At 36.0% G+C, this 70,910-nt stretch overlaps 8 protein-coding genes across 8 annotated transcripts in view; 6 read left to right on the top strand and 2 right to left on the bottom strand.

The window, feature by feature from the left end:
- LOC141591576 (uncharacterized) overlaps positions 1-3,582 on the top strand; it is a 4,511-nt gene extending 929 nt beyond the window's left edge. Inside the window, exons 2-10 of the mRNA XM_074411956.1 lie at positions 506-591; positions 1,222-1,288; positions 1,718-1,860; positions 2,358-2,406; positions 2,480-2,617; positions 2,712-2,792; positions 2,872-3,048; positions 3,149-3,235; positions 3,348-3,582. Coding sequence (XP_074268057.1) covers positions 506-591; positions 1,222-1,288; positions 1,718-1,860; positions 2,358-2,406; positions 2,480-2,617; positions 2,712-2,792; positions 2,872-3,048; positions 3,149-3,235; positions 3,348-3,410 — 891 coding nt within the window. The 3' untranslated portion in view covers positions 3,411-3,582. The remainder of the gene's footprint in view (positions 1-505; positions 592-1,221; positions 1,289-1,717; positions 1,861-2,357; positions 2,407-2,479; positions 2,618-2,711; positions 2,793-2,871; positions 3,049-3,148; positions 3,236-3,347) is intronic.
- Positions 3,583-5,538: 1,956 nt separating this feature from the next.
- Positions 5,539-9,443, top strand: LOC141591577 (uncharacterized). Its single transcript, XM_074411957.1, has 3 exons — positions 5,539-5,662; positions 7,963-8,112; positions 8,974-9,443. The coding sequence occupies exons 2-3, from the start codon at positions 7,968-7,970 to the stop codon at positions 9,234-9,236; spliced, it is 408 nt and encodes a 135-aa protein (XP_074268058.1). The 5' UTR covers positions 5,539-5,662; positions 7,963-7,967; the 3' UTR covers positions 9,237-9,443.
- A 2,311-nt stretch (positions 9,444-11,754) lies between these two features.
- Positions 11,755-16,099, top strand: LOC141591575 (uncharacterized). Its single transcript, XM_074411955.1, has 5 exons — positions 11,755-12,038; positions 12,485-13,158; positions 14,810-15,214; positions 15,320-15,522; positions 15,695-16,099. The coding sequence occupies exons 2-5, from the start codon at positions 12,741-12,743 to the stop codon at positions 15,935-15,937; spliced, it is 1,269 nt and encodes a 422-aa protein (XP_074268056.1). The 5' UTR covers positions 11,755-12,038; positions 12,485-12,740; the 3' UTR covers positions 15,938-16,099.
- Positions 16,100-17,049: 950 nt separating this feature from the next.
- On the bottom strand, positions 17,050-21,622 carry LOC141591574 (putative mitochondrial adenine nucleotide transporter BTL1). Its single transcript, XM_074411954.1, has 6 exons — positions 21,234-21,622; positions 20,715-20,840; positions 20,084-20,178; positions 18,861-19,194; positions 18,161-18,398; positions 17,050-17,740 (listed from the first exon to the last, which is right to left on the bottom strand). The coding sequence occupies exons 1-6, from the start codon at positions 21,255-21,257 to the stop codon at positions 17,490-17,492; spliced, it is 1,068 nt and encodes a 355-aa protein (XP_074268055.1). The 5' UTR covers positions 21,258-21,622; the 3' UTR covers positions 17,050-17,489.
- Positions 21,623-32,382: 10,760 nt separating this feature from the next.
- Positions 32,383-36,136, top strand: LOC141591573 (RNA pseudouridine synthase 3, mitochondrial). The gene is made up of 9 exons (XM_074411953.1): positions 32,383-32,725; positions 33,845-33,913; positions 34,039-34,197; positions 34,341-34,388; positions 34,512-34,592; positions 34,760-34,876; positions 34,965-35,066; positions 35,189-35,347; positions 35,645-36,136. Exons 1-9 carry the CDS (start codon positions 32,387-32,389, stop codon positions 36,017-36,019), a joined length of 1,449 nt encoding a protein of 482 aa, XP_074268054.1. The 5' UTR covers positions 32,383-32,386; the 3' UTR covers positions 36,020-36,136.
- Positions 36,137-36,797: 661 nt separating this feature from the next.
- On the top strand, positions 36,798-52,242 carry LOC141591568 (uncharacterized). Its single transcript, XM_074411948.1, has 23 exons — positions 36,798-37,187; positions 38,206-38,590; positions 38,952-39,068; positions 39,176-39,258; positions 40,197-40,343; positions 40,730-40,878; positions 40,971-41,101; positions 41,203-41,325; positions 41,438-41,511; positions 41,839-42,426; positions 42,568-42,679; positions 42,946-43,083; positions 43,375-43,701; positions 43,841-44,111; positions 44,228-45,561; positions 46,505-46,907; positions 47,220-48,145; positions 48,282-48,347; positions 48,427-48,552; positions 48,724-48,968; positions 49,050-50,101; positions 50,798-51,001; positions 51,966-52,242. The coding sequence occupies exons 1-22, from the start codon at positions 37,000-37,002 to the stop codon at positions 50,869-50,871; spliced, it is 7,059 nt and encodes a 2,352-aa protein (XP_074268049.1). The 5' UTR covers positions 36,798-36,999; the 3' UTR covers positions 50,872-51,001; positions 51,966-52,242.
- A 1,941-nt stretch (positions 52,243-54,183) lies between these two features.
- LOC141589660 (F-box/kelch-repeat protein At3g06240-like) lies at positions 54,184-55,374 on the bottom strand. Its single transcript, XM_074410293.1, has one exon. The coding sequence runs from the start codon at positions 55,372-55,374 to the stop codon at positions 54,184-54,186; it is 1,191 nt and encodes a 396-aa protein (XP_074266394.1).
- Positions 55,375-59,921: 4,547 nt separating this feature from the next.
- Positions 59,922-61,100, top strand: LOC141589659 (F-box/kelch-repeat protein At3g06240-like). The gene has a single exon (XM_074410292.1). The coding sequence runs from the start codon at positions 59,922-59,924 to the stop codon at positions 61,098-61,100; it is 1,179 nt and encodes a 392-aa protein (XP_074266393.1).
- Positions 61,101-70,910: the final 9,810 nt, after the last annotated feature.

Raw genomic sequence — 70,910 nt, 5'->3', positions numbered from 1 at the left:
GCCAAAAACAAATGTAAAGAAATAACCCGGACGGAGGGATTATTCTCACAATTAATTGATTGGGAATATTTCATAATTCATGTATGAAGAAATGAAGAGTTTTAGGGGGTAATGTTTAATGAGTTGTCTCGGTCATTTCTTTACGTTTCTATTTTAATTACGTGTGAGTTGGTAATTGATCACTGGTGTTTAGCTTTTGTTATTTTTTGTGAGGCGTAGTTTTAAAAAAGGTAAACAAATGATTGGGACTGTGTGATTGTTTTCTAAGATGTACATTGTCTTATTTCCTAGTCTTTGTGCCAAAAGCAAATGTAAAGAAATAACCCGGACGGAGGGATTATTTTCACAATTAATTGATTGGGGATATTTCATAATTCATGTATGAAGAAATGAAGAGTTTAAGGGGATAATGTTTACAGTCATTAGGAAGAAGATACCGAAAATTGGGAGATTTTGATGGGGATTATGGTGAAGTAAGGGGTGATAATAAATTGATGTTTTGCAGGGAGCACAAGCTGTGGGAATGGGAGCAGAAGTCCAGAATGTGCCTGCTGCTGCTACATTGTTCAGCAAAGCTAATGACATTCTTGGGTATGCCTTAATTTATAGTAGTTTTTCAACGGTTCTATGATTAGAATATTCGGTTACTCCCTCCAACCTAACCATTTGTTTACCTTTGATTAAAATAACCCTCACTAAGGGTCCGTTTGGATACAATTTTAGGAGGGAAAGGGAGGGGAGGGGGAGTGAGGGGAGGTGAAGGGAGGGGAGAGAAGGGGAGGGCAAATGGAATGTGGGTGTTTGGATAACAAAAATTATGAAGGGAAATGGAAGGGGAGGAAGGAGGGAGATGAAGAATGGATGGAGGATTGAAGGATGGTGGTGGTATAATTAGAGTCCAAATAATTTTTTCTTTCCAAATCTTGCCACCCTTAGAAAGATTATAATTTGTTCTATAGGAGGGAAAATAAGTCCTCTTATTTCTCTCCCCTTCCATTTCCTTTCTCCCATATTTTTTATCCAAACAAAGAAAATTAAATCCCTCCCTTTCCCTCCCCTCCCCTTCTCTCCAATTCTTTCAATCCAAACGGACCCTAAGAAAACAAATGATTGGGACAAAGGGACTATATTTAAAGTTGTGATCTTTGGTTGAGGATGACATTATTGACATTCTTTCATGAAGGGAATGTTTGACTTAGTTATTGGGTTTAAATTTTGTAGTTTTGATCTTCTTGATATTTGCATCAATGGACCAAAGGAGAAGCTTGATTCTACTGTTTTGAGCCAGGTACGTGTTTCCTATCCTGTTAGGCTGTGTGTTAAATATTGGAAATTGGTTGCTCGTAAAGGCTCATAAACCCAAAATGAGTCGGTAATACCTGAAGTATTGGTGATCAAGTTTATGTACTGTTAAAGCGTGACCAGGGCAATTGTGATTCTTCTGTTAATCTGTTTATGCTTTCCTTCCGTGACTGAGTTCTATCTAAATGCTGTACTAAGAGATACATTAGTGATATGGAGTACATCGTAAAGGGACTGTTAAAAGAAAAGAATTTTCTTTCCAGCTGGACAACTTAGTTATTGCTTAGAGAAATTATCCGACATGTCATGGACTCATGGCATTGTGATATCTAAGAAAATATACCACTGTTAGAAACTATCGAGTATTATGAAAAGATGCTTCAGCAACGGTAACTACAATGTAACATCCCTGCAGCCGGCTATATATGTGACAAGCTTAGCTGCTGTTGAGGTTTTGCGTGCACGTGAGGGAGGCCAGCAAATAATTGACTCGGTGGATGTGACTTGTGGTCTAAGTTTGGGAGAATACACTGCCTTAGCATTTGCTGGAGCTTTCAGGTGTGTCTAGAAATTTTGACGAGATTGCTTTTGTTGATGCAATTTTTTGTTTTCTTTTTTAGTGCATATGTGGGTTACTATCTGCTTTCTTCGTCTCTTATCATGGTTAAGTTGCCACGCTGATGATGTATTCCCTTCGACTTTATATTGAAAAGGCACATCTACCTTTTTGCTCGTGTTCATTTCTCGGACGGAAGTTGTGCTTTTCTAGAAAGTAGAAACACATTGTTTGATTAGGACCTATGTTACTCCGACACAACACTTAGCTGCCGTGTCGCATGTCCGACACTTACCTGTCCGATACCTACACGACACTTCGACACTTCATTTTAGACCAAAAAATCGCACAAAATAGCCGTATCCGACACTCGACACGTGTCAGACACGACACCTGTGCCGGAGAGTCAGGGTAACACAGATTAGGACTTGTGCTTCTAGCGATTTCTTTTGGTAGTACATTGTCCTTACTTCACCGTTTTATGTTTTTATATTTCAAGCTTTGAGGATGGGCTTAAGTTGGTGAAGCTAAGGGGTGAAGCTATGCAGGTTAGATATTCTTAGACTAGCTTGTATCAATGTCCTTTTTAAAATGTGAATTAATGATTCCGGGTCATTGTAGGCAGCATCCGATGCTGCAAAGAGTGGCATGGTTAGTGTCATAGGGCTTGATGCAGAGAAGGTCCAAAAGTTATGTGATGCTGCGAATGAAGAAGTTCCTGAAGAGGAAAGGGTTCAAATAGCTAATTTCCTATGCCCTGTTAGTACCTCGTAAATCCAATGTTTAAAACTCAACAATCGAATTCTCTATATAAACGAAAAGCGTGAAAATGATTTTCGTCATACTAATGCAGGGAAATTATGCTGTTTCTGGTGGTTTCAAAGGAATTGAGGCTGTTGAAGCCAAGGCAAAGTCCTTTAAGGCCCGTATGACGGTAATTTCTGTCTACAATTCTGATACTTCATACCTATAGGAGGGAGCCTGTCATTTATCCTTCCTCGATCTTGTCTCAGGTCCGACTAGCTGTTGCTGGTGCATTCCACACCAGATACATGGAACCAGCTGTTTCCAGATTGGAATCAGCATTAGCTGCCACAGATATTAGGACACCACGTATACCAGTCATATCCAATGTTGACGCACTACCCCATGCAAATCCTGACACCATTAAGAAGATACTGGCACGACAGGTAGTACGCTATCCTAATACTTGATGGCCAATAATTTTTCTTACTTGGAAACGGAAATACGTGTAAATTGTATACTCTTAACTTAAAATTTATATGATAGGTGACTTCTCCTGTGCAATGGGAGACGACACTGAAGACTCTTCTGAACAAAGGATTGAAGAAGAGCTATGAATTGGGACCTGGAAAGGTAAGTGTAGTATACCGGATAAATTGTGCAAATTGTATCTTCTCTTAACCAAGGATCCTCGATAAAGTAAAAATGGTCGTCTCATAGTTACTTTTTTTGGTGGTGGAATCAGGTAATTGCGGGGATCATGAAGAGAATCGACAAAGCTGCAGCAATCGAGAACATTAGTGCATGAAAGATTCCAGGGAACTCATCTTCCATACATCCTAGAGGCTAGCTTACCCTTTTTTTCGAGCAGTCAGCTTTTACTCTTATCACCGTGATCAGATTTATTGAAAAATAAAAAATTGTAACCATAGATGTACTACGCGTATAGTAATGCCTACGACATGCCCTCTAGAACATTATTTTGATTGTCCTTGTCAGCTCAGAAGCTTATACTAGAAAATGTCGTGTACTCGTGTTAGCAGGACAAGTAATGTCTAGAACATGCCCTCAAGAACATTACTTTCATTCTGTCAGCTCAGCTCGAAGCTTCTACTCGAACATACCTAGGTACTGTGGTAAGTCTATACGACATTCAGCGATGATGTATGCTCGTCAGTATGACAGTATCGCGCATCTGATAAATTGTGTACTATGAACACATGTTAGCATTGTCAAACTAGTAAAGGGAGACATTAAAGCCCATGTACCTTCATGTGGGCGTCCATCACCGGAACACGTAGTTTTCCCCCCCAAAATGATTTCTAACAGTACAAGAACTTAGTCGATTTTGTTGTCTGAATTTCGTGTAAACGTTTATCAAGCATAACAAAACCGTGTGAAGTGTCTAGGAATATCTCCTACCGACAGTTGGAGCAATTCCCATCGGTATTGAAGACAACCTATTTATTCTTTAGCAAGTTCATTTTAAACCCATTTAACCTGTTTAATCCGTTCAATTACTTAACCCAACTAAAGCTTTAACAACCTAATTAATCCAAAAAATGATGAATAATAATTCTTACTTTAAAGCACGTTGTTTATATTATCCAGTTAACTAAACGGAATATGACTAATTTAAACAAATGGGTTATTTGTCTCGAGTACGTGTCGGAGGAGATCAACCCTAATATAACTCATATAAGTTTCGTGTCGTGTTGTGTCCATGTCATCCCATTTACATAAATGAGTCGCAATATCTTAACCCTAACCCACTAACTTTGTGACGGTTCAGTTATTGATCGGATCTAATCCCCAATTAGACCTGGCAAAAGCAACCCGACCCGAAAAAGCTGACCCGAGACCCGAAGTGACCCGAACTACATCACTCGAATGTGACCCGAAAACCCGAATTGACCCGACCAACCCGAACATGACCCGAGCTTTCTTGACCCGAACTGGCCTGACCCGAAAATGACCCGATCCGAAACCACTAAATACGAAAATGATCCGACAAAATATAACTCTAATTGAACCGAAAAGACTTGAAATGACAATTTCTCTATTATTCATTGACCTGAAAATAGACCTGGCAAAATCAACCCGACCCGATTGACCCGATCCGAAAAGGATGACCCGAGACCCGAAATCGACCCGAATTGCTGAACCCGAATGACACCCGAAGCCCGAAGTGACCCGACCCGACCCGAAAATGACCCGAGCTTTCATGGACCGTGAATGTGATGACCCGACCCGATATGACCAATCCGAAACCACTCAACCCGAAAATGACCCGACAAAATATAACTTTAATTGACCCTAATAGACTTGAAATGACTCTCTTCTCTTAATCTTTAACCCGAAAATGGCCTGACCCGAATTAACCCGACCCGCTTGACCCGAAACTCACCCGACCAACAAACCCGAAATAGACAGTAAATCCAAAATGAACTGACCCGATCCGAACTAACCCGAAAATTTGAGAAACCCGAAATGACCCGACCAACCCGGCCGGTTGACCCGTTTTTGCAGTCTCACCGAAAATGACCGACCCAAACAACCTTGAATCGACCGACCAACAAACACGAAATGACCCGTCCCGACCCGAATTAACCCGAAATCAATGAGAAACCCGAACTGGCCCGACCCGAGTTAACCCGACTTGAACCCGACCCGTTTTGCCAGGTCTATGACCCCAATGGATCAAATCTTTTATCAATTTACTTCTAAATTTAAATACGGAGTATAATTCTTACTATTATACCCTTCGTCCCGGTCATTGGCTTGTCTTTGGTTTTTGCATAAAGACCAACGAAAAAGAAGGAGGCTAATAATTAGATGACAAATAAACAAATGACCATAACACCCAAAATAAAATATGTAAACAAATAAACGGTGAGTACTTGAAAGGGATCAACTATTAAATTTGCCTTCAGTGTCGCCTGTCCGTAAGGGCAAAAATACACACTTTGAATTTGCTCCTTTTAAAAGCGCAATACAAGGCTCCTTCGAACGGAGACTCCATTCTCCGGCAACCTTCGTCAGGTCTCGCAAATCCGATCAGTAAGTTCTATAATCTCTATTTTACTAATTCTTAATCAAGATTATTAGTCTTTTTTATCTACTTATAATTGCTATTAGATTGATTTTTTTTTTTGTTTAACTTAAATTCCCAATTACTCAAACCCTAATTTAATAGGAGTATTTAATTTAATTTCATGATTACTTGTTTATGATCGGTTACTTGCTTGTTTGCTGGTTTCTTTACTAATTTGATGAATTGATCAAGGTTGGTTATGTATGGTTCTTTTATTAGGATTAGTCGTGTATGGTAATCCGATTTGTTGGTGATCGAAACCGATTTCGTAATCAATGATTACTACGTTAATTACGAGATTAGTCGAGGAAACGAAGCAATTTCTAATGCATTGCCCTTGTCAAGTTGATAAGAAATTTTACTGAATTGGTTACTCGTATAAAATAGAACCATTACACAATCGCTGCTAGAACTTGCGTTTCAGCTCGCTTTAGAGTGATTGTCCGTTAAGTCAATGGCATACTCTTCTTTTTTGTCGATCAAGCCGCTCCCCTCTATGTTATTGTTTAAATTGTACGCCTTGTGTGTGATGGCCGTTTTTGTACGAGTTTCTCTGCCTTAAACATAGCAACATTTTGTTTCTGTGCCTTAAACACTTCCCTGTAAACATAGGATATTCGCATATAATTTGGCACCTTGTTCAAGTTGCTCCCGCCGCTTTTCTATTTTCTTCCCATTTTTTTTTAAATTTCCCCCACATTTATAAGAAGTAGGAAGAAGAAAAAAAAGATCGGAGAGAGTAATAACTAATTTTTTGATTTAAGCATAACTAGTCACTTTTAAGTAAGATTTCAATAGTTTAACTACATTCTCATGAAAATAATTAGCATCAAAAAGAGACGGAATGCCTCCAATTTCTGACGCGCAGCTGTCTGATTAGACCTGTTATTGTAATTAGAATTGGAATCCTGAAAAAAATATTTTTTGATATTTTTTAGTTATTTGAATTCTATCCTACTGAGTCGAGTTCTCTGTTGATAGTATGACACTGGATGTGATTTCTCCTTGAAGTTATGTCACTATGCAACTATGAATATGGAGTTTATGTAATAATCATTTTGATATATAGGCCGTAATGCCTTTTTTCTTAAGTGCTCCCTGCTCCTTAAATCATGTTGGGGAGAGTTTTGGGAGATGGTAAGACATTGTAGGATTTCAAATGACGACTGTTTTGGTACGGATTGCAAATAACTTGCTTCGTATATGGTTTTTTATCCTACTCTAAATGCTAGCGGTTTCTTGAAGACTAGGTTTGGGCTATTTTTTGTGTTGGATCACGATTTTAATCTTCAAAATGAACTGTTATCTAGATTTTAGATTTGTGTGGTGGTTAGCTTCTTTGTGGGTGGGATGAGGGTGACAACGATCCCTTCTCTTGGCAGTTGGCGCGGGAGGGTTAGGATGAGTTTTTTTATATATAATTTGCTATTGAATTTCATGGTATGATGAAGGGGAACATGTCCAACCTTATTTGAAGAACTTGATAAATGGGTGGGAATATATTATCCTCTCTGTATGTTGAATATAATGATGAACAAGTAGTATTGAGGTTAAAATTATGATCACATGCAATATGACAATGTGCGTTAGTGACTCAAGAGGCCCTTGCCTGTGCCCTATGGTGAGAAGGTGGGTCTAATGTATGCAACCTCATCCGAGGTGTTTTTGGATGACCCGTAATGAAAATTGCATTGTATTGCGTCTACTGGTTGGTAATCCACTATGCATGAATTGCAAACAATTTATTCTTCATTTTTTCCAAAGCTCTGTGAAACGTGAAATGGAAATTATGATGGACGTGCAATATGCATGTAAAGTATTTTAATAAATGGTTACTAGTCTCCAAATGGATCTCAAATGATAGGCTTCCTATTGTTTCCATTTTGCATCTCCAAATGGAATATCATGTATCCTGAAATCTACGCCTGAAGATTGTATCTCTGATGATACTGTTGTGATGTGTGCCCAAAAGGACTTATCTTTCTGCGTTACATTTTTTTATCAGGAGCTTCTGTTGCCTGTCACAGTTGCTTCGTGTGGAGTACTTGAAACTTAATACAAGTTTAAATTTGTGCATTGAGTGGGAATTTTCTAGAAACTTTTGTGTAAATGAAAAGAATATATGGTGCAACTTGTCCCTATTTAACTGTTTTCCTCAAACTCCTATTTTAACTTTGTTTTACAAGCAAACCTGCAATTCTTGTCATATTTCGTATATATTGGACTTCGAATATCAGTATTTGATCTCTGGTTGACCTGCTTCCAGAAAAGATGTCGGCATATGAAAATGTTGTTGGTGGTAAGCTGAAGCTTAAGGGTAAAGCATTGGATGTGAAGAGTAGTGGTGTCAAGAAGAAGAAGAAACAAAAGAAGCTTTATGAAGATGTCACCGAGAGAAAGGAAGAGAAAGTAGAAGGTTAGTTTATGACTTTGCTACGACATATTGCTCAAATTATTAATTCGTTTCAGACTCCTTCTCGCTTCATATTGGCTTCTGTCCGTTTGATATCATTTTACTCTTATGTTTCTTTTCAGAGAGGAGCTTTGTGCTGTCTTCGTAAACTACTTATCATATTGTCTTTTGGATGTCAATTGATTTTCAATTTTTTTTTACTCATGCTTATTAAGTCCGACTCGTTTTATGCTGGTCGCCTGAACTGTGTCAAATACGGTGAAAATATGTCACTCTTTTATTTGCGTCTCAAAAGAGTAGGTGGCATGGCTAGCTTGTCTAATGGTGGAAATAATGAGCATAAATGTATTTGTTCCTGGTATAGTTTTTGAGTATTAAGATAAAGTTATTGAGTATTACAATACTCGGAAACATCTTTTAGAATCACCCATTAATGAAACACCAGTAAGTGGATTATACATCTGATGTAGCACATCAGATGGTATAGTTTTTGAGTATTAAGATAAAGTTATTGAGTTTTAATTTAAAAATTTTGAGTTTTTTATAAAGTTTTTGAGATCATTTATTTAAACATTAATCTCAAAAAATTACATATAAGCTCGGAAAAATTTGATTTTTGACATCATAAAACTAAAATGTAATTTATAAACACTGTAAAACTCAAAAAATACACAAAAACTCAAAAAGTCATTGAATGTGAGGTAGTACATCTGATGTACAATCTTTTTCTCATGAAACACGGTAGTAGTTAGTAGTTACCATTACTGATTAAAAAATGGAATTATACTCTTCTATGATATATGATGACGCTCATGTAAAGATGGTTTCATACAAGTGTGTAAAATTTTCTCTTGCTTGGTGTAGGTGGCGATGCAGAATCTTCTCTTGCTGATGGGGAAGAAGACACGAATGAATCCGACAAGTTAGGTGGGGAAAGAAAGGTCGGTAACTTTGGCGATCATCTAACACCTGCTGAGAAACGATACATAGAGCAAAGAGAGAAGCTAGATGCCCAGAAATACGAAAAGACATCTAAGAAATCTCACCGTGACCGTCTCGATGACTTCAACCAGTACCTAGCCGATCTGAGTGAGCATTACGATATTCCTAAAGTTGGTCCTGGCTAAGTGAGTACTTTCATCACGTCCTTCGGCTGTAAAATTCCTTCTACACCGGGATTGTTAACTGTTTTTAGTTGTGCTAGTTTCATTAGAATTGTAGTCCTTTCCTCAATGCACCAAGGCTTGAGGAAACAAACCATTGTCCTCGACGCTGGTTTTGTCAAAAAAATTATGCTTTAATGACTACGTAGTGAGTTAGTGTACATCTTTTAATTTGGCTGGCCGTTTCCCATTTTTCTTCTGTATGAGTGATGTTCGGCTTCTGGGTCGCAGTCCTTCACACTGATAGAGTGATGGATGTGGATTCAAGCAGTTTTCTCAATGGGCCTATAGTTGCACACTTGCACGTTGCCTTCAGTAAGTGGATCATGCATCAGATAGTATAATTTTTGAGCATTAAGATAAAGTTTTTTAAGTTTTAATTTAAAAATTTTGAGTTTTATTATAAAGTTTACGAATTCATTTACTTAAAACATTAATCTCAAAAAGGCACATTATAACTCAAAAAAAGTATATGTAAGCTGAGAACAAATTGATTTTTGATTTTTGACATCATAAAACTAAAATGTTAATTTATAAACTCTATAAATCTCAAAAAAAAAATATACAAAAAGTCATTAAATATGAGGTAGTACATCTGATGTACAATCCTTTTTTTCCGTTGCCTTTGTTATTAGGAAAAAAAGGGTTTCAACTAAAGTTCCTCTTAAACACGACTTCATGTCACATTCCGATGATTAATAAAATTCCCTTTTTTCAGCTCTGTTCTTTCTGGTTTAATTTTAGCTCATTTTAGTTCAATTCAGTTTCGTTTTGTTCACCTTCAGGTTGACTTACACAAGTTTATTGTAAAACAGGTTCGGTTAAATCTAGTTTTAGCCACTGGATTGTTTATGTTAGCTTTTGTTTTACACTATTTTGGTGTAGACAGGAAACAAGATAAGATGGTTGGTTGCTAATGATGCTAAAAGAGAAGTATTTGACTGGTTTGACCATGAATGTATGATACTCCGTAGATTAATAACAACATAAAATTTGGAGATCTAGTAATAGACTACTCCTATGATGTTTGGGAGATCTTAGATGTTGTAGGCCATACTCCCACACATGACACACCCTTAGTCCTTAGATCAGAATATTATATGGGATCCAAAGTTTCCACCCACATTTATAAAGTGCTAATTCCTCATATTCACTAAATTCCAAGTCCACTACGTAATAAGAGAGCCTTTAGCATGCAATGAATGAATTCAAGACACTTGAATAAAAAAATACAAATTCTCATTATAGATGAACACTATAGATTATAGATGGGTAGTGTTTCTCTCACAAATAAAAGTGGATAGTACAAGGTGGCAGTCTATAATGAGAAGGACTGATAAAAAAAGATCGTTTCAAGCGATTTCGCAAGTTAATTACAACTTCTTTGGTTCACGTTTATGTCTATGTCCTATCTTATGTCGCACAACTTTTATTTTGTGATACATTATCTGTTGTGTGTTGTGCGTAAACGTAAATACCTTGTATTGGGGTCTCTGCTGCATCGATGTGCAAAGTCTATAATAGTACGATATTGTCCGCTTTGAGTCAAGTCTTTATGAATTTAATCTTGGACTTCTTCTCAAAAGGCATAAGTACTAGTATTATATTTAATTTAATAGATACTTACAAAGATTGTCTTTCATCTTTACACTACCGATGTGGGACATGAGTTTACACCCTAACAATCACTTGTATGATCAATGGTAGAGCCCGGAATTGATCTCAGTGGAGACGAATGGATAATAGTTTAAGGGAAGCTCGAAATTTTTTTGGAAAAATTCAACTAAAAACTCTAAATTTTCCGACCTGTTAGCACCTTAGATTCACCGCTATGTATGATAATCAAAGCTGTTATAATTTATAGTACAAAATTATAATGTTAAAATGAAAAAATAGTGAGACATAAGACAGATTACGAATTAAGACACGAAATCTGCACAAAATCTCTAAAAACAATTGCAATCATAAAACAAATTTCAAAATTTTAACATTTATTAATGATTGATCATTACTATCCCGTGTTGATTTATTTCATATTCTTTGTTACAACAATCTTAGATACAAAGTCAACATGATTTATTTGTTTAGAGTTTTTTTTGTCAGAAATTAACTTTTATTTAGGGTCATTTGTGAATAACTACCTTTCATTTTATATTTGACTCTCAACTACTTTTTATTTCTTCATTTTGCGAAAGACTATCAAAAATCCATTTCTAACGAAAAAAAGCCACTTTCTGAACACGTAAACACAAGTTTATGGTTTTTAAATTTTTCCGGATTAAAGAAAATGGGTATTTCGACAAAATGTCAAACCTTAGCAGCACCGCGTGTATTTTCCGAAAAAAAAAAAAAAAAAAGTAATCGCGGCCATAGAGATTCAATTGAACAGTGGCTCTTGTCTATAAGTCTGACAATATTCTCTGCACTTTCAACAGTAATTTCAGTACACTTATCATGGCAGAGAGAGAAAACTGAGACACACAAAGAAACACACAAACAAATGAAACCATGACATTGACTGTTTCCTTTCTTTATTATAAACTAAATAAACTCCCTTGGGTTTATCATCAAAAGTTTTTAACCTATGATTTCCAACAAATTAAAGTAATCAACTCCTTGTTGTTTGCTAACAACATTAACTACATTTCACGAGGAAAAAACGGACAATTATAAAGTTGTTTGGGGTGTTATTGTTGATGGGTTTGGTAAAAGATGAGATCTTTGAAGTGGAAATACTTGTATAAGACGGTGTTACACAAGTTTATTGTAAAACGGGTTCTTTGGTTACTATTTACTAGTTTTGTATTAATGTGATCATGTTTTCTTGTGATTTGGATCTGTTTTACATAATCTATGTAAAACCGCCTTACATAAAACTAATTGCTTTGAAGTCATGTATTGGGTTATTGATTCTAAATTAGTTTGCTGATCACACATTGTCAATTATATTAGTGTTCTATGTGACAAACAGTACTACTAGTCTTAAACTACCTTTCTATTAATATGATCATGTTTTCTTGTGATTTGGATCCCTTTTACACTATCTGTGTAAAACCGCCTTACATTAAACCAATTGCTTTGAAGTCATGTATTGGTTTATTGATTCTTAATTGGTTTGCTAATCACACATTGTCAATTGAAATTTATTCTTGTATCCCCTTTTTTGTCTGTTGTTTATTCTCTTTGTTTATACCTTATGATGGCTTTATTAGCATGTTTAAAACATGTTTTTATGATGAAATTTTGTAACTTTATTTGGGAAATCTATTGCAGGAAGCATGCATTGAAGCTCATAATTAGGTTTAACTCTTTTTAGCTTCAACAGAAGGCAGATGTACATTGGACAAGCTGCAAGTTTAATTACTTACCGGGGGAGAAAGTTCTCGGTTTTAGATGCATTATTTACTAATTGAGAGGCATTAATACTGCATCCATCCAGGGTTGATTATAATTAGTGGGTCTTAGGTGATGGATTTCCTCAAATTAAAAAAATTCAGGAAAGTGCGAAAACCAAAGTCCGAAACTGATTTGGAGGAGAACCCGGTTCCACATCCTGAGGAACCTGGCAATGAGACTGACAATGTGAATGGTAAAACTGTTGCTGCTGATGCTTCTGCTGATGATGATGACGACGATGATTTTATCACCAATGAGGTGAAGAGGAGGTTGAAAGAGTTGAGGAGAAACAGCTTTATGGTGTTGATACCTGAAGAATCGGGGGAAGAAGAAGAGGAAGAGGAAGAAGGTGAGACGAGCTCAAGTGAGGGGAGAGACATGGGATCACAGGTTGAGCATTTGTATTGTGATTTTGAATCCATATATGAGAAGTACTGTGAGAGGATGCTCTTTTTCGACAGAATCAGTGCTCAACAGCTCAATGAGACTGGTATGTGGTGCTTCATTGTTCTTTGCCCACAATTTTTCTCATGTTTTATGGCTTTGGACTCTTCTACTCATCGACTCATCGTATTGTGATAGCCTTCCTCAGTTCCTCTTGTATAATGCTAGTGAATAGTTTTAAGTTTGACACTTTAATGATCACAACGCCGTACCCTAGTGACTCACAGACTCCTGCCTATGGTGTGGTGAATGGATAGGGTGTACATTGTACGCAGCTTTACCTCTATTCGAAAGAAGCAAAATGGCTCTAAACCACCTACAATGAGAATTAAATTTATGAACTGTTCTCTTCGACTCTATTCTGAAAATTAGAGAATAGCAGGTCTTTAGTTCCACTTCATAATACTCCCTTCATCCCAATCATTTGTTTACCTTCTTTAATTTTTAGTGAGGCGTATAATCAAAAAAGACCAAATGATTGGGACGGAGCCACGAAGGGAGTAATTACTACTATGTATGAAAGTAGCTATTTGATTAATGTGATGGCTATTGGAATTTCTTATGCAATTAATAGATAGCTCTTCAAGAGATAGTGACTTCTAAGTACACTTGGATAAATCAAGACTTTAGGGACCATTCTCTTGTTTTGTTTTATAGTGTAGAATGTATATTACACCATTTTTTGGTTAGAAAAATCCAAATTAATACACTCCTAACTTTTTAGACTATGGTGCTTGAAGTCAATAATTTTCTGACAACAAAAGTTCACCTTCATTTACTGATTAATTAGCTTTTATAACAAAGCTGTTAGGTAAAAAGAATATGCTTATGCCTAGTATGTGACAATTGTATGAATGATGAGACTAAGGCAATAACTTGGGTAAACGGAGTAACAGACTTATGGTAGAACGGTCTCACCCAGAACTTGTTCTTAATAATAAAGAACGCGTGCTGAATGTTTTTATTACCCTCTTGCTTCTTGGTCTGTCACTGATGTGGCTCTTCAACGCGGATTGTTGAACCTTGGTGTTGATGATTCTATGTATATTACAATATAATGCCGATTTAGTTTAGATGATCCCTGAGTTCTATTGGTCGCTTAGTTGGACTTTAGGTTACATGGTGACAGACTGACAGAAATGTAACCCTTTCGCTTACATGTTGGTTGGAAACCAATCTTTTCAATACAAATTTTCAAACTCTATAGATGCACAACTAGATTAGCGATCACTTTTATTCACTCCGTCATAATCTTCGGTTCTGGATTATGATGGAGTAAAGCAAAATGACTTGGTCCGTTGGTTGCACTTTTTATTTTTATTTTTATGACGCAGTCACTTTGTATAGTTATTTCCATATTTCCAATGGAGCCAAAGGCTCATTACTCTTTGGTTCTGGATTATGATGGAGTAAAGTAAAATGGCTCACTAAAGTGGTTGTGCTTCTTTCTCTTGTGAAGTAGCAGTCCTTCGATGCAGTTCTCGACGCAATTTTCAGCCTCTTTGTGTTTCTAACACAAGGGTAAGGCTGCGTACATCCGACCCCCCTTACCCCGCAATTTGCGGGAGCCATTGAGGCATTGGGACATCGAACCCCTATAGACTAATAGATGGAAGCTTTTGAAGCGTGGAGATACTCTTGTTGTGTAATCCTAATTTCTTTTAAATTTTGACACTTTAACTGTTTTTCTGATCTAGATCCTAAAAGTCCATCGACTCCATCTCCAAGAACTCCCTCTAGAAAGCTTGCATCTCCATTTCGGTGCCTCTCTCTGAAAAAGATAGAAGAACCCGATAGTGAAACCGAGCAACTGCAGCAACCAGATAATAGTCCTTACCAAGATCTTGAAACAGCTTATGTAGCTCATATTTGCCTGACATGGGAAGCGCTTCACAGTCAATACACCCAACTCAGCCAGAAAATCTCATGTCAACCCGAAAACCCTACTTGTTACAACCACTGTGCGCAGCAATATCAACAATTCCAGGTGCTGTTACAAAGATTCATTGAGAATGAACCTTTTGACCAAGGTTTTAGAATGGAAAAATATGCTAGAAGTAGAAATACATTCTCGAAGCTGCTACAGGTTCCAAATGTTCAAGGTAAAATTCACGTAACTGGCCAAATAGTCGTCTTCTTATTACCCCTCATTTTACTGTTTGGCAATATTGTTGATTATAAGTTTATAACGTTAACCCATGGTTTAGGTGTCTGTGATAATACGATGGTAGACGAGGAGTCAGATTACCGGGTTCTTGCTCCTGATCTCCGTAAGTTGATTGAGACGTCAATCCTGACTTTCTATGCATTCTTGAGACGCGATAAGAAAAAAACAGGTGTTCGTAATCCATTTGGAAGTCAGAATCAAATGGCCACTCCTTTTCAGCAGGTTCAATCAGTTGCCGAAAAGGTACCTTTTATTTAGCTATCTCGTTATGGCAACCCTCTCATTTGCCTCCCAGCCCTCGTCTAAAGCTGGCAAATGAGAGGTCAGTTAGGTTGGTTGGGCCCTCTGGAAATGTTATTTGGGTCAGACATATAGCCTCGGCTGTCAACTGAAAGGGTTTGTTTCCGCGATGCAGAAAATGTTGAAACTGAAGGAGCTAAAGAAGAAGAAAGCCTTGAAAAAGAAATCGTGGCCAGGAACCCATGAAGAAGTCGAGCTGCTGTTTAGCCTGATCGATGCAAAAGTTGTATGCAGGGTGCTAAGAATGGTTAGGATCACCAAAGACCAGTTGCTTTGGTGCGAGGACAAAATGCGAAAATTAGACCTGACCCATGGTAGGCTCCGAAGAGACCCCTCTCCCATTCTCTTCCCTTGTTAATGACTAGACATTAATGTCTGTACTTGCTAGTGTAGTCGTCTCGATTATGTTCAGGACTTCTAGTTTCTGTCATTTGTGCAACTCGTTTGTAATATTCTCTACCTTCATTGTTAGTGATTTATTAGCTCTATGCATGGTATAAAATCTCGTTATGTTCCACTGCTCGTAAAAGTTTCAGCAGTTGCTGCGGGCATATTTTGGGTAGTATTGACCGTGTTATGCTACAAGAACGGATCTGAGATAGATCGTGGCATCAAGGCTAGAATTAATACTCAATTTCATGGCGGTATGTATGCTGGTATGGGGCACAAAATCTTCTATAAGGCGGTAATATCCGTCTGAAATTTAAAACGGGCCAAGTTTGATGTATGAGACAAAAGGAGGATGTTTAGACTACAGATTTTTTATGTAGAAGTATATGTAAGTGGGAGCATATTTAACCCGTCTTCATCTTAAAATGGATAATTATAAGAGATCCGTCATGAGAGACTTGCTGAGTTACTGGGTATGGGGATGCATGGTGGAAGTGTGGAACTGGTTTGAATGATTTTTGCATGAAACTCCCTTCCTATGCAGTCGAGTCTTGACCCACAATCTGCTATTGAGTATTACAATCTCACAAATACTTCGTTTGTTCTGTTCCATTGAGTTCTTTACGTTTTGTGTTGTTCAATTTAATTGTTTGCGTTTCCTATTTATTACTCCTCTTTGGTGATTGCGGCACTAAAGTTATGGGTTATACATGAGGATATTTTAGTAATCCAATATATGAAAAGATTAGATGCCCCACTTCACACTTTCTTAACATTTGCAAAAGTTAAACCGTAAAGAACTCAATGGAACGGAGCCAAGGAGGAACTAGGAAGTACGTTACGTCACTCCGAATTACAAAGAAATCGGTTCGAACCTAGGACCTATTAGGCTATTACTCGCAATAACCTTCATTTCAACTATTAGGTTAAAACCTCTTCGATAAAGTAGTGCAGAATATAAAACGTTGAGAAGTCGCATTACAAGAGACGAAAGACAAAACTTTCAATCATCACCATTGCCATTTGAATGCAGAAAATCGAGTTTTTTTATTTTAATAAAAGAGTTTAATCTGGCTTAAATTTCACTCCAACTCAATTTACTAACCAGAAAGCAGGAGTTAAACCCCTCATTTTCCCTACAAATTCCTCCATCTAAACAAGGGTTTAATTGTTTGAACTTTGAACTAATGCGAATAGAGCTAGACTATATTGACTATCAACCTGAGACATAGTCGTGAAAGCGTTAGCAGTTTCTCAAACCCCCAACTATAGGGTTACAACATGGAGGCTTATACGGTCACTCCGACAATTAATTATATGATTCTACCAGTAACATAAAACAAAAATTTCGGGTGGGAGAGCCCCGACCCATGTTTTCTAAGATCCGCCACTGAAGCACGACAGTAGCACCAATGAGAGGGGTGAACGCCAAAAACCTAAAAAGACTTCATATGTGGCAGGTGTTACCAAAAATGCTCTCTCTCCCAGTCTCACTCGAAAAAAAGGAGACAAATAGAACTTCAAATAAGGCGTCTGTCGGCAAGTAGTACGTCTTTCCAGGCTTCATAAAACATCCAGGTGATTCCTGAGTTGGGCATAACTTTTAAACAGCTTGCTCCCCATCCTCTGTAAATTCCCATTATACCCTCTTCCCGGATGACTTCTGCGAGAGCTGCTGCCATGTTAGGTGGGCATTTGCCTTGCAGCGCGCCGACCATTAGCCTTTTCCTGGCTACTTCTAGCGGGAAACTGATCGTGCTTGCTGTCAGTCCTGCAATGAAAGAGATTTCAGACTACGGCATAGCAACATACGTCACTTTAATGGACAAACCAACAAAGTACCGCTACCAAAATGAAATATACAAGTAAAAAATAATTTAAAAAAAAAAACAGTTCTCTGTATTAAATAAATACAACAGTATGTCTCCTCTAAGAAAGATTTAATATTAACCTACTGTCGCACAAAACCAAATGCTTACACAATTATCAAAAACATTTAATTAGAGTAGTTTTTAGAATGGTTTGAAATAAAAATTTATCCGATACTCTTATACAAGAATATGTGAATAAATGATGTGCGAATAGAAAAAAAAAGTCGAAGGATTATAGGAAATCAATAAGCATTAAACAAATTTTAGCACCTTAGAAAGAAGCTTGAAACAACAAAGGAAATCAAGAATCTGAACATTACCTGAAAAAGCTCCAAGCAGAACCATTTCTGGACGACTCAGAGATTTCTTCTTCTTCAACCCACAGTAAGACCTCTTCAATTTGTCATACATGAAATAGTAGCATGTGCTATATGGAAGCATCCCAACAAGAGTGGGGACAAGACCAGAATATAAGGCAGGAACACCGCCGTCTTTGTAAATTTTAGCGAGTGCAACTGCCAAATTAGGGTACTCGTCAGGTCTTACCGTCAATCGGTCCTGTTGAGCAGAAAACGAATCAATCTAATATGAACAGGAAGTGAAAAAAAAAAAAAAAGATAGAGGGGACTACTAAACTGAAAGAAGTTTAGGAAAAAAAAACGTGAACAATGAAGAAAAAGAATGAAGTGTGCCTCCGAGAGGAGAAAGCAATAAGGCAAGGCAGCTAAGAGCATAAAAGTGAGGTTGCAAAAAGAGAACCTATGATGCCCTTGCCAAATAAGTGACGCCTTCTCTTTTTGAATGATAATTTAATAAATTAGGAAGAACCCAATCATAATATAAAGTTAAACTCTTAGATTTGATTTATTTGAACGGAGTTGAACTTTGCTCATTCATGGTAAGTGCCATCATTCATTAGAGTACGCAAAGGTGCTTCGAGGGGTATTCCATTTCACAAAAACTTTTAATCAAAATGTTATACTCCGTAACATATAGCTAAAATCTCACTGGTTAAACTACCTTAACGACTTCAAGAGGATGGCATGCAAGTGTCCCAGCAATGCCAGCAGCAGCACCAGCCACAGCAACAGGAGATAACCATGAGAGAGGAAAGCTCAAAGTGATATCACCGAGTTGTATATTTGGATTTCCATCCTCTTTCCACTTCTCTTGAGCTGATGTCATTGATCGCTTGACCCACTCAAATGTTCCAAGCTCAATTGCCTGGGTAGGAATTATGCGCAGCATGTTAATAGTATTTCCGGCCCATAAACCTTGCCAACCCTGATGCTGAATGACCTCTATGAAGCTCCCGGGTATACTTCTTGATCCAACACCAACCACCATTCTTGTTCTGATGTCAATCAAGGAATCAAAAACAGTGTCAGAGCATACCTACATTAGAGGAATACAGAAACTGAAAATCTCAAGCATTCGCCATTTACTGTAACTCAAACCAGTCAATAGATTTCGAGAAATCCTTACAAAATGAAAACCTGGAGGATAAGAGCTTTCACTTGCACCTTTATGTTAGGTCAAAAGGTTTGGTATTTTATATAGAAATTTACCTAAATTTAAAAAAAATTATTCTTAGCATTATTATTCGGTGGTTAAGATTATATCGTAATGTCTTATACAGCCATGATTGCACCTTATGTCATGATTATTCCCGAATTTTCATATTTTGATGAAAAAGATGCAAGTTTTGTTTATAGACGTTCTCTACATAGCATAAATCACAACTTGTCAGTTGTCACTCACTCTAGGTCTGCAGCACAATAACTTGACGCACACAAAACTACAAAAAAGACAAGAATCTGTAACACATATCCAGTACGAAACTAGACAACATAATATAGCAAACAGTTGCTTCACTTACTCTTTGACTCGTAACATGAAACTCATTTGCTTAATGTATTAATCTTCCTACATGGGCAAAAACCACAAACTACGCCAGAGGATGCAAAGCACCCAAGGAGATTACAAAAAAACTTGAACTGAGACGAAGCACATACACACATACAGCACAATCAAAGACTCCTATCTGAAAGTTTCATCATGGCAACAACAATCATGTTGGCCAAATTAATTTACTTATATTGAGAAAAAAAAAATATAAGTAAGAGGTATTAAGTTTATGCCAAAGTTAAATCGGGACAATATAAATGGAATGAAGGTAATAAATAATACATTGACAACCTGATAATTAAGGTGAAAGATATTCTGAGAAAAGCAAAAATGACCTGATCGTTTCAAGAGGTGCAAGTACAGCTTTGGACATTGCCCCAGCCAGAGCACCACTAAGAAACTCGCCTGCTTCTCTCGTTTTAATGAAGCTCTGAAGCACATGAAAGCAGTGTTTATATGAGGTTAAGTCATGAATGTCACCAGACAACTGATAAGTTTGCCGTAAAACACAAATAGACAGCAGAAAACGCGGCCGTGGAGAAAACCACTGCAGCATGTTACGAAAGATGAATATGGTCACTGCTTCCCTGGGACTTCGGACAGAATAGTAATAGCATTAACTCAAACAATCATTAAATAATGCGAAAGCTAATAGTATCTTACATTCTTACATAGCTTTACCATTCACTGTTAAGAAAATCAAGTATTTTAGTCGGAATAGAAAGTGAAAAAACATGGCCACAATTCACACAACCAACATCGTGTCGCTACAATCAGCTGAAGGGCAACCGACTTTCAAACACCTTCAAACTAGTTAAATATGACCACAATCCTCTAGTACTAAATTGATCCTGTGCAACGACGTAAATCCAAACTTTGCCAAGAAACAATGAGCATTCACTGATCACCAAACAACAAATCAAAATCCACAACACAATCATTAAAGACATGGATAGAGAAACAAACCTGAAAGGCTTTACCAATGTCAGGAAGTTGGAATTTAACCTCCAAGTTTTGATCTTTTTCAATCTCCAACACTTTAGGCACCATAACAACTCCTAAAACATCCCCAAACACCATCTGCTTACTCTTCTGCACCAACATTTCCACAAACAAAAAAAATCACAAATTAACACTCAATTTCAATTTTTTTTTCATCATCATCAAAAATTAACAAATACCCACTTCAATCCAACAAATACCCAGTTCATCAAACACAACCCAACATCATTTATACTAAAAAAAAAACACAGCCCACAAAATAAATAGTAAGTCTCTCTTAAGGCGACAATAAACCAGTCAAATATGCTCCCGCTTGCATATATAGACAAACCTTTTGTTAGTTGGTACTTGGTAGGCATCCTTCTTTTGTTTCATCTACCATACTCGACCCGTTATAATCTTAAGACGGATATAGCGAAACCAAACCCATAAAACAAACAAAAGATACAAACTTTATCAAAAACAACAGAAATTATAACATACCTGACACTGGGTTTTTTGCACCATTGTAAAAATTAAGATTATTTGAAGAGCAGCAAACAATGTTGGGAAAAATGAATTATATTAACAATTAGGGTTTTGAACAGTAAGTAGATTAAGGTGTTCAAAAATCAGAAAATGTAGGAACAGTTTAAAGAGGGGTTTTGTTTTAGTGTTTCATGGTGTGACAACATTAAACAGTGTTTTGTGCTGGATGTTTATTTAGTCTGCAACTTGGCAATGAAGGGCGCTGCGCCGCGGAAAATATGATGAAAGTTGAATCTTTTTTTTGCTCTTTTTGACTCTTTTTTAGTGTTTTTTCTCATTTTTTAATGACTTTTTAGGATTTTTTATGGACTTACGTTTGTTATCGAGTATTCTCTCACTTTTTTGGTATGGGATTTGTGAGTTTTTTTTTTTAACAGAATTGGAATAAGATATTTTGTGATTATCCTAGTATAGTATCGATTATTTGTTAGCTATATTCGGATATTTTATAGGTAGTTTTATGAATTGATTATTAACATGTATCAAGTTACAAGTATGACCATATAATATTTCATATTCCACTTTTTGTGTGAAACGTCAAGATTGATATGCTCCTTTTATTACTTCTTCACTTTTGAAAACAAACTAGTTTTGTGACCAGTGAAAATCACGAGCTTGATTGTTTTTGTTCTTTTATTTTTGCGGTATCGTTCATGAATGCGTTATTTGGCTTGTTTGTCTTCTTGCTTATTATCTTGGAGATATGTTGGTAGAGTCATCAAGGCAATAAAGAGGATCTCGTCATAATTCATGAGGTAAGATATATTATAAAGACCAAAACCCATGAATCCCTCATTTTAAAGAACAACGAATGTCCATTATCCGATTTCAAAACCGGTATTGCATATAAATTAAATGGGAAATTGTATTGCCTTGTGTTTCATTAAAGACTTTAAACAACTTATTCTCAAAGCCTATAAGCAAAGTCAACACAAATTATCGAAAACGTAAAATTGCATTCAAACAGTGGAATATTAACTTTGAAAACTACTCTTATTTTGCTACGGTCCTCATTGTCTTTGTCTTTTTTTTTTGAATGTTGTCTTGTTGTGTTAATTATTGTTAGTCCATTTTGCGTTTTTGTTATGTGCTTTTCTTTTTACGGTGTTTAGATTGTCTCTGGATTTCGAGGGCGCTTGGCTTTGTCATGGTGGTTATTCAGTTCACTCAACATTGACGGCTTTTGGCATTCTAGTACTTGATAAATTTTTTTTAGTGTTGTTTTGGTGCGTTCAGAGAACCTTGGTTCTATTTTTATCCGACAAAGAAACAAAATGTTGGACACTTGGACATCTAATTCTATTCTTTATTACCTAAGGTATTCTAATGAAAAAAGAAATGTAAAATAAAGTAAATATGTAAAATATATAAATGAATGGATGGTAATGATTTTTATAACTGAATTTTACATATTGCCTTTAGTCAATTAGAGATGATACGAATAATGCACAGAAAGCGCTATGTTAAAATACAACTTATGTTTATCTTACTAATTAGGCTAAAATTACAAGCTTATTTTCTTAAATGCAATGGAGTTTGTTAAACTTTTAACAAATAATACATTTACAATTCTTGTCGGCTCGTCAGTCTTGCAACATCGTCCATGTAAATTCAATTGATTTCCAACGTATTGGGAAAAATATTATTGAAATGATTTTTATATAACGAAATACCTAAGTGATATATAATTTTAAAATATTCGTAACAATTGATTATGAGAAAACAAAAATATATACAAGCAAAAAAAGTAAATATTTTTCGAAGAAATATTGAGAGTGCTAGAAGAAAATATTTGATGGAAAACAAAAAATGATTTAAAGGCTTGAAAATTTGAAAGCATTCAAAATGGAACAATGGATTGGAAAATTATCATTGGATTTCAATCAAAAACCATGCAAAATATTTACCTTGATCCGCATTAAAAGATCCGATTTATATCCTTGGAGCATATAACTTCAACACTTCCATTAAGACATTTTATTTATAACTGTTTTGTCGACTAATATATTTGATTTATAACCGATTGACAAAATACAAGTTGAAGAGTACACGGAAGTGCACGAAAGGGTATAAGACAATTTAGTACAATTTACAAAATTTGTCAATTAATATTCTAAGGGTTGGAATATATAATGTAACATGTTACCAATAATTAGAGATTCATAGTACAATTTGATATTGTGCATACATAATAATAATAATAATAATAATAATAATAATAATAATAATAATAATAATAATAATAATAATAATAATAATAATAATAATAATAATAATAATAATAATAATAATAATAATAATAATAATAATAATAAAAAAGGAAACCCCAATGAAACTGAAAAATTATTCAAGTCAAAAGATAATTGCAAAGAAGTTTCATAACCATTATTTCCAGATTTCATGCAATGTTTTTGATATGTGAGTATGTCATCCTCCTACAATTTTAATACAAATACAAAAATAATAATTAAATAAGATTCTAACTATTAATTAATTTAAAACATAATAAGAATAAAAAAGTTAAATAATTCAATTGTTTGTATATGCATATTTTACCTAGCAACTTTTTGGATAAAAATGAAAAATAGGATTGTTGTAATATTTATATAAGATTCAAACTATTAATTAATTCAAAACATAATAAGAATAAAAAAGTTAAATAATTCAATTGGTTATATATCAAATATATGCATACTTTACCTACCAGCTTTTTGGATAAAAATGAAAAATAGGATTGTTATAATATTTATATAAGGAAATTTTTGTAATTAATTTCAATAATTTATTTGAGAGAAGAAGAATGTTGTGTGAACTAAGGGGGAGATATATAAAAAATGGTGAAATAAATACAAAGTATAATAATTGTGAGGAAAAACCAAAAGCCCATCTATTAAAAAAAAGAAAAAAAAAAAAGTTAAATGAATAGGTAGATTAATACCAAATTTATGAGAGGAAAATAAAGAGTTTGTATTAATTTGTTTTTTGTGTTTAGCACTAATATTTTTTTATTTTTTGTATTTTATAAGCATGTAACACATGATATTTAGAGATTACTTTTAGTTAGATAATTACTTACTTTTAGTTAGATAATTAAGTAATTAATATAATTGAATTATTAGTAACCAATAGAAAAATTACACGTGGATTAAAATTAAATGCAAAGAAAAATAACATAAAATGTGGCACTAAAAATTGCTTAATATGACACACGTCAAATAATAAACTACTCATCTTGTTTTTTTATTATGTTGTATAGATACTAATAATTAAGTCATTTATCATACAAAATTTTGAAAAAACAATTAATTTGGAATAAATTTTAAAGGATAATTAAACAATAAAAGTGGAATGGAGAAGGTCTCATTTAAATTATAATTTACGTGATATAATTTCATGAACTAAATACATGGTATTACTACCCTTTTAAAATTCTATTATTAGTGTTTAATTTACTTATGTATTTACAGAATTTGTTTATAAATTATTTAAATTAAATAAATATTTTCTTTTCCATATATTTTATATTTTCCAAAACCTTATCCTTTACGTGAAATAATTTCATGAACTAAATACACGGTATTGCTTCCCTTTTAGAATTTTAACTATTAATTAATTCAAAACATAATAAGAATAAAAAAGTTAAATAATTCAATTGTTTATATATGCATACTTTACCTAGCAACTTTTTGGATAAAAAAAGAAAAATAGGATTGTTGTAATATTTATATAAGATTCAAACTATTAATTAATTCAAAACATAATAAGAATTAAAAAGTTAAATAATTCAATTGGTTATATATGCATACTTTACCTACCAATTTTTTGGATAAAAATGAAAAATAGGATTGTTATAATATTTATATAAGGAAATTTTTGTAATTAATTTCAATAATTTATTTGAGAGAAGAAGAATGTTGTGTGAACTAAGGGGGAGATAAAAAATGGTGAAATAAATACAAAGTATAATAATTGTGAGGAAAAACCAAAAGACCATCTATTAAAAAAAAGAAAAAAAAAAGTTAAATGAATAGGTAGATTAATACCAAATTTATGAGAGGAAAATAAAGAGTTTTATTAATTTGTTTTTTATGTTTGTCACTAATATTTTTTTATTTTGTTTGTATTTTATAAGCATGTAACACATGATATTTAGAGATTACTTTTAGTTGGATACTTACTTAATTTTAGTTAAATAATTAAGTAATTAATATAATTGAATTATTAGTAACCAATAGAAAAATTACACGTGGATTAAAATTAAATGCAAAGAAAAATAACATAAAATGTGGCACTTAAAATTGATTGACATGACACACGTCAAATAATAAACTACTCATCTTGTCTTCTTATTATATTGTATAGATACTAATATTTAAGTCATTTATCATACTAAATTTTGAAAAAAATAATTAATTTGGAATAAATTTTAACAGATAATTAAACAATAAAAGTGGAATGGAGAAGGTCTCATTTAAATTATCACTTAAGTGATATAATTTCATGAAAAAAATACATGGTATTACTACCCTTTTAAAATTCTATTATTAGTGTTTAATTTACTTATGTATTTACAGAATTTGTTTGTAAATTATTTAAATTAAATAAATATTTTCTTTTCCATATATTTTATATTTTCCAAAACCTTATCCTTTACGTGAAATAATTTCATGAACTAAATATACGGTATTACTCCCCTTTTAGAATTTTATTATTAGTGTTTAATTTCATTTAAGTATTTACTGAATTTGTTTGTAAATTACTTAAATTAAATAAATATTTTTTTCCATATATTTTATATTTTCCTAAGAAAATATTTTATATGATATTTAATACTCAATTGTTGATTAATTAGTTCTATAAAACATCTTCTATATACAACAAAGTTATAATAACAACAATAGTGAATTGGTGTCTTTCAAAAAAAAAATAGTAGTGAATTAGTGACAAATCTGACAATACGAAAAAAAATTGTTTTCAACTTCATTTATTCTTCTTCGTTCTTAATTTCTTATGTATTCAGTGTTTTTTTTATTTCGAATACATATAATACTAATCCATATGAAATTTCTTGAAATTATTAACTTAAAGTTAATGTGTATTTTCTTATTGTAGGTTTTTTTTTTGAGTTAATTAATTTTAAAGCTAATGGAATATGGATGGATTTTTAAAGAAAATAAGTGAATTAAATTAATGCAATATATGAATAAATTGATAATCCATGTCATATTAGTTTGCCAAGTCACATTGTTATTGTATACGTGGCTTTTTTTCATCCCATGTGGCATTGTCTACGTGACATTTTTATGCTAGCCTTTTAATAGTATTTATAGATAAACACGATTTACGCAAGATCAAAAACTAATATTATTCCATAAATAAATTGTGTAGAGATATGTGAACTTTGGTCATTTATACGCGGTACCTAAAGGTTATCAAATGAGGATTTAGGTCGGATGAGGATCGATCCTAACATATTATGGCCCTGTTTGGTACTCAACAGATTATAATTAGCAGAAACAAATTGGTCAGCAAATTACAAATGACAGATTTGATCGACATGTTTGACTAGTATATTACAATTAACAGATTTAGTAGATATATTTGGTAATTAACGGGTTTAGGTTAATACATTGTTGTATACATGTGTAAATTATAAACAATTCATTTTTTACAATCTACTAAAGTGAATATGTTGGGGGTGAACAACATATTGGAAAACAGTAGATTGGAGTTCAATCTACTGTTTCAATATGTCATTTACCAAACACGTAATTTAGTAGATTGTTTAGCCAGATATGAAGCCTCAATCTATTGTTTACCAAACACCCCCTATATGTCAAATGATATGAGGGCAATTGGGCGAACATGTTTCTGGTGTTCTAGTAGGTAAACTTATGCAAAACCTCAAAAACACGTTGTCCTTAACTCTGAAAAAAAAAATTACTTATAGGATCTTTTGTGACTCGCTAAGTTGGTTAAATTAGTTATCCCACCTTAAACAACTTTTATCCAAGTAATTTATATAGAAAAATCCTTTATAATAATGAAACAAAAGAATCCCCCTTAAACTAAAAGAATAAGAGATTCTCAAGTTTTCCCGCCTAAATGAGTTGCTCTATATTGGGCTTTGGGCTTCATTATATCTTATCTTTGACTAGGCCATATTGATTTATTTCATACAATACATAATTCTATGACATTTAAAAAGGGGATAATATTTTTTCAACTTGCATTCCCCTTTATTTACTACTAAAGAGAATAAAATTTTTCAATAGTTTTTCCTCCAAAAAGAAGTTGGCTAAATAAGGAAACCAAACATTATTTTTATTAAATTATTATCTTTTAGTTAAGATATAATCTTTAATCATTATAAATTTTTTTAATTAAATTATAATCTTTTAATTTAAAAATAAAACAAAACTGGTATAAATCTAAAATTCGTATATGAAAAACCGAAAAATTTGATATTATTAGTTTAGCATAATTTTTTTTACCAAGTACGAGTATTTAGTTCGTATAAAAAAATTATAAGCTTATATTATTAATTTCTTGACAAAACAAATCTTTAAAATTATTTGAGATAATTTATAAATTGAAATCATTAGTTTTGTGATGAAAAATTTCATTAAAATATACATTTCATGAATTTACTTAATTCTTTTAATTAATTTTCCGTTTCAATTTTTTATCCACATATTAAAATATGAAAAATTAATAATACGTCAATTTTAAATCTTAAATAATACATTATTAAGTAAGTAAACGATCTATGAATACCACGCATGTATGCGCGGGATCCATACTAGTTCAATAATAACACTAACAGCTGAGAATCTTGATTCAACAATTAAAAAGTAAATGACATAATGTTTGATGTAAGCCCATCGCCTTGGATAAAACTTTATTGTTTATTTATGTCGACATTTTGACTATAGCGGACAAGGGACAAAACCGGAACATGGTGATAGTGGGGTTTGTCGCACTCCCCCAATCAAACAATTTACTCAACTAATGTAGTAGGGTAGTCGAGGTCGAACCACAAGGAGCAAGGGTGATTACTAATTGTTTAAATTCTTATGCTTAGCTAAGTCGGATAAAACAAGGATGAATGATTATATAAAGGACTAAACTAAATAACAAGAAATAAATTAAACTAATTAAACTATAGAACGAGAAAACAAGCTTTTAAATACGATTTACTCAAGTTAATTAAGGCCTAGGGCGCGACTAAACCACCGACATTCGTAATAAATCACGAGTTCCTTCAACTAGTTGTTAAGGAGGAAGTGTATTGGGTGGAGACGCCTCTAATTCGCCCACCAACTCCCTCCCGGGCTCATGGTGGGACACTAGTGATACCGAATAAACTCCCTCCCGGGCTCATGACTCGATTTCCCCCGACTCAAGACTCAAGGCTCACCAAAGTGGGCCCACTCCGCTCACCTCTCATCAAGATCAAGGGCTTAAGCCCGCGATAAACTCCCGGTCATCCCTACCCTTCTCCCGAAGGTGAACTTCAAACCAAAAAACAAAGGCACCCCACTTGGGTTCTCCCTCCCGGGCTCAACCCAAGTCGGCACACGACCAAAAAGGGGTAATGTAATCAATCCCAACCTAACCAACTCTCGTTGGTGGACAATGGTCAAAACCTACAATTACTCCCAAATAGACACAACAATTCAATTCCTTTGGTTAAACCCAACAACCCCTCCTCAACAACTAATTTAATAAAACTCAATTAGATAAATTACTCATGTTAGGGTCTAATCGCACCTTAGTAAGAAGACTACTCACTAATCATGGTTCTAAAAGCAATAGAGACAATAAAGATGGAAACTTTAAGCATAAACATGGTGGAAGAACAAATTCTATTACTAATCATGCAAATATCCAACACAAATTATGAAGAAAGACAAATTAAACTAAGAATGGGTGAGAATTAAACTAAAAGACACAACCTTTAACACAAGTAACTCAAAGATTCAATCTTTGAGAGCAACCAACAATGGAAAACAAAGAAAAGATGAACAAGAGAGAGATTAGCATCAATTAAACAACAAGAAGTAGTATTCTATCATGAACAACTAAACAAGAATTAAGAGAAAAACAAAATGTAAACAAATGAAATAAGGAAGATAAATTATACCAACTTAATTGCAAAAGGTGGAAACTTGGATTGAAAGAATGAAGAACTTGGATAAACAAGAGAACAATCATATTAATTTTTGAGTAAAGATTACAAATTTGATTAAAGGGCAAATTAATTGGAGATGTCTTTGTCTTACAATATTGAGAGAATAAGAGAGACTAATTTCTAAGGTAGTAATCTGTAATGTAATGAGTAAGTTGTGGTCTTTATATACCACTTCTACTAATCTACTAATTACTAGTAATAATAATAATAATAATAATAATAATAAAAATAATAATAATAATAATACTCTTTCATAATCCCCCTCATAATGGGTCCTCCTCTTGCATTTTTATAATACATTGGAGTACTTGGTTGAAACGACACAAACCCACAAATAAAACGCACGCAACATTGAGTGTGATAAAGCAGGGGCAAAGACGTCATATCCTCCTCCTTTTCATTTCTTGTCTTCATACATATCAGATGTAGCAGCAGGGGCCAAGGGCCGGCAGTCCGGCGGCCGGAGGCTTGAACGACGCCGAGAATCCTCAAGAAAATGGACGAAATTGATGTTTCACAACCGGTTGGTGGGACGGCAGCCGTGTGGTCGGCTCAGGGCATTTGTTTATTTCTCATTCGTGAACAAGGAGGGAGGAATGTCGTGGCAGCCGGTTGGCCGGCGGCCGTTTTGTCGGCTGGTGCTTGAATTTCAGTCCCGAGTTGAAGAATGTGAGCTGCTGGCTGTTGGTGGCGGGATTGATGATGCATGAAGAAACCCAAAGTTCCACATGTGAGGGTTGTCCCACATTGATAAAAGAGGAGAAGAATTACCACTTTATAAGGCAAGGGGCTACTCCCTCTATCGCCAATTGGTTTTAGAGTGGAACCCTCTTGGGCCTACGTTGTGGACTCTTTCTCCTCCGTTTGGGTGCGGCCCAGGCCCGTTGTTAAATTTAACATGGTATCAGAGCCCATGGCTAAAGACCTGGGTTTCATGGGCCAAAGTTTGCAGTCGGACGAGCAAAAAAAAAGTTGCTCAGTTGAATTTGTCCGGTCTGAGTTAATACTGGGCCATGTTTACAGCTGGACGAGCAAAGTTGCTCAGTTGAATGAATTTGTCCAGTCTGTGTGAAAAAGTGGGCCTCACATGTGAGGGGGAGTGTGAAGAAACCCAAAGTTCCACATGTGAGGGTTGTCCCACATTGATAAAAGAGGAGAAGAATTACCACTTTATAAGGCAAGGGGCTACTCCCTCTATCGCCAATTGGTTTTAGAGTGGAACCCTCTTGGGCCTACGTTGTGGACTCTTTCTCCTCCGTTTGGGTGCGGCCCAGGCCCGTTGTTAAATTTAACAATGCACGAGGTTGGTGATGGTGATTCAATGATGGAGATTGCAAATGATAGCTGCAACTTGGGCTCCCATTTCGAACCCGGTTCAAGAGTGATGGAGGTCGATTGATAGTCAGATTAATGGGCTAATTTCGTGTACAATTTGGGATGCAATGATGGACAAATTGGTTATAGTGGACATGGAGAACGATAGGGAGAGGAGAGGTATACAGTAGTGATGATGGTGAAATGAATTTGGGTGTTTGTTGGTTAATTCCAACGAAAATGGAAGGGTCAAATTGGGCTTGTATTATTGCGTAAAAGAGTAGGCAAGCGTTGACTTTGTGGAACATAATTCAACACATTCTTTCACCATAAAAATGTGACTCCGTCTTAACCCGCTTTATTTCTGTCTTATTTTACTCGGACTCCGTGTCATTCCTCCTTGCCTACATATTATCATAATAAAGTAATAGTAATACTAATATGAAACAAGAATTCGACTAATTATTAATTCTAGCTAAGACGACTAATTATTATAAATTAGTAAATTAAATGAGCTTTAGTTCGATAAAAGCACACAAAATCGAGTTATAAATAAGATATAAATGCGAGTAAAATGACGCTAAATTACTACTTATCACATGGTCATAACAATTTTAGATTCAGCTCATCGGTTTAAAACTGTAAATTCAAATCCTATTAGAATCCTTCATCGACACCGTCTTTTAATTTATTTAGATCCATATATGTCTTCAATGAGCATGCTGGAATTATCATGAAAAAAAATCAAAACTCAAATCCGTCTCACTATATATAAACCAGACCTTTTATAAATTAGAATGAGAAATGCTATATACAACCCAATAGGTTGTATTTAAGCATTTAATACCCTTCCAAATTTGGTATTAATTTAGAAATTAGAGAATAACATAAATCAATGCATATATTAAATGTTTATTTCCTTTTTTAATTTATTAAATACAACCCATTGAGTTGTATTTATCCTAAGTTTCTAACCCAATTAGAATATGTCAGTTTATGTAGAGGCGACTAGATCAAGTCACTGGTCTTGGTTAGACCAACCCTTATATCACCTTAGGGGGAGGCATAGGGAAATCAGCGTTAACTCATACGAGAACCTAATATAACTTGTAGACGCGTTAGAGTTAAGGATGATAGTTATGGCCCAAATCGAACTGAACCCGAATCAAACCGAAAGAAAAAATTTGATCCAAGCCCACCTTTTAATAAACCATACGTCCGTACCCGATGCACTATTTAAAAACCTATATTTAAATCCACTATTGAAAAACTCGAACCAAATCTAAACCCGATAAATTCATACTCGAACCCGATCCAATCAAATATTTTTTGAAAATTTAGGGTTCATTAAACACTAAAATTTGAATTTTGTTATATAAGATTAATTTTTTAGATAGTCAAATCAAGTTTCGGATTGGGGTCTAGATTATATGGTGGATCGAATATGGATTAAAAACGGGTATGAATTTTTGAATTTTAGATATGAATCGGGTTTGGATATAAATGAGTGATTCAATAAGTAAGTGAATCGGGTTGGATCTTCACTCAACTAAGTAACTCCCTTTGTTCCCTACACTATACTACTACTTTCAGCACAAAAATGTCCGTATTACTCCACCGCAATCACCACCCACTAAACCACCATCTACTCCACTACATACGCCACTACTCCCGCATATCACCCCCAAAACCCAGCGGCCCGGACCCGGTTATCCGAGTAGTCAATAACGTAGCCCATCTGGGTAGCCCAAAAGACGGCCCAAAACCCCGCCAACTCCTTTCCCTTCCGCCTTTTCCTTCCCAACCTTTGCCCGCAAGGTGTTTGACGAAATGCCTCAACGAAAAAAAGAATCAACGTGTTACTGCTATTAGTTGGGTTAAGTACTATTTTGATGAAGTTCTTGATCATGTTATTCAGTACCATTTTACTAAAGGCCTTGTAAGTTTTTTTAGTTGCGTGATTTTGCTTGTCGAAGTAACGCAAATTGTAGAATAAGACCGTCTTTTATTGGTTTAACGCTCGTTTGTTACTTAAATAAATGGGTGGTTTCGATATAACAGGACTGTCTCACACTATAGTTTTTGGTTGGAGGAAATGGTATGGTTCATACAATCATATGTACCCTGGTTATCGGGTGTGCTATGTTTTCGTACACCATAACCAATGAAAATGTCCCATTTTTATTCCACCTGTATATTGCTTTGTTTTTTTTGGCAAGCCAAGGGACACCCAGATACCCTGCAAACCCGGGGACCAGTTATTCGTCAAGGTTGCCCTGTATATTGCTTTGTTAGTAATAGGAAGTGTTGATAATTATAATCATCTCATTGGTTTGCGTGTATGATGAAATTTTTCAATTTGCTAACATGACGATTGTTGAATTCAAACTATGCAAACACGTGGTGGTTATAATTGATTACATCGGGTTAGACAGGATTCAAATGTTTGATTATTATGTAGGTGATGCAATTTTGAAATTCGGCTACTCGAGTGATGGTATTCATTTGGGTAGCCATAAGTCGGTTTATGAGAGTAGCTTAGAAAAAAAGATGGTGCTTTGGTGAGTAATTGGAATGGAGAATAGTAGAATATCGTGGCTCATTTTAACTTCGAAACACTATGTTAGTCAGATTTGGTTAGAAGTATATGAGATGGGTGTGTGTCCAAATAATTCAAATGTTTGATTATTATGTAGGTGATGCAATTTTGAAATTCGGCTACTCGAGTGATGGTATTCATTTGGGTAGCCATAAGTCGGTTTATGAGAGTAGCTTAGAAAAAAAGATGGTGCTTTGGTGAGTAATTGGAATGGAGAATAGTAGAATATCGTGGCTCATTTTAACTTCGAAACACTATGTTAGTCAGATTTGGTTAGAAGTATATGAGACGGGTGTGTGTCCAAATATCGGACTCTACTTTTAGTGAAAATGTTCTACTTTGTTAAGCCTAGAATCAGTCATGCATATGTTATTCCTTTAATCGATTGTTGAGTATAGGACATCGGTATGCAAGGTAACATGGGGAGTCTTAGTAAGTTGGCTTATATGTTGGTTGTAGGTCCAGGTGGAGTGCTCGGGTGTGAAGGACTCATCAAGTCAGGGCCAAGAAAGTAGCGCTATGAGGAAGGTAATTTCGCGTTCCCTATGGCTCTCTTTACAGTGTAGGGCAGATCGTATTACAGTTTGTTGTCATTTGCTTGTATTTGCTTCAATATGGGTTTAATTTGCTACAAATGTACAGCTAACCTACAGATTAAGCACAATGAGGTCATGAAGGCAGGTGCAAGAATTTATGTTCCTGTTTCTATAGCTGAAAGTAGGATTTCAAGGAGATTTGACCACATCCCGACTGGAACATTATATCCAAATGCTGATGAAATAGCTTATTTGCAAAGGCTTGTTATGTACAAGGCAGGTCTTTTTTCAATCGTCTTTTTTAGATTTGTAAATATAATTCTCAGTCATGTTAAATTGTTTAAAACATTGGTAATGCGGCTCTCTCTTTCTAGCCTCGTATTGTTTCTAATATCCTTCACCATCTGCTGGAAATTCAGGATTCTGCTATTATTGTGCTGAATAAGCCGCCAAAGTTACCTTTAAAGGTGAGAGCATTAGCAAAGTCGTCTATTTTTGGATAACAATGATTTAGTAGATATGTAGTTGATTGCTTGCATGATCATTGATCCTCAGGCTTTTAACTTGTATTTTTGCGGATTTGTTTACAGGGGAACCTGCCAATTCATAATAGTATGGATGCTTTAGCTGCAGCGGCTCTGTCCTATGATAACGAAGAAGGTCCTAGATTGGTAGGGAATTTGTTACATTGTGTTTTGTTATTAATTAATTCTGATCACCTTGTTTTTGTCTCTGTGTGCCTTCACTGTCAATAATCATTAGCTTAATGCAAACGAGAAGTATGGTTCCCTTTTGTGCCGTTCTATTCAACTTAGGTCATTTATGTGTATCTTTTTAGGTACATCGTCTTGACAGAGAAAGCAGCGGTATCCTCTTAATGGGGAGGACAAAACAAAGTGCCTCTTATCTCCACCAACTATTCGGCAATACTAATGAAGCAAGAACATCATGTCTGGTACCAATCTGATAGAATGTTATGCCTTCATTTATAGTATGCAAATTCTACTGCTTTATATGAATTAGTTTATTTGGAACAAATTTAGGATTCGAATGATGCACGTGAAGCAACATGTATGAGATATTGGGCGTTAGTTATTGGATCACCGAAAGAAAAGGAAGGTTACATATGTGCTCCTCTTACAAAGGTTTTTTATTCCTCTTTCTCTCCCTCCTTACCCTCAATGCGTAATCTCCCACTGTTCTCGTACACTCTTTTCTGTTTCTCCAATCTCAGATTTGGTCTAATAGGGAAAAGGCTGTCATGCAGGTTTTACTTGATGATGGAAAAACTGAGAGGGTCATGTTGGCACATTCATGTGGTTTAGAAGCTTCTCAAGAAGCCATCACCGAGTATCGTGTACTTGGTCCTATGATAAATGGATGTTCTTGGGTTGAACTGCGTCCACATACTAGCAGAAAACATCAGGTAAAGTTTTATTCATACTTCATGATGATTTTTCAAGATTATTAACTGAGAAAACAACATTCACCTCAAATAAAAAGTCGAGTTTCCACACGGTGCTCAAAAACTACTCTTTATTATCTTTGAGCAATACGGAGTATCTGTTGTTTGGATGAAATTTTGGTTATATTACACGTAAAAGTCACCAAAGTGAGAAATAACAAAAACCTCCTGCGACTCAAGTGGAATTAGCTTAAAACCTCGTGAAAATTTGCCTCTGTTTTATCTTACTTATCTAGTCAATACTTTTGCATAATGTAGCTTCGAGTCCACTGTGCTGAAGCTCTCGGGACACCCATTGTGGGTGACTACAAGTACGGATGGTTTGTGCATCGAAAGTGGAAGCAGACACCTCAAGTGAACATTGAGCCAACGAGTGGGAAGCCATACAAGTTACGCCGCCCTGACGGTCTGGACATTCAGAAGGGGAGTGTACTCTCTAAAGTACCATTGCTACACCTCACCTGCAGAGAGCTAGTCTTACCTAACATTGCCAAGTTTCTTAAAATTTCGGAACACAAGTCCACAGATTATGGGCGTAAGCTTAGTGAAAAGCCGGATGTCCTCCGCTTTGTTGCGTCTATGCCTTCCCATATGAAAATCAGCTGGAATCTCATGTCCTCTTATTTAGTCTAATTTTTGTGCTCTACTTGTGTAACTGACCTGTATAGATTGACCTTTTTTTTTTTTTTCCGACAATAGCAATTTCTGGCCGACGGCTATCAAACAAAGGTTACAAGCACCATTCCTCGATGACTTCGTTGGCGTGTGCATATATCGGTTATATTCTATTTACTCTACTTTGTAAAATATTTGGAGATTAATGCAAGCAAAGGGCTCTTCAGTTTTAACTTTTACCAATCCTAGTATCACCTTCAATAGCATATATGATCAAACCTTTCAGAATCCTAATTATTTCAGTCTGAGATGGTAAATTTCTTAAAAGTTTTCGTAAAAATGGAAAAACATTTTAAATCGACCACTTGATTTTGACTAAAAACCGAACCTTCCATTTATTTGATTCAGCTTATTTGATAGTCAATCATATTATTTCTCCATTTTATCTCCCTTTACCTTCTCTATCTAAGAGAAAGTATTGGAGGCTCAGTTCAGATTTGAGCCTGTCCTTGTCCCTTTGACTTTAAATAAACAACATATTATCGAACTGTTGTAGCCCGGAGGTATATTTTATTTCGGTTTATTTTTTACGTTTTCTTAATTTAAGTGTCTTTACGTTTCCGTTTTAATCATGTACAAGTTGCTAATTCTCCTTGTGTACATGTTACTTTGTCACTCCAATCCTTAACCCTACAAGGCTGCAACAAAGCGTTGGCTAGGCTCGAACATTTCCTTGTCGAAAAAGAACGAAAAATAAAATAAATTTAAATTACACAAAACTTTAGAGAACCAATAAATAGGTGAAAAAATGGAGTCAAAATTTGCTTAGCCCAAAATTGATTCAAGCAAAGTATTGTTTGGCGCATAACTTCACCCATTTCTCCCCGCGCTTTCATTTCTCTTTACTGTAACCGCCGTCATCGGAAAACCCTCTTTCTCCGGCTAATCGCCGTCGCCGGAACCCTAATTTTTCTCTCTCATCCGCCGAAAACCTCCTTATGACTTCAATGGCGGCGTCGACGACGGCAACGAGGAGAGGTTTAAGCAGAACTGAATTAGTTGAGCGATGGCGTGCTATTGAAGATGAGCTTGAACTTGATGACGATGACAATGGCGATGATCAATCACTTGATTCTTCGTCTTCTTCGTCGCGATATCAACGTAATCAACAAGCTAAAGAACAATGGTGCTCTCTCTTTCTTCTTCTCTTTTTGTTTAACTTTCCGCATTATATGATGTATATCGATTACTAGGACTAGTTAAATTACTTGTAGTTTTAATTTATTGCTGTTATTTAGTTAATTTTGGCGTTAATTTATGCTTTCTATTTTTTTTAAATGTACTGTATTAAGAAATGAAAATTTTGAAATTTTAATCAATTTTTGTTGATTTTTTCTAGCTTATCCTATTCTACTGATAATCCGTTCCCTTATAAATTTTCGCCGCCATAACTACAAAACCTGGTTATGCAAGCAATCATTTGTTTACCTTCTGTCATGACACATTCTGTCAAGTACTCCGTCCGTCTCAATCATTTGTTTACCTTTTTTATTCTTTGTGAGAGGTATTTTAGTCAAGGGTAAACAATTGATTGGGACGGAGGGAGTATCAACTACTTCACAGTGATGAAGAAGCGGAGATAGGTCAAATAGTTTTCTCTTTTGGGTTGCAGTTCAAGGCTTAAGGACATGGATCATTTGGCTAAATATATAGTATTGGGAATTGGAATAAACGTGATGACTTTGGGTTGTAATAAGGATTGGAAAATACGACGGGTACTATGAATAGAATCACTAGCACCGGTAATTGAATCATGCCTTGTAAATATACAATTACCAGCACTTGTGAGTTGTGATTAACTTATGGCATGAAATATTTAACCTTTGTTTGGATACAAAAAGAAAAGGGAAAGAGGTTGGAGGGTAATGGAGGGGACGGAAATGGAGTGGGGGAGGGTTAAAGGGTCAGCTCAGTTTTCGTGGCACATATGTTTTCCTTGAGACTGATTGATGAAGAATTATGACATAGGGTGCTTTATGAGTTTATGGTTCGTTGGCTGGTTAATTTTGTTATAATATTGGGCATTCAATTGCTCCCTCGTTAAATATAATGGTGGTCTAATGAGGATTACGTCCACTTATCATGTATTATATAGCCTGATAAAACGAGTAAATTTTTTCCTTGTTATACTTTGTTTAAATCAGGTTTTCAGCGGCATACAACTTCTTAATGTGTTTACCCAAAGATGAACACGTCTGGTGTGGGTTTTGGGACATAATAGGCCCTTTTCTGGAGACATTTTACAATTACTATAAGGTGGATGGTAATGATTCTCCTCTGAAGATTTTATGGGAAAGGATTTCTCAAGAGATGAGGAGATGCACAGAGTGTATTTCCCGGCATCATCAAGCCCAAGAGATGTACAAAGCTGAATATGAGTCAAGTTTTATTTCTCCACTACTTGATATATTGCAGTCGCTTGATGAAGAAAGAGTTTCTCAACATATAAAAGAAGCTAATGCAAGACTCTCTTATGGAGGGTATAATCTTGCTCACGATAATGCGGAAATTGTTAGTCTCATGTTTGAGGTATGATGCTCTTTGTTTTTTTTTTTTTTTTTTTTTTTTTTCAGATTCAACAGGATATCTTCAAGAATTGAAACACATTGATTTGACATGTTTTTTTTTTGAGCAATTAAGTACTTTATGGTTGCAGCCCCCGTGATGTGCAATCATACTCCAGACGACTATATGTACATATAAATATTTTTTTGCTTCGAAATGCCCCCCTCCCTTACGATTTTTTTCTTACAAGTGGTAGGTCATAAAAAAGATTAAATTGGATTAACTATGGCATGGTCTGTCTAAGATTCTTATTATTTGATGTTCATGGAGGTTAATTTAAGGCTTTGACGGTGGTTCTTGGGTGATGCGACACCCCTTTTGACAGGTTTTAACTTTCCCTGTATTGTTGGATGATGAATTCATTGTCAATGAGTTCCAAAAGCTCATTGAAACAGTTGATGATGCTCATGAATTGGCGTTGGCCAAGCAGCAACACTTTCCGGTATTCTCGAGTTTGTCTTATAGAATTTTTGGCTTTACGGATATCCTCTGCTTTGGTAATGCCTTACAATGCTTCTAACTGATCACCTTGAATCTGCTTGTCATTAGGGTGTCTATGCACTGCTTTTTTTCAAAAGTAGGAAATCACGGTCTATTGGCCATCGCTTAGCTGGAAATATGGGAAAAATGAGGTATTCAACTCGTTCACTTTAAAGCTTTTGAATTTTGGTGGTAGTCATGGATTGCTTGCTTATATAATTTGTTAAAACCTGTTTGCATCTGGGATACTGTTTGCATCTGGGATAGCGACTTTGAAACCTATCACGGGCAGTTATTGTACTTGAACCTGTAATCTTGCCTGTTCTTAATCAATTATTTGGCTGGCAGCAGCGATGTAAGCACTATGGAATGAGAAACTTATGAACCTGGGGATCGTGAAACAACTCTTGGTTTTGAACATTTTACATGTCTCTATGAGTATCAGATGTATTTCTGCTGGTTAGACATGTTGTACTTTATTATGATTTTGTGGAAGGATGTCAAGGTTGAAGTTCAGCTGCTTAATGTCTTTGAATGTGAAGATTGATTGCGTTCATTCACTTGCCTCTATATATGAACTTCTGATGCTGTGGTTCTATTGTGCATATGATATCATGATGTGATTCAATATGCTCGCTCACAAGTTTCTTGAATTTGTAGTAGGGATGGACATAATATCTCTTGTACTTTAAGTCCTTAAGATGCAGATCTAACATATTGTTTGTCTAATACTTCATTATTAATGCTTGCTCAGTAGCTTGAAGGATACAGGAGTCTGTTTATGTTTGGGACTCTTGTCAAAACCTATATGTAGAGAAATAATGTCTTTAAATTTATGATTATCTGTCTCAAGTGAGTATACATCATTCGGGGTGATGCACTGCTAATCCTTGTTTCTGTAAACTCTTCGGTTAAATATCTGTTAGCTCCCCCTCCCTGGCACATTGACATTTGTTGCTATTGATATGGCAAGATATACAAGTTGGTATCTGCATTCTAATATTTAGTTTTTCATGGTGATTATTTGCATAATAAAGTCGTGCTTTTCTAAACCAGGGGTTTAATTTTCTAAAGGATCTTCTGTTCTTAGGTGTGCCACAGACTTGGAGCCTCTTCAGCCTCTGCTTAAGAGATGCATTGCCTTTCTGTCCGGTGAAGTGATGCAGTCAAGTTCTGAATTTTCAAGGGCAAGAGTGCAAATGGATCGCATGACAGTATGGCTGGGACTCAAAGCATTGTATACCCTTATGGCCCTCTTATATAGTTCAACATAGTTTATAGTTTCATACTGATGATACAGTGATGTTATTTTCGACACTTAAATATAAGTAGTTAATTCAGACCCTTTCTTTGCTGGCAAACATATGAATAATCCAACTATACAGGTTGGGATTATTTTTAATGAAGTTAGAATCTCCAGTTAGCCTTATCTGACTTGGCGTCTAAAATCATATATATCGACACAATTAGTTATGTTCTGTAAAGGACAGAGGGGCCAAATATTGGATATTCAAATTCATATTATTAAAGTTTAAGGATTGAAGTATTTCAGATCTTGCAAACATTGGATTATTTTCTTTAAGTGCGCCTTCTTTTTTAGCTAATAATATATTCCCTTTTTAGGCTTTCTTTTCTGGAACCTCCAGCTCTGGAAGAAGGCATATTAGAACCGTATCCCGTTTTTCTCAATTTTGTACTTGATCATATCAATGACGATTCTCCTGAGTTTTCTCATGCAGTAAATTGCATGAGGCTACTCTTTGAAATTTTGGGTAAGTCTGAAGTCTGAACAGTTTACTTTTTCTGATAAGGGAAGCATTTTTCTGACTTGCCCTGAGGTTTTGTTTACTTTTCTATTTTGAAGGCTGTAAGCTCTGGTTGAGAACTTCGTTACCTCCCAGTGTGATGCGTGACTCTTTATTAAGCCAATGCTTTCATACACGAAATGAGAAAACTCATAAAGAGATTTTTGATCTTTTTCAGCCGCTTCTGCAGGCATGTTACTGATCAAATTGATCATTACTCACAGTTCAATTTTTCGTTCCTTTTGCCTCCAGTTATTTTTAGGTTTCATTTATGACATTATCTCTGTGCAGTCTTTGGAAGCTTTGCATGATGGAGAATTTGAAAAGCAACGGAGGCATCTATTATTCTTTCTCTTACATCAAGTGACTAAGAGTAGTAATTTCAGTATGTTGATGAGGAAAAAAGCTTGTCAGGTTTCCTTTCTTCCCCTGCAACTATTTCTGATTTGGTATGTATTACAAATCTGACTTGGTAATTTTATTTTTGGCGTGCTTAGCGACATTTCTTTGCTCAATGTTTCTGCAGATAGCTCTTCTTATTGTTCATCGTGGTTATAAGATGAGTCCACCTAGCCCACCTACGGAGTGTGCGCACATGTGGTAAGAAACCTTTTTTTTTTATTGTTTCAGATGTGCAAATTGCACCAGAATGTATGCGAGTAATACGACTAAAGTCAGGTTTTTCTATTTTCTTTTTATTATATGATCGTCAGTCTACTAACCTTCACACAGTCACGCCTCACGAAATGTTCATGTTAGCATCATCTTTTCTGCTTCATCTGCGTGATCCATTTATTGTACAATATTGCATAAATATGGGTCTAAGCTGTGTAAATTTTAAGGTGGTCACTTGCGTTCTTTCTAGTTTTACTAGGTGTTCTCTTTTTAGAGTTCCATAAAGAGTAACGTTTTTTTTTTTTTTTGCAGGGGGCCTTCTCTGCTATCCTCTCTCAAAGATCCGTCGCTACACACTTCTCTGCGGCAACCTGCCATAGATCTTATTCAAACTATACTTGTCTCTGATGCTGCTGCATTGTTGCATTCCTATTTCCATTGCCAAACTTCTTCAAAGGGTGATTCTAGCATTCCTTTTGACTGGAGTGAAGAAATGGACGATGTTAGCTTGTATGCTGTGTTTGACGACGAGAAAGTTATTTCATGTTGGAGTGAATTTACCTCTCAGAGCAATATTGTTTGCCCAGAGTATATTGAATGGCTGTGTATTCCTATGTTATGGTTGGACCTTTTGGTTGAAATTGATCCCTCTGTTCTCTCAATATCAATTCTCAAGGCTGTCTTGTGGGCTCTATCTCGCTTCTCGATGGTGGAGGCTGAAAATAGCTCTGAACTGTCAATTCCAGTTAAATCATGGCTTTCATCCAGTGCCGTTGAAGTTTCAGCTCATTTTGGTTGGAAGTCTCCAACTGGCTCTAATGACGGTGGAGATGGGAGTGCATCAAAGAATTCAGTTAGGGTATCAACTATGTGCATCCCTCTGATAAAAACATTTAGGAGGTTGAGCCAAACATTTTTTCTTATAAACTTTTGTTTCTACTTGACTACTTTTATTATATTTTGAAATTATTTGTAGCGCATGATGGAATCAAAAATTAATTCAGCTGACCTCTCACTTTGGCAAGTTAAATAACGCTGTAGGTTAGCTGCATACTTCATAACTAGAATGGAGCAAGGCGAGTTGCAGAGGCAGTGGACTTGGGAGTCACAGATGGGCGAATGCTTGATTCTTATGATTTCAGACCCCAATGATGTACTTCTCGAAACTCTCATTGTTGGAGTTGCATTTCATATGATCTTTGACATCAATGCCTATGTTCAACATGGATACACGTGTTCTTTTGATTTCAGACCCCCCCAATGATGTACTTCTCGAAACTCTCATTCTTGGAGTAGCATTTCATATGATCTTTGTCATCAACATATTCCTATGTTCAACATGGATGCACGTGTTCTTGTAGGCGGCTTATAAAACCGAATATGTATGATTACTCAAATAGCAAATGCTTTGTTATGCAGAATATCAGGCAAGTTGGTAGACGTATATTGGAGCATGTTTCAGGTACCCGAGGTCTTGCGCCTGGCCTGCAGTTTCTCTGCTCCTCCGTATCTTCACTGTCTGCAACTCTTTCAGGCTTAAAGCTTGCATTGAAGCTGGTGAAATTTTCTTCCCGTTTGTTCGATCTTAAAAAGTTTCTTCGTATGCATTTGGGTTGCTGTTCTCCATGTTTAGGTCATAGCATATATGAGTTCAAGCGACTAACTAGTATTTGAGAAAGTTTGTGGAAGAAATTATACAGCAGCATTATTGTCACGTTGACAACTTTATTTTTATGTTTTTGTTAACCCTCAATCGTTTTAAAAAACAATTCAATCAGTTGAGGGCTTGATGCTTAATTTGTGTCTATGTCATCCCTGCATTGAGACGTCTTCCGTGACTGTTTTCAGGTACTGCTGGATTCGGTTCTTGTCAATTTTCAGGGTTTACATCATTTCTATTTTGTCCTCTGCAAAATTTTTAAAGAAGGATTTTCGTCTCCAACACATCAACCAGCAGAATTATCTAATGAACTGAATCTGAAGTTTGCATCCCAAGGTGGATTTTTGCGGCAAACCACCTTTGATTCTTTGGATGTAAATGATGGTAAACAAGTGTTGAAAACTGACAAGAAGTCTTGGGAGAGCTTCAGTTCTGAGCTTGCCAGAGCAGCATGGCCTCCCGTGAAAAAGTGCTTGCAGAAAGGGAAGGCTTTTGTCGATTATAGAATCTCTCAGGTGTGTTAAGCTATCACGGTTTGGTGACCATTATTATAGAGACCTGTATTTCACAGGGTCTTCAGCGTTGTGTTGTAATTTCCTTTTCTATGACGTAATGTTACTTGGTACGTTGTCAAATTGTTACTTGTTTCTGCAGATGACTTGTGTCCGTGTGCTTGAAATTTTGCCAACTGTATTTGAAAAACTTAACCCACTTTCTGATGGCCCGTATGAGAAGTCATCAAAGATGCATGATTTGTCAGAATTTAGCTGGCTCCTTGATTTTGTTGATTGGGGAAAGTCGGCATTGGAAGTAGTGGTCCGATATTGGAAGCAGTCTTTGAATTCCTTACTTCTTCTAATAAAGAGTTCATGCAATGAAAAATCAGGGATGATTATTGCATCTGTTGAAAAGATGATCTTGTCTGGTTAGAAACTTCTTTCTTTGGCTTTTATTAATTTATGATGTTGGTAATTGTGTTTTACAGGTAATGATTGCTTTCCATTTCTGTGCTTTTCCGTGCAAAATATTTGACTTTCACAGATGCTGTTTCATTGGATTTGTTGACGGAGCAAGTATCTTGCCTTTCAGTATCATTGTCAACTGAAAGTAGTTACAAAGTTGGAGCCAAAGGGAAGTTAAAATCAATGCCTCATGGGAAGGCCGATGGCAAAAGGAGTTTTACACTGGATATGGAGTCGTGTACCCGTTCTGATGATGATGTACACATTTTGGATGCTTTCCCAGTTACTGGCAAGAAAGATAAAAATGATGTAGTTCTTCTATCTGATGACGAGTCAGAAACATTACATTCACGTGAGGACATTGTTCGAGAAGTTACAAAGCCGTTTGGATCTAATGTTTTGCCTTCCTCTGCTGGTAAGAGACTAACGCAGCGCGAAACTGGGAAGAAAGTTCTAGAATCTGGCACTACGAGTATTACTTTAGAGGCTCCTGAGAAAAGAGCTGCTCCAAAAGCTGGTGTTCTTCGCTCCGAGTCTCATAATTCTGGTGTAGTGGAACAGGCGTTAGAGCCAATATCGCATCTCAAAGTGAAAGACAAGGAGAGGACTGAAAATAAGATAAAATCTTTGAATGTTTTGAAAGTAAAAGATAAGGAAACCAGTGAAAAAGAGTTGAAATCAAAGAGTGTTCCAAATGTGCACTTGTCATCTCTTGATGAAGTAATTACCAGAAGATCTTCTGCTGAAGCTGTCAAAACAAAAGATTCTGTTTATGCACGCAAAAAGTTGATTGCCGGTTCCAATGATTCAATCTTGAAAGAGATAGTGCGTGATACAGAAGATCCATTAGAGCTTGCTTTAAAATCTGCTGGGCGTAATCATTCCTCTCTGACAAAGCTGGGACCTTCTCTTCCTAAACGGCGAGTGATCCAACTTGCGGACCCCGTTGATAGCAGATCGGCTTACCTACGTAAGCTAGAATTTGCAGCCAGACGATCTAAGCCTCCAAACATGGACAACTGGTTCAGGCCAATACTAGAGATGGATTACTTTGCGGCTGTGGGATTGGATACTGCACAGGATGATGAGAATATGGCCCCATGTGTTCTAAAGGAGGTTCCTGTGAGTTTCGAGTCTTCCCAGCAGTACGTAGAAATATTCCGACCCTTGGTTTTGGAAGAGTTCAAAGCACAATTACGTAGTTCGTTCCAAGAGGTCTCTTCACTAGAGGAAATGTCTTGTGGCAGTTTATCAGTGGTCTCAGTTGAAAGAGTTGATGATTTTCATCTTGTTCGATGCGTCCATGACGAGCATGATCCTGCAGTTGCTGGCGGGTGTATGGAAAATGACTTAGTTTTACTCAGTAAGCAGCCTTTGAAGAATTCTCCCAATAAAATTCATGTAATAGGGAAGGTATGGACTTCTGATTGATTCTTTATCTGCCAAGGATTTTTTGTTTTTTGTTTATGTATAATTTGTTTATGGTTTTGGTAAAGACAATTTAGCCTTTTAGATGAAACACGAGTTTTCAAGATTAAGTAGTGAGCTAGTGGTTTTCTTAAACTCACCAAAAGATATTAAAAACTTTACTTTTATGTTAAAAATCCTATATTTGACCATGAGGATATATGGCAAGACAGCACTGTTGAAGTATTCATGATTGTCCGAAGTCTTTCAGCATTTCCCTAAACATTATTCCAGTCGCTCAAAGTGTAAGACGCTCTGTTTAGAGTGTTTCTGAGGATTTTAGATTAGTGGAGTTTCTCTCTTTGATCACCAACTAGGTTTTTATTTGTTCCTTGCAATGGGTGTCTCATGTTATACCTTCTAAAAGGAAAGAAAAGGAGGTTATTGAATTTTGTAAGGAGTTGCCATTCTATCAACAGCTTAGGCACCATGCCTATCAACATTGTACTAGTACCACTAAAGATATTACCACCCTAGCTGTGTAAGGGGTTAGTTGTCTGTACCCTTACCATTTTGATCACAAGGAGCTAGTTTGTGACTTTGTGATAATGAAGTATATGTCGACAGTTTGCTACTTCAAGATAGATCAGAACAAGAAGAGCCTTTCCTTAAAAAAAAAAAAAAAGAAACAAAAGAAACAAGAAAAGCCCAATAAGCCATTTTGATTTCTTCCTGCATACTCCAAGGCAAAATAACTGAATAAGTATCTTTGCTAAGTAGTTTACTATGAAATTTAAACCAAAAGGTCCATACCTGCAAGAATGCGTGACTGATTTTTTTTCCTCTGTCATGACCTTTCATGTTATTAAAATACTAAGTTTGTTCATTAAAGTCGTTCAGTGTGTTTTATTCTCTATCTTCTGTACATATGTTTTGGTGTGCATTCCAGGTGGAGAGACGTGAAAAAGACAACAAAAGGAGGCTAAACATGCTGCTAATCAGATGTTATCTTCAAGGTGGTTCTTCACGTCTGAATCGAGCTAGAAAGCTACTACTTGAAAGAAGTAAATGGTTTCTGGGTCGTATAATGAGCATTACTCCTCAATTAAGAGAATTCCAAGCACTTTCGTCAGCCGAAGTTATTCCTGCCATACCAGTGGTCTTGAGGCCTGCCCACCATTTCAATTCTTTCAAGGAGCATAATAAGGTAAATTTGAGCAAGTTGTCGCAGCCTATGCAGAAAGTGCTCAGGTCAACTTTTAATGAGAGTCAGATGCAAGCTATCAGCGCTGTTGTAGAATCCAGGGATTCTAAGAATGACTTTGAATTGTCTCTTGTCCAGGGTCCTCCAGGTTAATGTGTGACCTATCTATTTTGTTTGAAGTTGACATCTAGTCCCCCCATCCCAATTTAAATTGCCCTCATTTGATTTAGGTGGTGGAACGATGTTGGCTATGACATATATTTTCTTCAAGTATATATTGTAGTCACAGATTTTTAAAATGATAAGATGACGATAATTTTATAAATTTTGCAAAACAGTCTACATTGTAGCTTTACTTATATCTGAAGAAATTAATGGTTAAAGTAGTCAAATGAGGACAATAAATTCGGGATGGAGGTAATTCCATTCTATTCCTTTTTTTGATAACATTTGTATGCAGGTACTGGAAAGACACGCACAATTGTTGCTCTTATCAGCACTTTGCTGGCGCTACCATCACAGTCAAGTGCTGCGGAAAAACAATTCAGTGGAAGTGTAAAAATGATGTCCACTCCATTTGCCAATTTCAGGAAGTCCATAAGTGAGTCTGCTGCCGTTGCCAGAGCTTGGCAGGATGCTGCTTTAGCTAGACAACTTAATAACGATAAGGAGAAGGATGCAAGATTGCCAAAAACATCAGTGAGAAAGAGAGTGCTTGTCTGTGCACAATCGAACGCTGCAGTTGATGAATTAGTCTCAAGATTAGCTGGTGAAGGACTTTATGGTGTTAACGGGAACATGTACAAACCTTACCTTGTACGTGTTGGCAATGCAAAAACAATTCATCCAAATTCATTACCCTTCTTCATTGACACACTAGTGGAACAACGCCTTGAGGAAGAAAAGCTGGCAGTTGCAGAGAGGAAGAATGAGTCAAATGAAGAATCGTCTTCATTGTTGCGCGAAAGTTTAGAGAAGATAGTTGATCGTATTAAATTTTATGAATCTAAACGTGCCAATTTGGAAGATGGACCCTCAGAAAAAAATGTTGCCTGTGAGGATGAAAATGACAAAGTTGATAATGGCAAGAAGTTATCTAGTTCAGAGCTGGAAGCTAGATTGAGAAACCTGTATCAGCAAAAGAAGGATATGTACATGAGGCTAGCAGCAATACAGTCACGAGAAAAGAAGGTTAATGAAGAAACTAGGGCTTTGAGAAACAAACTACGGAGGTCAATACTAAGAGAAGCTGAAATAGTTGTAACAACACTCAGTGGGTGCGGTGGGGATCTCTATACAGCATGCTTTGAATCTACATCCAATAGCAGAGGCAACCTATCTGAACATAACTTGTTTGATGCTGTTGTCATTGATGAAGCTGCACAGGTTTATTTATTTACTTTTTTTTTTGTTGGTTAACACGCATATGTAAAGATTTATATTCTCACATTTCTCCTTTTGGTTGATTCTTCTTTTTTTTTTCCTGATATTGTGCTACTCTGACATTTTTTTGTTACTATAGGCCTTGGAGCCAGCAACTCTAATACCACTCCAGCTTCTAAAGTCAAGTGGTACAAATTGCATCATGGTAGTAACAAAGACTTCTTGGGTTTTACTCTCTATAGCATGTTAAATGGAAATTAATATCATCATTTTGATTCTTGAAGGTTGGTGACCCAAAACAACTTCCAGCTACAGTACTTTCTAGTGTTGCCAGCAGATACTTGTATGAATGCAGCATGTTTGAGCGTCTACAAAGGGCTGGTCATCCAGTCATCATGCTCACTGAACAAGTAATTTGCTCAATTGCTTCATAAGTCAATGATAATATGGTACCTGCATTTGTTATTGGAAGACCTTTCTATTAGTATCATAAGATTGCAGTGCTTTTCCTGTCCCTTTCAACTTATACTGTTTGATATCGTCAAGATTACATAGCTGAGCTCTTCTTTCTTTCATTGCAGTATCGAATGCATCCCGAGATAAGTAGCTTTCCTTCCTTGCATTTTTATGATGGCAAGTTGCTGAATGGTGTTCAGGCATCAAGTAAAACATCATCCTTTCACAAAACTTTGGGTCTGGGGCCTTACATATTCTACGATGTCACTGATGGCAAGGAGCATTATGGCAAAAACTCTGGGTCCTCGTCCCTTTATAATGAGGCTGAGGCTGATGCTGCCATTGAAATAGTGAGATTTCTTCAGAGAAGGTATATTTGGACTTACTATCCACAAAAGTGTTCTACTTAGTTGAAATTTATGATTCTTGATTTCTTGATTAATTTGGACAGGCATCCTTCTGAGTTTGTGGGTGAAAGAATTGGGATCATCACACCATACAGGAGTCAACTTTCCCTCTTACGATCAAGATTCTCCAGTGTATTTGGATCTTCTATTTCTTCTGAGATGGAATTCAACACAGTAGATGGTTTCCAGGGTCGAGAGGTTGACATACTTATCCTCTCGACCGTAAGATCTGGAGAAACATGTCCAGAAACACGGAGAGTAAATTCATCCATTGGGTTTGTTGCTGACGTAAGACGAATGAATGTTGCTCTCACAAGAGCGAGGCTCTCTCTGTGGGTTTTGGGCAATTCTAGGACACTACAAAAAAATGGTGATTGGGCTGCTCTAATGAAAGACGCTGAGGAACGGAATTTAGTTATCACTCTGAAGAGGCCTTATAAATCTGTCTTTGAGACACTCAGTAAAAGCTCCAGTTTTAAAAGGTCTGACAACATTCGCGATGACATTGTCCGTGAAGAGGTTGATAAAAGTCAGCCAGTCATGCGAACTGAAAGTAACTATGAGAACTATAAACGAGAGAAAAATCGCATGGAAATGAGGCATAAGCATGATAAGTATGAAGCAAGAGAAGGTTTGCAGGATGCCAAAAACAGAGAGGGTGCTACTGATCAGCACAAAAAACTTCCTCAAAAACAACAGTTTAAGAAGGATTCTCGTAAGAGTTATAAAGAAAAAAGTACAAGGGGAGTCGAACAATCTTTGTCAGGTAGTAGTCATGATAAGTTCTCTGATTTAGAGCCAGGTGGAGTAGAGCAGGTTAAGAACCAGGGTAACAAGGGTGGTTTAACAACTCATGAGAATCGCAAACTACTTGGTAAAAGAGCTGATGAGTCCGGACAAACTTCTGTTGAGATTGAGAAGCCCAAAGACTTGAGCTCCAAAAGAAAACAACAGCGAGAGGCTGTTGATGCCCTTCTTTCCTCATCCCTTATTTCTTCAAAGAAGTCTACAAATTCATCAAAGACCATACCGCGGAAGAGATCTCTTTCACCATCATCAAAAAGTGTTGCCTTAAAACCCACCAAACAGCAGAAAGGTATACCTTTTTCCATAATGCTAAATGTGACATTTAGCATTTTATTCTCTTTTCATCCTGCTGTAACTTTGGATGTATATAATCGTAGGATAATTTCCAAAATATCGTTGGCTTTTAGTTACTAATGGAGCTATATGGTTTTATGCTGTTTTAATTGATGGATTACATGGTTGATTTATCAAAGGGAGAATACTCCGTAGTCAATGAGATAGAGATGAGAAAGATAGTAGATGTATCTTTTGTCTGGACTAACACATGATGCAAAACCATATGCTATTCCCCTCTCTGTTGAAGACTATGTTGTTTGGGCTCTTCAATATTAACTCATGTACCCGTGCCGGACATTCGACACTCAGGATTTTATTTTAGACCAAAAGCATAATTTTTTTTTCATAAAATAGCCGAATCCGACACTTGGGCACACACCCGCGTCAGATACTTTTAACGGAGTCCAAGCAACATAGGTTGAAGATATTCCTTTTTTTTCATTCATATACACAACACGTGCTATTAGGAATAAATGATAAATCCTTCAGTATTTTTTCTGCGATGCTTAATTTCTTATGTATTGGTGTGGTGCCTTATGCTAACTTTACATCATGCTATCTCCTTAAACGAGTAAGTTTCTTCCTCAATATTGGGGGTTTTTATAGGTCATATTTTTTCAAAGAGTCTGATTAGTTGTTGCATTGCTAGATAATCAAGCTGATAAGAGAAATCTGGCAAAAGATAAGTCTTTGGACTCCCTGAGATTAGGAAAGAGAAGATAGTACACATCCTATCCTGTATCTTGATGAAGAATGCAAGATGGGCGCATATCTCACGGCTCTAATCGAAAGAAATGGCTGTACTCTACGATCTCCAATTTCTTGATAAAAAAATGAAGAGACAACTGCAGAGGTTGGTTACTGGTCTTTTGCTTTCAGATTGTATTGTCATCTTGTGAAAGAAACCTTTACATTAGACATCTCGTAGTATGATTTCAAACTTGTCTTAATGCTCTCAAAATATTAACCCTCAAAATATATACTGATAAAAAAAGCCCCGAAAGCTTTTAATAACTTGATAAAAAGCTTCTATTTTTTTTTTCTTTTTACCGTATTTTGCTTTGGGAGTCAGTTAATTAGCCAAAATGGACACGTATTTATGTTTTAGGTGGTAGACTATGTGCGTTGCAATTCGGGACAGGTGTTCTACTAATTTTGGTAGTTCTTTTGATTGGAAAATATTTGAGCTGTCCAGAAGCCATCTACCGAACTAGACTACTTTCAATATAAACTACCTTTGACAAGGCACAAGAATTGGTTATCTGAAGGAAAACAGTCCGTACTTTTGAAGGTACACTGTTTTCCAGGCAATTCTTCATCTGTCAAGATTTATAGAAAATAAATGATTTTGGAAAATATCATTTTAACATTTTTCCTGCCAAATATTTTTTCATACTTCACCTTTTATAGTATTTCATCAAAAACCGGCTTGCCCACCTCGATTTTGCGCATTTTGTTGTGTGGTTCCACACGTAAAATTTGCAGTTATTTGTTTTTGTGTATGTGTTACATCGGTTCATTTTCTTCCTTGGTATTAATCATTAATACGGAGTATTGATTTATAACAGTTGGTGTTTATTTGTTATTACTTGTTAGGCTCCATTCAGTAGAATGAATCGCGGTCCTTGTTTATGCATCTCTTGTCTCTTGATCAAGTTGTTTACTTCTTTATTCATCAATTATGATTTCATCTTAAGAATTTGCGGCTCTTCCCAAAACGTGCATCAGCATCTATTGCTCCTTTTTAAGTTTTTATTCCGTATGTGTTATGCTACTCCAGAGCTGTTGTAATTTATGCCTGTGTTGTTCCTGGACAGGTCTTCCTGCATGATTTCAAGACGGGTTCATGAATTTGTAGGAGACAGAACAAAGCCATGTCTTACTTCCAAGTTATTTGGTTTTTCCGTTTTAGCAAATCTAAGCAGGGTAAAGCCAACTTTCATCCTCTTCTACATCTGGACATCACCTGAGGGTAATTTTTTTCGTTTACTCGGGTGAACTACCAGTGTTCCAGAAGGATTGTACAGGAATCAGGATGCATACTTGCTTAGGATGTGCCTTCGAAAATTGTACAAATGAATTTTGACTACTGGCGGATAAACTGTGCACATCTGATTTTCTTTTTAACAGCCCTGATGATATTTTGACTCGTAGCCGCCAAGCTAATATAAACTACTCGGAGTTTCCGACTGGTTTTTGAAAGCTATCAATCTCCCTTTACCCCATATTTCTTATCCTTTTCGCATCGGTTCTGCATCAATAGTGAAAAAGACGTCAAAAATTAATCAAATCGATCGAGAATCTCAGCATCTGTTAGGTGGCCTAACCGACCGACCAAGTTGGGCTGAGCGTCCCCTAGCTTGCTCGACCAAAGCCAGAGTGCCTAGGGTAGCTGTTTTGTATTATTTACTCACATGGAGAGTACTTGATCCGTCACAAACTTATGACCGATATACTTATAAGGGAGACTTACGGTAATATAGTAATAATATATACTAACAATTAACAATACTCCCTATCGAGTACAAAAAATAGAGATCATTTATGTAAACAATAAATATAATAATAAATAAATACAATAAATATAATAATAAATAAATACAATAAATATAAATAAAATAGTAATAATAATAATAATAATAATAATAATAATAATAATAATAATAATAATAATAATAATAATAATAATAAATACTCCCTCCTATTCATTCATTTTGTCCCCCTTCTATTTTGCACAATAATTAAGAAAATGATTTTGGACCACACAAAACACTCTATTCCACTCTACCCCACATGTAATTAAATTTGGACCACACAAAAGTTACCAAAAAAGGAAAGAGGGACAAAAATCCGACTAGCTTCGATAAGGAAATAGGGACAAAATGAATGAATAGGAGGGAGTATTAAAAATAAATTATAATATAATAATAACAATAGTAAATAAATTAATATAATAATAATGATAACAATAAGAATATAAAATAAGAATAAGAATAATAATATTAATGTTGAATGAACTGAACTGAACTGATTTTTTTTTTTTTTTTTTTTTTTTTTTTTTGGGTGACGAGGGGTTGAATCCCCCCAGGCACATACAATACCTTGCAAACCACGTGTGCCATGTAAGACATCCTTTAGGATGACAGGTAACCGCAACACTCCCGTGTAGGGAGTCGAACCCGGAACCTCTCAATTCGTTGCCATTGCAACGCTTTGAGGCACTCCCGCACTCCACTACACTCAAGCCACTTTGATTAATTGAACTGAACTTATTAGAACTGAAATTAAGTCCAAAAGAACAGGGTTATAGAAAAGAAAAAAAAATATTAAATTACATAGTGAGCCTAAAAACCGGATACCGGATATACGAAAAAACTGGATATACGGTTTCCGTATATACGGAAAAACCGTATCGGATAAGAATAGTAAAAAAGGAGATTTAAAAAACCAGATATCCGATACGGTTTCCAAAACCGTATAGGATATCCGGTTTTGCTCCCCTCTAAATTAAATACTACTAAGCCAACAGAGGATCTATACAACAGCATTCAATGTCTCAAGGACTCCCACGAGTTGCGAGATAATGGAGATCTTATGTACGCAACTACGCAACCTTACCGATGTGTAAGCTAGCATATTCATTCCTACACATAAAATTATAAGAGGCAGAACACTGGTAAACAACTACTACTCCTTGTACGCTAACAGAAGATCTATTAAAAACTCCAGCGCAATTACGATCAACAGCAACAAGCCAAAGATACATCCAAATAGTACTCCATAGAAATTGACTAAAGTATATCAATCTTTCACTAATGTTCTGTACCTGATCTTCCTTGGTAAATCATAGTAGTTCATAACAATGCACAGTAGTGAGGGATGAAAACTACAATCAAACTCAGTGTCCTAATTTTCTTGCCGATTAAAATTCACGCATCCGTTAAACAAAAGCAGGGTAAAAGAGAGAAAGACAGCAGCGAGTCCTCCCACAATCATCCCATAAAAGTTAAGTTTACATTTACGTTTTGATCCCGGTTACTTATTCAAGACAAATGGGGAAGAAGTCATATCCTCGGTTTCATATCCATTGCACAAAACCAAGCTCTCAGAATATTTTTCAAATTCTACATGACGAGTTATAGATTTTCCAAGCAACTGCACTTGGCCAGTAGCAATGTTGTAGGACTGCTTCTCATAAACAATATAGCCACCATCACCCTCATAATATAATACCCTTCTTATTACCTGCATACTCCGGTAGAACAAATTCAAACCTTCAGGGCTCGAACAACCCGAGAACCAAAGAGTCCAATCCCTCTTTCCACTGTTCTTTTCCAATACCCATATGCTCGTACTTTTACCAGAAACACATAAAATCGCTAGTGACTCCCCAAGAAGAAACAAAGACCTTGAAGAATCCATCGCATCCAACTCATCTGGCAGTTCCGAAAAGGTGAAAATTTCTGTGTCAAAATCAAGGGAAACAAGATAACTCGGTCTACGGTTACCCCCATGACCAACTTCATTTCCCAGCCAGTGAGCTGCCCCATCACACACATAGTAGGGCCCACAAATACGATCAAAGGTTGACCAATTGATATTGACCTGCCCCTTATCTCTTATAGTCCATTGTTGATCACGAAGTGTATAAACTGCAACACGAGTCTGACGAGGCTCTACCCTCTCAATACTCTCAAATGAGATCGCGATGATTTTATAATCCTGACTAAGACGCGCAAATCCAAATATAAACTCAGGCCCAAACCCGAAACAGGGAAGAATGGGGCAATCTGCAAGTAGCAACGATTTTCTAATACTAGCGTTAATTAATCTCATTTCGTAAGTATTAGGGTGAAACATTAAAAGCAATGAATCACATCTACCCAAAAGATAATATCTTTCGGAACTCTTGAAAATGGAACCGGTTTTTCTAAGTGTCTTCGCATTACGAACTGTCAATGAACATTCGCTATATCCACCAGGTCCCAAACCCTCGAGAGATATTAATTTACTTGAATTAAAGTTGTTGAGTTTACGATGCATCGAAACAAAGTCGGGATCATCGATAATAGAGCGCCAAGATTTGCATACGCACCTGAATCTTACAAGGGTTTTAACCGGCAATATTGCGAGAATTTGGGTAAGTAATTCTGCTGGTATGTATGCACAAGTATGGGGTTGAATTGAACATGATTTCTTGCTCTTCATCATCTTCCTGCTCTTCATTTTCTCCAATTGCTGATAGATTGGAGTGAAAGTAGGGGATTCTGATTTTGAAATGGGATGATATGAAAAACTCTAGGGTTAGTGATCGGTTAATTAGACCCTTCTATAGATATAGACGGAAATACCGTCTATAACAAGACTAATTGTAACTTTAAACACATTATAAATTTTTTGACGAGATGTCACCCATATGAAAATTCACTTTGTCATTCAAAGTCCCACCAAAGTTTGAGAATTTAAAGTTAACCTCAAATGACTAAGGGTTATTTAATGACAATAATCAAACTTAAGTCTCTCATTTTCCATTTAGTCCAACCTATTGACTATCCCATATTAATCTTATATTTCATATCATTTAACTTGCATTGATCTCGTCCTATATTTGACCTACTATGTAATATTCCACTGAACCGAAGACGTTATTCGGGAGGGGTACCTCCTTGAAGAGGTCCGTTCATCGGCTTAAAACCTGACTAGTGCTTAAAGGGATTGAAAATACTACTCATATAACTAAAGTGCACTTTCTTTTCTGGGTATCCATGCGAAAGAACTCCACAGTTAATCGTGATTGGCCGAGAGTAGTCTTAGGATGAGTGACCTCCAGGAAAGATTCCCGGAATGCGCATGAGTAAGGACAAAATGTGCTGGAAAGGACCCGTGTTGATCTATAGGCCATGTATAGAGGTAGCAATTATTGACACGACTCGAAAATACGACACGAACCCAACACGAAGTTAGCGGGTTAGGGTCAAAACGTTGTGACCCATTTAAGTAATTAAGTTGACACGGACACGACACGAAACTTAAATGGGTCGGGTTAGGGTTGAGCTCCTTTGACACGAACTCGACACGAATAACCCGTTTATTTAAAAGTATCATAATATATTTTGGTTGAATCAATAATCAACTCAAACAACTTAAAAATAAGTAATTTTTATTCCTCATTTTTGGGATAATAGGCCTATAAAGCTTAGTTTATTGGGTTAAACGGGTTAAAAATGACCCGCTAAAAGATAAATGGGTTAAACATAACCTGCAAAAAGATAAATGGGTTAAACAGGTCGGGTTGGGTTATAGAAAAATTAAATGAGTTGGGTTAGGGTTGAGACAAATGACCCGTTTATGTAATTGAGTCGGGTTAGGGTTGGGGTAGTTGTGACCCGTTTAAAGTTGACACGAACACAACACGACCTGTTCTGTTTGCCAGGTCTAGCCATGTACACAGCCTGACAAGTTACCGTGAGTGACCGTTCCCGACCCTAGATTTGCGTCAGGGTGTTACATACTAGAAGCAGTTGCCCAACAGGTCATGATGTGGGCATACTTCATTTCTATTTTTTTTGTTTCCTTCTTCATTTATATATTGTCATTCTCCAAAGCTTCTTCTTCCTTCTTCTTAAATCCTATCCTTCATCACCCAAAACATCACAATTCCCCCACAAATTCAATCACCACACAAATTTGACATCACCATCCGACCCCACACCTGTAACAACCCAGACATCACCATAATCCCACCATCAAACATCACCATCACCAACAACAACCACAATAATGACAAAAAGCCACCGACACCAATCACCACGAGATCTGGGTTTGAAACTAGGGCTGGTGGTTTTTTGATGTTGTGTTGTGGTGTGGTTGAGGTTGTCGTCGGAGCTTCGTCGCCGATAGAGACTGATCATTGTTAGTTGGGTATTGGTAGTTGTGGGGGGTGGTGACTTGGTGAGAGAATGAGACGGTTTTATGAGATGAATTCTTGTTGTCTTGGATTAACTTATGGAGTATGCTAAAAGGTAGGTTACTCCTACTCGGTTTCAATAATGCGATATTTTTTATGTTGATGTTGTAGTTAGTCTTACATAATTAGGGCATTTGCATTATAACATGTTTAGTAGTAATCACATCATTAAGAGGATGATTATGATATGTTGAGTGTGGTTCATGTATTGGTTATTTTCACATATGTTGGAGGATTTGTTGATAGATGTTGTTGTTTTGGAGACGCAAAACGATTGAGATACCGTCTTACGCTTAAGTCGCCTCTTGGAGCTTCCCACTCCAAGAGAGATGTGCACATTAATGGCTTGAGTTACGGAGGGACTCGTGTGGTTGAGACACAACGTCTAGCAAGGGATCGGTTGGCTTCCGGACCCGATACGTCTGGGCATGTCCCGGTACCTGTTTGTGGTTGTTGGTATGTCTGGGCGTGTCCCGGTACCAATGTGGTTGTTGGTATGTCATTCATATTATAGTCTTGTTGCATACTCACACACTTTGAGTTGTGTCACACTATTTATTAAAACTGACGTTTGTTGTATCTGTGTAATTGTCACCTATTTCCGGGGTGGCCTGTGTCGATCCATATGATATTTCCGATCATATGGGGAGCAGGTTAGGTACAGGTTTTGCTTGTTGACGTGATCGGGATTTGGGTCGCGTTTTGGACTCGAAATCGAGTAGCATTGTATAGATGACATTGATGGTAATTGACTTGTAATTTGTATAGTTCACATTTATCCATTAGTTTATGTTGTAATCACTAAACTTGTTATTTATTCAATGAACTATCTTAATTGTAATTACGATTTCACTGCCTCGGGAAACCGAGACAGTAGCATTTCTTAATTACCTTGGCCGGGTAAGAAGGGGGTGTTACACATAGTGGTGGCCATGCCCCTCGCTGCCAAGGCAAGGAAGGTGTTCGAGTTAGCCTCACCCTCAAATTCCACACCCGGAAATCCCGGAGCCATGATAGCGGGTGGTGCCTCTGGTCGAAGGGACTCGTGTGATTGAGACACGACGTCTGGCAGGGAATCCGTTTGCTTTCGGACCTGGTACGTCTGGGCGTGTCCCGGTACCTATTTGTGAGGTGTGGTGTCGTAAGCGTGTCCCTAGCACATTTGGTTGAAGGTACGTTTGGGCGTGTCCGATCGGTGTGGTGATTGGATAATAATGTCTCATTCACGTCATTGTCATGTGGCATACACATATATATTGTGTCATGTCTTATGTTTAATTATTGAAACTGACGTGTTCTGTGTGCGTGTAATTGTCACCTATTTCCCGGGTGGCCTGCGTCGATCCATATGATATTTCCGATCATGTGGGAAATAGGTTGAGTACAAGTTGGTTGGGTGTCACACGAGAGACGACACGAGCGTTGGAGTTGGAGTCGAGTATTTAGATAGTTGATAGATAACATAGATGGTAGTCAAGTTGTATAGTTCACATTTTATTCATTCTTTGTTTTGTAAATCACGAAACTTGTTATTTATATGAAGAGTTTCTTAATTATAATTCCGATTTCACTGCCTTAGGAAACCGAGATGGTAACATCTACCAATTACCTTGGCCGGGTAAGAAGGAGGTATTACAATATGGCTACTTAAAACATAATTACCATCATATAGTTAAGTTAAGATTGGATAATCCAGAACAAAAGGATTGGAAAGAACAATATAAATTGGATATTCCTTAAGTATTGTCTTCGAAAAAAAATTATTTCTTACATATTGCTATTTAAATTTTTAATTATAATTATGATAAAAGAATTTAAATTATTTTTTATTTATTTATGTGTTCTAATATTACTTTAAAAATATTTTTTTCATAACTTTATTTACATTTTGTGTTCGAAATATAGTCGGATTTAAACTTAACATCAAAGCTAGTACAAGTCCGTGTTATGCTTCATCTTTTTCTTTGTTTTTTTTTTCAATATGCCTTCTTTGATTTAAAAATTTAAAAATAAATAAAAATTAAAATAGTAATATGTAGGGAACTATTTTCTTAAAAGACAATACTTATGGAAAATCCAAGTATAATGTTCTTTCCGATCCTTTCTTTTGCTTTGAATTATCCAATCCTAACTTAACTATATGGTGAGAATTATTTTTCAAGTAATCATATGGTGGAATTATTTTTCAAGTAATCATATGATGAGAATTAATTTGTCTCACAACATTATCTAAGGGAATCACCAAACTTTTTTTTGTTATATTATGACCTGACCCTGGCCCTAACCCAACCCGTTTCACGTATAACTAACCTCGCATTTGAAAGGATTTATATAACCCGATTTGAAATCAGAACAACCTGACCCGCTTGACAGATGTAACTTGTAAGTAGAGTTGGCCATCAGCACGGGCTGAGCTGACCCGTTTTGGCCCGTTATTTTATGAAACTTAGCCCGGCCCGATCCAGTCTGACCCCTGCTCGGTTCCTGAAATTTCAGTCTGACCCGCACTTGGCTCGCCATTTTAGCAAAACAATGTTAAAGCACGCCAGCCCGGTCCTCCCCTGGCCCAGATCAAGCATATCCCACCCCAATCCAACCAAACCAAGCCCGTCCCTCCCATGGCCTGACCCGTCTCTAACCAGGAGAGCCCGGCCCGCCCCCGACCAGAATACAGGTCTACTTGTATCATACGGAGTAAGTTAGTTTCACCACATATCAAAATAAAAAAATCCCTAGGGTTTCATATCATCGCAATTCAAAATCAAAATCCCCAAATTTCACTCCGTTCTATCAGCAATTGGAGAAAATGAAGAGCAGGAAGATGATGAAGAGCAAGAAATCATGTTCAATTCAACCCCATACTTGTGCATACATACCAGCAGAATTACTTACCCAAATTCTCGCAATATTGCCGGTTAAAACCCTTGTAAGATTCAGGTGCGTATGCAAATCTTGGCGCTCTATTATCGATGATCCCGTCTTTGTTTCGATGCATCTTAAACTCAACAACTTTAATTCTAGTAAATTAATATCTCTCGAGGGTTTGGGACCTGATGGATATAGCGGATGTTCATTGACAGTTCGTAATGCGAACACATTTAGAAAAACCGGTTGCGTTTTCAAGAGTTCCGAAAGATATTATCTTTTGGGTAGATGTGATTCATTGCTTTTAATGTTTCACCCTAATACTCACGAAATGAGATTAATTAACGCTAGTATTAGAAAATCGTTGCTACTTGCAGATTGCCCCATTCTTCCCTGTTTCGGGTTTGGGCCTGAGTTTATATTTGGATTTGCGCGTCTTAGTCAGGATTATAAAATCATCGCGATCTCATTTGAGAGTATTGAGAGGGTAGAGCCTCGTCAGACTCGTGTTGCAGTTTATACACTTAGTGATCAACAATGGGCTATAAGAGAGAATGGGTTGAATATCGATTGGTTGTCCTTTGATCGTATACGTGGGCCGTATTATGTTTGTGATGGGGCAGCTCACTGGCTCGCAAAGGAAGTTGGTCCTGGGCGTGACTGGAGGCCGACTTATCTTGTTTCCCTTGATTTTGATACGGAAACTTTCACCTTTTCAGAAATACCAGATGATTTAGATAATTTTGATTCTTCAAGGTCTTTGTTTCTTCTTGGGGAGTCACTAGCGATTTTTTGTGTGTCTTTTAGAACTACTAGAATATGGGTATTGGAAAAGAAGAGTGGAAAGAAGGATTGGACTCTCTGGTTTTCAGGTCGTTCTAGCCGTGACTGTTTGGATTTGTTCTACCGGCGTACGCATGTAATAACAAGGGTATTATATTATGAGGGTGATGGTGGCTATATTGTTTATGAGAAGCAGTCCTACAACATTGCTACTGGCCAAGTGGAGTTGCTTGGGAAATTTATGAGCCGTCATGTAGAATATGAAAAATATTCTGAGAGCTTGGTTTTGTGCAATGGATATGAAACTGAGGATATGTCGTCTTCCCATTTGTCTTGAATAAGTAACTGATCAAAACGTAAATGTAACTGAAATTTTATGGGATGATTGTGGGAGGACCCGCTGCTGTCTTGCTCTCTTTTACCCTACTTTTGTTTAACGGATGCGTGAATTTTAATTGGGAAGAAAATTAGGACACTGAGTTTGATAAATCCCTCACTACTGTCCATTGTTATGAACTACTATGATTTACCAAGGAAGATCAGGTACAGAACATTAGTGAAAGATTGATATACTTTAGTCAATTTCTATGGAGTACTATTTGGATGTAACTTTGGCTTGTAGCTGTTGATCGTAATTGCGTTGGAGTTTTTAATAGATCTTCTGTTAGCGTACAAGGAGTAGTAGTTGTTTACCAGTGTTCTGCCTCTTATAATTTTATGGGTAGAAATATGCTGGCTTACACATCAGTAAGGTTGCGTAGTTGCGTACATAAGATCTCCATTACCTCACAACTTGTGGGAGTCGTTGAGAGATTGAATGCTGTTGTATAGATATCCTCTGTTGGCTTAGTAGTATTTATTATGTGATATTCATGAGCATATCCAAAACGTTGAAATGTAGATTTTTCAGGTGCATTTGAATTATGAGCCAATTGGAATAAGAGCTGAATTGTAGTAATCGAATCCAAGGGAATTATGAACCATATTTGATTCAAATGCAAGTGCTACATTAAGAGGTTTGCAATGATATAGGTGATACTCTCGTACTCAATCTCGCTCAAATTGGAAGAATAAACACGATCAAGCGATCAAGAGGTCTCTCACTCTCTCGTACAAAATTCTCGAATAAACTTTACTGCATTTGTGATAATCTATCTACCATTATTTATTTTCTATATAATACGATTTCATCTTAATTATTATTATTATTATTATTATTATTATTATTATTATTATTATTATTATTATTATTACACTACTCATCACGATACAATTCTAACACAAGTTGCACTAGAGAAAGGACAATCAGGAAGGATATGAAGAGAGCGTGGTTTCAGGCTCATGCAAGCAAATATATTAGTTTTAAGCACATTATAAATTAATTTATTTTCGCAGTATAATTTTTACTCATTAGAGTAATTTTTATACGTTTCAAAATCGTTTTAATCTTTTCTCTCGATTTAAATTTTAAATTTTTATAAAAGAAATCCGGAATTCGATTTAAAACCCCTAAGTTTACCTTGACTTTCAATTACATTTTCGTTCTCCCTTTTTGTTTTTCATTTTCCCTTTTTTATTCGCATTTTGAAGCGTGCGTTCACCCATGAACGGTTCGAAAGGATGATTCATGTCAGTCGACCCCAAATCACTTTGGGATTAAGGCTCTGATGTTGTTGTTGTAGAGTAATTTTTATACCAATTATTCCATTTATTTACTCTTCACTAAAAAAACATCAAATCTAATTCTCTCCACCTTCTCTCCACCTCCCCTCCATGTTAACCTTCGTTAACCTCCTTAAACTTTTTCAATTATGAACAATAATTCAAATGAATAGCATGTATTTAATTCGTTAATCTCATATTAATAATTTAATTGACTCTTTCTTACAATTTTATTCCTTTTTAATTAGGGTTTATATCTATATTAATTAAGGGCTAATTAGTGTGGTATGGCCGTATGGTGGGCTTGTTTGTGGTGCTTTATGAACAGGCGTGGCCGATGTACTTCAACGGCAATCCGCTGGAGCATGGTACGATGGTAATGGTGTTTGTGGCGGAGTGGTACGGTGTTAATACATGAATTAAAAAGGCATTGTATTACCGGGTTTGCTTTTCTTCAATGTATTGTGCAGTAATGCACTAATGCCTTGAAAACACGTACGATGGTAATGGTGTTTGTGGTGGAGTGGTCTATTTTTTTTACTCAATTCCTTTGTTTCAATGTTTTTTCAATGTAGTACGTAGAAGTTTACGAATATAGTACGTGTTTGTAGAATGTTTATGTATATAATACATGTGTTTGTAAAGATAAGTCATGAACGAAGAAGTACGTAATTTATCAATGTAGCGGCGGCCATGCGCCTCCCGGCCAAGGCAAGGAAGGTGTTCCGGTGAGCCTCACTCTCAAATTTCACACCCGGAAATCCTTGAGCCGTGATAGCAAAGTTGTGTGGTTGAGACACGACGCCCGACGTGGGGATCCGGTTGGCTTCCGAACCTGGTACGTCTGGGCGTGTCCCGACACCTATTTGTAAGGTGTGGTGTCGTGGGCGTGTCCCTGCACCGGTAATTGAAGGTACGTCTGGGCGTGTCCCGGTACCGGCGTGGTGATTGGATAATAATGTCTCATTCACATCATTGTCATGTTGCATACACATACATATTGTGTCGTGTCTTATGTTTAATTATTGAAACTAACGTGTTGTGTGTCCGTGTAATTGTCACCTATTTCCGGAGTGGTTCAGGTCGATCCATATGATATTTTCGATCATATGGGGAGCAGGTTGAGTCAAAGTTGATTTGGTGTCAAGCGGGAGACGGACGAGTTTTGGACTTGGAGTCGAGTACTTGGATAGTTGATAGATAACATAGATGGTAGCCAAGTTGCATAGTTCACATTTTATTCATTCTTTGTTTTGTAACACTAAACTTGTTATTTATATGAAGAGTTTCTTAATTGTAATTCCGATTTCACTGCCTCGGAAAACCGAGATGGTAACATCTACCAATTACCTTGGCCGTGTAAAAAGGGGGTGTTACAATATGGTTACTTAAAACATAATTACCATCATATAGTTAAGCTAGGGTTGGATAATCCAGATCAAAAGGATTGGAAATAACAATATAAATTGGATATTCCTTAAGTATTGTCTTCGAAAAAAAATTATTTCTTACATATTGTTACTTTAATATTTAATTAGAATTGTATATTACTTTAAAATACTTTTTCCATAACTTTATTTACAATTTGTGTTCGAAATATAGTCGGATTTAAACTTAACATCGAAGCTAGTACAAATCCGTGTTATGCTTCATCTTTTTCTTCGTTTTTTTTTGGTTTTTTCATATACCTTCTTTGAATTTAAAATTAAATAAAAATTAAAATAGTAATATGTATTTTTTTTTTGACAACAAGCGATGAATAACTTACATTATTTCAAATGTTACAAAGTAAGCTATTCGACTAGGTAACACCAGAGACCTAACCACCAAATCTAGTGTTACCAAGCCAAGACTAAAGATAACATAAACATGAAAAACAATAATAGCCAGAAGAGCATCAAGGGCATCTTTGGTGAATGCAAGCGAAAGAGCCACGAGATGGTGAACGAGCTTCATAAACACGGAAGACCTCCAAAATTCGCCGATACAAACGAGCCGCAGAGTGACAATAGTAAGGTGTACTTACGAACTTGCGAAAAGATCGTAGAAAGACAAAGTGGTAAGCAAGATGACTAAATCCGCCACCGACGGAGATAAAACTCCTACACCTTAGAGATTGAACCCTTTGATCGTAGGACCAACAGACCAAGAAATCCGACATGCAATGTCCATCACGACCACGAACCCAAAGGGACAGGACACCCATGCTCAAAGTCGGGTGCAAAGACAGCATAACCCTAATTAGAAAAGAGACATGGCACTACGAGCCACCTCAAAGATTAAGGGACAAGACACCCATAACCCACAGGATGTTATTATTATAAACAAGTGTTGGAATATGTGTCCTCCGACAATAATGCGATCACGACTGTTGATCATGATGATCACATGTTTAAGTCTCGTTTTAAAGAATACAATTGGGAAGTAATTTTTACTGTCAACTGGTCAACATATATCGGTAATGATTGGCTGACTAGAGTTTGACATTACTGTCGTGCGACGGTGGTGATCGATTGACCCCTAGGTCATACCTATAGGGCAACACTCTTAATTGATCATTTAATTAATCGTATAACGTTACGAGTTAATTAAATTACTTGAAAAATTGACGGACGATTTTGGAAGTAAAATTTACGTATCACATTGAAATATGATTAAATGAGATACGGTCTGAGTAATCAATTGTATCATTACTCGGATGAAATTATTGTTTAAAGAAACAATTGAAATTGAATGAATTATTATAAATACAATTTGTTGTGATTTATAAATTGGTAAAATATTTTGGTACAAGTAATTATGAATTACTAAGTCGATTTTTGTATGTGACGTATTTTAATAATATGTTGATTTTTAATATGTTAAAAATGCACAACAAATTTATGTAACATATGACATGTGACATAAGTCAAAATTGACAAAAATAACATGGATCCCATATTATAAGTGTATCGAAATTAAGAGGGAATTAGGCTAAATATTGTGTTATTTAAATTTGTGGAAAACACAATCATTTGTATTATAGCCTAGCCATGCAACCCTAGTTTGCATTGTGAAGGCAAACAAGAGCATGCATTGGGTCTTTTTCTTCCCTCCTCTTCCCTCCTACCCGGTTTCACCATAGAAAAGGCAAAAGGATTTTTGTCTTATTTTTGATATACACTACATGCATGAGTGTGTAATTTATTCATTCATTCCAACTTATCAAAAATTAAGATTTTAGAAAGAGAAAATCACCTTCCATTCTCCTCTCTCTCAACCGGCTTTTGAGAGCAAAACCCAAATATTTTTGGGTCATTTTTTCTACAAGAATTAATATTATCTAGTACTTATAATATTAATTTTAATTAAGAGTAAGCCTTGGGTATAATTCCTTGGGAGAGATCCTACACTTGGGTCTTTGTTCATCCAAAAGGAAAGCTCAAGAACAAAAGAGAAGGAGATCTCTTTTGTGCCCATAAGAACCGAAATTACAATGTAAGGATGATTTCTTCTTTATTTTGCTAATTAGTTTGCATGCATAAGACCTTTATTAATTTTATGACAAATTAATTTAAAACATATATGAATATGTTAAGTATATAGATCTACTTTTCCTTCAATCGGTATCAAGAGCCATGGTTGTTTGCATGCAAATCGGTTAAAAGTTTTTCCGAGTTATAAAGATTAACATATAAAACTTGTAAATTTGTGTTATTATGATATATCACGAAATTAATTCATGCATGTTAAAATTTCTGGTCCTAAAATGTTTTAGGATATTTTGGTTAAATTTACGGATTTTTGTTGTTCATTTTTTACAATAATGGCATTTAAATGTGATTTTATGAGTAAAAATGTCATTTTCGGTCTAAAATTAGCTATACTTCGAATTTTCCAGTGATTTTTGGATATGTTGTCACATATATTATTTTGAGATAACCTGTAAATTTTCATAAGTTTTGGACTTGTTATGCTCGAAAAATGGATTTTTCATTATTAAATTCGGATTTAGGTGAAAAATAGGTTAATATGAGATAAATTTCGAATCTGGTCATAGAAATTTAGTATGTTGTCACATGCAACTTTACAAGGTGTGTGTAAAATAATGGGATATAATGAAGTCTTTTTGCATGATTTATGGATTTTTGAAGAAAAATAGCATAAATAGTGACATTATTAGTGAAAAATTAATAAAACATAATCTATGACTAAGGAAAAACGTCCAATGTTGCATTTTATTATCTTTTTCAGATCTAAAATTGAAAAGTTAATGAATATATTTTTCCCATGTTTTTATGATTATTATATTAAAAACCGATAAACCGCAACATTGTTTTTTCCGGAAAAATTTCGAAATTTTTGACCTAAGGTTTTGAACATTATGAGTGTCATGGTATTTTTCCAGAATGTTCATGAGTTTAAATTTCAAATTTTGAATTTATTTGAAATTTTGTGATTTATTTGAAGTTTATCGCTTATTTTTGTAATTTTTAGTCCATTAATGAACAATTTTATAAATATGAGTTAATTATGGTCAAATAATTAGTGAAGACTAAATTTTGAGTCCTAAGAGGTTAGGGTAATTAACTTATGCATAAATATGAATTTATGTAATTTTGTGATTGTAAAATGTTGAAATCACGCAAATCCGTAAAAACCGAGTAATATACGATATTGGCTAATTAAAGGCGATTTAGCATAAAATTGGGCATGTTCATACATATTATAATGCTGCATTTTTCTTTATGATTGTCATAATTTTAATTTATGTAATTTTTGAATTATGTAATTTTACTTAGTATGGCCTTAGATTTTAATTGGTATTTCCCGAAATGTATGGGAATATCGATTCGGTTGTAATTTTACTGTGATCTCGTATCACCGTTTTGTAATTTAATAGATTTATTTTATTTTAGTTACAAATGTATAATAAGAAATTATGTAATTTGTTATGTAATTTTATTCATTCCGGAGTTCCCAAAGACGGATTTCTTCAAGAATGGCGATACATAAAGACGGTATTACCTCGAGATGCGTGCCACAACCGAAGTTCAAGGGACCAATGGAGTTGGTTTCCGAATATATAATAGTTAAATAGTTTTTCTATTTTAGGAAGACCATACTAGGATTTATTTATTTTATGCTTGCATTTTATTTTATGTCACATGCATCGCTAAATCGCCATAACTAAAACATGCATCTTCTTTCATCGAGTTTATCGACCGTGTCAATTCGAATTATCGTAGTTCACCGCTTTAGTTCACTTAAAACGTGATAGATAATAAATTGACATGACCTCTCGCTAAAACAATTAATTGAGACATAGCCTTACCAAATAGTAGAAACCATGAAAACCTATTTCGTGAGGGAGTGCACTCGGCCACACCGGGGTACAAACCTTGTTACATAGGGGAAGTGGGTGATAAATGTCTATCCACCGAATTCATGTTGATGAGGGTTTCATCGGCCACACCATGCCCAAATTAATATGGGTTTGGATCATGGACACATTTATTCGAAATTTGGATTGAACTCAACAAAAGTTTTTCGATAAGGGTTTTATCGGCCACACCGTCCCCTTGTTGAATGTGTTTTGGGCTAACGATAAATGTTAATGTAATATTATCGACCAAGAGTTCTAAAAGTAGAATCGATTAAAGCGTTAATCCACCGAGTTATATTGATAAGGGTTTCATCGGCCACACCGTGCCCAAGTTAATATGAATTTGGGTCTTGGAATCATTTATGATAGTTGGGTAGAGGTTACTATATAAATGCTCATACCTTGTTAATTATTTACAAGTATGATATTAAAAGACAAATGTTAATATTTCCTTTTCCTCCATATTTGTAGTTCCTTACAATGAATCCATCAAATGCTACCGCACCGATAACTATTGAGTCTTACCACAATGTTTTTGACGACGTTTGCTCCAACAATGATTTCGACACCACTAGAGAACTTCATTTTGGGATAGGTTCGGATGGAAACCTTAACTTCATCACCTATTCTAAACCACCTACTACTACTAGACCTCGTGTGAGTCCGTCTCAGGAAGACTACCTCATACAATCTATAGGGTCTTTGTCTCTGGAAGATAAAGATACCAAAGCTAGTGGTAGCTCAAGCAATCAAGTTCTTGCTTCAAAGGGCAAAAGGTTCAAGAAGAAGGGAAAGAAAATCAAAAACTTCAAGCAAGTTAATGATGAATGCCATTATTGCTATGGCATGGGACATTGGCTTAGGAATTGTCCCGTATATTTGCGAAATATAAGGGAAGGAATCATCACTCCAAAAGGTAAAATTCCTAAGGAAATTTATGTTATTGATATAAATTATACTTCCACTACGACATGGGTACTAGATACCGGTTATGGTTCTCACCTTTGTAATCATTTACAGGGTTTAAGAGACGTAAAGAGGCTTAGCAAGGGAGATGTGGATCTACGCCTTGGAAATGGAGCTCGGGTAGCGGCCGAATCCAAAGGAACTTATGTTTTAGCTTTGCCTAATGGATTTGAGTTGTATTTACATAATTGTTTTTATGTGCCTACACTCTCTAAAAACATTATTTCAATCGCTATGCTAGACATGGACGGTTTTTGTTTTGTCATTAAGAACATTCGTTGTACTATTTCTAGGAACGACTTGGTTATAGGCCAAGCTTCCTCTATCAATTGCATTTACATTTTAGAGACCTCAAATCCGACTAATGATATCTATAACATTCAATCAAAGAAACTCAAATCAAGTGACCCAAGTGAAGCGTTCATTTGGCATTGTCGATTAGGTCACATAAACGAGAATCGCATCAAAAGATTAATTTCGACTAATGTGATTACACCATTTGATTATCAATCATATGGTACATGCGAATATTGCCTACTTGGCAAAATTACTCGTAATCCTTTTAGTGGTAAAGGGACACGAGCTAGTGAGCTATTGGGACTCATACACACCGATGTATGTGGACCAATGAGTATCACCGCCCGTGGTAATTATGACTACTTTATAACCTTCACCGATGACTTGAGTAGATATGGGTATATCTATTTAATGAAACATAAGAGTGAAGCATTTGAGAAATTCAAGGAATTTCAAAACGAAGTAGAGAACCAATTGAACAAAAGGATTAAGGCACTACGATCCGATCGTGGTGGTGAATACCTTAGCCTTGAATTTGATTCACACTTGAAAAGTCATGGTATTATATCACAACTTACTCCACCCGGAACACCACAACTTAATGGTGTTGCCGAAAGGAGAAATCGAACCCTACTTGATATGGTTCGATCCATGATGAGTCAAACCGAGTTACCAAACTCGTTTTGGGGATTTGCGATTCAAACCGCAATTAGATCTTTGAACAATAGTCCCACTAAATCCACCGAGAAAACTCCATGTGAGATGTGGACGGGAAGGGTTCCCAATATATCCTATATGAAGATTTGGGGATGTGATGCTTACGTCAAGTCTAAGAACGACAACAAGCTTGCCCCAATATCCGAAAAGTGCATCTTTGTAGGTTACCCCTTAACCTCACGAGGTTACTACTTCTACAAACCTCAAGATAACAAAGTGTTTGTGTCTTGCGAGGCTGTCTTCTTAGAAAGACAATTTATTTCTAAGAGACAGAGTGGGAGAAATTTTGAACTTGATGAAGTTCAAGAGCCACAAACCGAGATAGAGACGCAAGAAGATGTTCCTTCGTCGTCTAACGCGGTTGTACCTCCTCCACTAAGAAGAACGGGTCGAGTAATTCGTCATCCCGATCGATATGTGGGACTTATCGAGGAAGATGGAACACTCGATGTTTTACTTATGGAAAGTGACGAGCCCGCCACCTACAAGGCCGCAATCTCTAGTCCAAATTCCTCCTTATGGCTTGAAGCCATGAAGTCCGAAATGGATTCTATGCATGAAAACCAAGTTTGGGACTTGGTAGATTTGCCTAAAGGGGCAAGACCCCTTCAATGCAAATGGATATTCAAAGTCAAAAATGGCATAGAAGGACATGATGATGTCTACAAAGCTAGGCTAGTGGCAAAAGGATTTACCTAAGTCCAAGGTCTCCATTATGATGAGACCTTCGCCTCCGTAGCCATGCTAAGATCCATACGGATTTTGTTAGCGATTGCCGCATTTCATGATTATGAAATATGGCAAATGGATGTCAAAACCGCTTTTCTAAATGGGCATTTAGAAGAGGAGGTGTACATGATACAACCCGAAGGTTTTGTTGATTCTAAAAATCCTAACAAAGTTTGCAAGCTTAAGAGATCCATTTATGGTCTTAAGCAAGCATCTAGAAGTTGGAATTATCGATTCAATCATGTTATAAAGGAAAATGGTTTCACTCAAAGTGTTGAGGAACCATGTTTATACATGAAATTTAGTGGGAGCAATGTTGTGTTCCTAATCTTGTATGTCGATGACATACTACTCATTGGAAATGATATTTCAATGTTGTCTTCTGTTAAGAAGTGGTTAGGTAACCACTTC

This window comes from Silene latifolia, chromosome 7 (assembly GCF_048544455.1).
Source record: "Silene latifolia isolate original U9 population chromosome 7, ASM4854445v1, whole genome shotgun sequence".
NCBI lineage: Eukaryota > Viridiplantae > Streptophyta > Magnoliopsida > Caryophyllales > Caryophyllaceae > Silene > Silene latifolia.
Note: the sequence above shows the minus strand (reverse complement) of the source record. Positions and strands in the feature narration are given on the sequence as shown.

Coding starts and splice junctions, on each gene's coding strand:
- LOC141591568 (XM_074411948.1), top strand. CDS start 37,000: ATGACTTCAATGGCGGCGTCGACGACGGCAACGAGGAGAGGTTTAAGC. Junction 37,188..38,205: donor CAACAAGCTAAAGAACAATG/GTGCTCTCTCTT, acceptor TGTTTAAATCAG/GTTTTCAGCGGCATACAACT. Junction 50,102..50,797: donor ACCCACCAAACAGCAGAAAG/GTATACCTTTTT, acceptor TTGCATTGCTAG/ATAATCAAGCTGATAAGAGA.
- LOC141591575 (XM_074411955.1), top strand. CDS start 12,741: ATGGATTTCCTCAAATTAAAAAAATTCAGGAAAGTGCGAAAACCAAAG. Junction 15,215..15,319: donor ACAGGTTCCAAATGTTCAAG/GTAAAATTCACG, acceptor CCCATGGTTTAG/GTGTCTGTGATAATACGATG. Junction 15,523..15,694: donor TTCAATCAGTTGCCGAAAAG/GTACCTTTTATT, acceptor TCCGCGATGCAG/AAAATGTTGAAACTGAAGGA.
- LOC141589659 (XM_074410292.1), top strand. CDS start 59,922: ATGAAGAGCAGGAAGATGATGAAGAGCAAGAAATCATGTTCAATTCAA.
- LOC141591577 (XM_074411957.1), top strand. CDS start 7,968: ATGTCGGCATATGAAAATGTTGTTGGTGGTAAGCTGAAGCTTAAGGGT. Junction 8,113..8,973: donor AAAGGAAGAGAAAGTAGAAG/GTTAGTTTATGA, acceptor TGCTTGGTGTAG/GTGGCGATGCAGAATCTTCT.
- LOC141591574 (XM_074411954.1), bottom strand. CDS start 21,257: ATGGTGCAAAAAACCCAGTGTCAG. Junction 20,841..21,233: donor TGCAAAAAACCCAGTGTCAG/GTATGTTATAAT, acceptor ATGTTGGTGCAG/AAGAGTAAGCAGATGGTGTT. Junction 19,195..20,083: donor GCACCTCTTGAAACGATCAG/GTCATTTTTGCT, acceptor GATTGACATCAG/AACAAGAATGGTGGTTGGTG.
- LOC141591573 (XM_074411953.1), top strand. CDS start 32,387: ATGTCCGTATTACTCCACCGCAATCACCACCCACTAAACCACCATCTA. Junction 34,389..34,511: donor CGCCAAAGTTACCTTTAAAG/GTGAGAGCATTA, acceptor ATTTGTTTACAG/GGGAACCTGCCAATTCATAA. Junction 34,877..34,964: donor AAGCAAGAACATCATGTCTG/GTACCAATCTGA, acceptor GAACAAATTTAG/GATTCGAATGATGCACGTGA.
- LOC141589660 (XM_074410293.1), bottom strand. CDS start 55,374: ATGAAGAGCAGGAAGATGATGAAGAGCAAGAAATCATGTTCAATTCAA.